The 72,089-nt window shown below is 35.1% G+C and overlaps 1 long non-coding RNA gene across 1 annotated transcript; it reads right to left on the reverse strand.

Moving 5' to 3' along the window:
- Window positions 1-4,501: 4,501 nt before the first annotated feature.
- On the reverse strand, window positions 4,502-31,745 carry LOC141400541 (uncharacterized). The gene is made up of 2 exons (XR_012412137.1): window positions 30,650-31,745; window positions 4,502-5,425 (listed from the first exon to the last, which is right to left on the reverse strand). It is a non-coding gene; the product is annotated as an uncharacterized lncRNA (long non-coding RNA).
- Between the last annotated feature and the right edge of the window lie 40,344 nt (window positions 31,746-72,089).

Genomic DNA, 72,089 nt, shown 5'->3' on the forward strand with positions numbered 1-72,089 from the left:
ACATCGATATATATCTATTTCAAGGCGATCAATTAAGAACCGTGGATGTAGCATCACAACCTATTTTTTGGGATAAAATGAATGTAGCTCCCTTATCAGTGAAGTTTTCAAATCTCTGTTTCCGCTAAAACGAAGATGCTGTATTAGTTGTTTTATTGCAGTGGAAACGAACTGCAGAAAACGCGATAAAATACGCGATATTTCCAAAAACAATTTTAGGTGATTTTTCTACTTTGGACTTTCTTGTAACTCGCGTTTTAGTAGATGGATTTTTACGGGGAATGATTTATTAGATCCGGAACGTAAAAACCTAAAATGTGCAATCAATTACGAGGAAATCAAATGACAATTGTAAAAATTAGGCCCGAAAAATATGATTTTTAGAAAAATGTGCGCACAAAATTTCCGCATTTGGATGTAGATTTCTATGAAGCTGTGCAGACTACATTCACATTAATCGTATCAAATAACTCAGAATCGCAAGTACTACAATCCTATATATAATTTTTTGAGAAACCTGTTTGCGAAATGACATTAGAAGAAAATTTCAAAAAACACTGTAAATCTGGCTTCAAAATGTCAGCATCATTTAATGGTAGAAGCAGACGAAATTTTGAAAAGTAATACATTAGTGAGATGATCCATATTTAGTTTGCTTCTACTTTTACTTTGAAAGGAAAATCGAGAGAAGTGTGTTTTACTCACAAATCGAGAGAAAACAAAAAATACATGGTGGCTTCAACCCATTTTTTAACATAAATATAGCCACAGCTTCCAACCAAATTATCTTTTAAGGCCAATATTTTTTGCCACGTCCAAAAACATTTCATTTTATCCAAAAATATTTAATTTGTATAATATAGAATCACAATTCGCGTATTCTAAAAGGGTAAACCTTGGCTTCAGCTATGTTAAATTTTCAAAAATATTGGTGATATACATTTGTAGAAATTACTTGAAAACAAAATAATAAAAAAAATAATTATTGAAAAGTTAAAAATAAAAAATAATTAAAAAAAAATTGTTTCTTGATGGAATCTCAAATAAAACGCTCGCCGTTTAATATTGTCACAATTTTTAATTCAAATGCAAGCGTTTTATTTGAGGGATTCCATCATGAAAAATTATTGTCTATTTTTAAGTACAATTATAAATAAAGCACTGTAACATAATTTCTTTAATTACACTATGCAACACTGAAAATGCAAACAACTTCTAGTATGCATATTTTGATAGTACATATTTAGTCTACAAAAACCCTAGTAGGGTTTTGTCCTGTCAGATCCAGTTCGGATTTTATGGCCTCATCTAAACCGGGCTAAATCTACAGTTTTTTGCATTTATCATGCCTTTATCTCAAAAACGAATAGGAATTTGGCCTTGGTGTCTTTGGAAATATTGTAGCCCTGAACAAGTAGAACTTATCTTTTGAACAAACCACATAAGAAAAACTCCATCTAGGGCATCAAAATCTATAAAATATAGAAAATTTTACATAATTGCTGAATTTCTGGTCAGTATCGGCTAAACTATTGGGATTTGAACCAAGTAACCTTTTGCAAAAATCTTCCAAATAAAGTTCTCAACAATTCTTTAGAACATTCTGAAACTATAAAATGCTTACTTCATGTTGTTTCAGCGGTATTTTGCATCATATCTTTTACAACACGTATTTCAAACACAGTTCACATCAACAGTTTATTCTCGCATTTCGGATTTCACTACACTATTGACATTTTTTTTATTTATTTATTTATTTTTATTTATTTCAATTCATATTTGCCTAGTCTTTCGACCTTAAGCTGTATACTACATTATAATGTTTATATAACAAAATTAATATAAAATAAAGTAATAAGTAAGGAATATTTAAACTACTCAAACAAAAATAATTACTATCTGTAAAAGTAGGGGTAGTAATTATAAAAAACCGATATAAACTTATAACATTTCGACTAATAGAGATTTAATGTACTCCAGAAAATGGATGGGATGTTCAACTACTCATTTAACAAAAACATACAATGATATTTTATAAACATAACTAATTGGATAAAAAAAATATAATTTTTGAAAATTTAAATTTAGCAAGAAGACAAATATTATGAAGAAAGGGCATTTTGTGCAAGCACACGATGAATTTTTAACTACTAAAATCTTCTTCTGACCTCTGAAGCAAATTTGTAGATAAGGGCAAGAATAAAATATTTGGGGAAATAATGAACTCGAAAAACTACATTTATTGCCTCAAAATTCAAAATATATGCAAAAATTCCACAATTTTTATACATTTCGCACCGTATCTCCAATACCGTTAATTTTTCTGAATATTTTTTTGGAAAAAATATTCCCAGGAATGTAATACACAACTAACTATTGTTGTAAAATGCTTCTATGCCGATGTTTTCAGTACATTTTTCAACGAAGATTTAATAAAAATAAGTACTTACTCGCTATGACATGCCCGTGTTAAAATAATGAGAAAGTAGGCCAATTTGTAATGAGTATTTTTGCTGGGTTCGTACATGTTTGATATCTTGTAGTTGTTTGAACTTAAAAAAATATACATACAACAAAATATTGAGATATATTTTCATCTTCGTATAGATCAACGTTATAACCGATAGCAAAATTCAAATATTTCACAAAAAACCCGTCTATACAACCGATATGACGTTATAAGCGATATTTATTTGTGTGAAATATAAAGGGCAGAAATTCGGGACTTTAGGATTTCGTCGTTATAAGCGATTTCGACTGTACCTTAATTTTGACCAATATTATAACTAAGGAACGTACAATAATACCATAGTAGCTCCAAAACAGCCCTGAATGGGTAGATAACGTCTTCATATCTCCTATATTTATACGTTAAAATATTAAAAAAGCATTCCATTATATTTTATCTGTACCACTAGCGAAGACTAAATACCAAATATTAGTCATTTCGGTTGAGTAATGTTGCTAATATTTTCAAAATACCGCAGATCGTGTGTGCCGTTCTATGGGGCTATATGAAGGCGACAGCCTATACCGAAATTTTGTTAATGGAAATACCGAAAATCGGGCGAAACCCTTCTACGGACATACACCTATTAGGTTGACATATACCAATAATTCTCTTACCCATCGAAGACTAAATACAAAATTTCAGCCATTTCGGTTTGATAATGACACTAAAATCTTCAAAATACCGATAATTGGTAGAGACCTTTCTATGGGACTATATGAAGACGTGGATACATAATGAGAAATTTCTGGGGAAGTTTTATACTTCCAATGAAGTCAAATATCTTATAAGGTCTCTGACGAATATTTCCATGTGTAACAAACGGAATGAAACATTTTATTATACCCTCCATATTATTGTGGAAGGTATACAAATATCAACATTTCAATAAAAAGAATATTTAAATTTTGCCAAATTTTTGTCTCTCTTCTTATTTACAGTCTCGTAAACATGTCGCACAATACTACACTAACTACAACTTTCTGAACTAATTTAAATATCATCAATATGGTTCTTTGTAAATGATACGACACAAAAATCAACTTTAAGAACTAATTTGCTGAGTTGTCTTCAGTTCATTTGGTGTTTTTTTGCGTCGTTCGTTCGTGCGAAATGTGTGTACGTACGTTAACCAATTACGGCCAACGGCAAGGCGGAAACTTTATGCAAAATTCTGATGACTGCAAGCCGGATGCAGTATAAAGTCAAATTAATAAAATTAAATGAAAACGAGAAATACCAAGAAGAAGAGTCTGAATTTTACTTACCCGCATACATAAGTAGCGTCAATAAATTTAACAGCCAATGTGTCATGATGACGGCGATAGTAATGATGCTGTCGTTTATGCGAATTTATCCAGGATGATGACGAGGACAACGAGAACGACGACCACGACAACGATGAAGGCGGGCAGGGCACTGTTAGTAATGGTGGAGTCGAGTGTTTGATACCAATGCGGCTGTTGGTGATGGTGATGGCAGTGATGATGATGATGAAGGCGACGACAACAAATTTTAAGTCCAACAGACAACGATGGCTCCAGTTATGGAAGTTGCAGATGTTGAACACAGACTATTGCTTGTAGTTAGGATACGGAAGAAAAGGTCATTTCGTTTGCAAGTGCCAACAAAAAGTGTCACAGAACTAGCACGAGGATATGCCGCCAAACCGTTATACCGGGAGTAGGAGAAAGGCGCAAAAGAAGTTATAAAGCTTGTTGAACGTGTGCTGATGTATTAAAGTCGAACAAGAGGCTGCAAAAGTTTTCCGGTTTACAACAAGAGCGTCAGAAGTTCTGTTGAAAAGAAGAATACCATGGCAAGTGAACTGTTTGTTAGCAATGGATACAAAAAACTTGTGGCTGTGTTGTTTTTGTTTTTCTTTTTTATTCACGTCCTCAAACTGCCTGCTACTGCTGGCTGAATGTGCTGGTATGTAATATCTCACACCTTTTCATGTGTCTTTTGTTCGTTCTTTATCTCGTTTTGGAGTTTATTTATTTTTTGTTAGTCTATTTGTTTGTGTATGTTTGTAAAAAAATATATTTTACAGGACGGTGGTTGTAATCCTTTCGTTGACTTACTAGAAATTCCAGTCTGGTGTGGGGCACAAGTTATTTCTATTGTAATAAAATTTACAATCCTGCCACTTTTCTTCGCATCGCCAAGGTTTCGTTGTTGATATGAAATATTTAACATTTACTGACAATTCGTTTTCTTTATTCTATCATTAGGATCATCAGTTTTCTTCGCTATGTTTGGCAATCTTGAGGTCACGTTTTAACACAACAGAACCAATTGTTTTATTAGAATTTCAAATGATGAATAATTCTTTTCCGCCCATGTTGTTCAAGTTGTCTGTTTACGAGGTAAGTCATTTTGGGAAAAATCATTTGTAAATATTTCCTCCTGTTTATGGTTGGCTGTATTGGGTGTGAAAGGCTTTTACTTGGTCGAGAGTATGTGTGTACATAAAAAGGGCTCAAATATTTATCAATAATCTGTCTTACGAAGTGATGACGGTATGCCCGTTTTCAGCTTTAATTGGTTTCAATTTACACGTAAAGTCTTTCCAGGCACGTGAGATACTTTAATAGCAGCTTTTTATTTTATATGTATCTGGCAGTTGATGGTTTTTTTTTTCCGTATTGAAGGATACTACACCTTTTTCATCAGTCATCCATCCTTTCACAATGAAATGTATGTACGTGGAAGAATGTCCGCATAAATTTTTTTCCGTGCGATATCTCTTCTTGTGTTTCCCTTTTTTTTATAGTTATAGTGTTGGTGTCGAAGTCAAAGGCAGTCTCTGACACTTGGTTCTTGGTAATTTTAAGCTCTTCCGTTTTTATCGATTGACATTCTTCTTATTGTTGAATATCCTTCCAATACATTTGCATTGTAATCCTTTGGTTTCTGCAAAGATAAGAGAAAAAGAAAATGTTGTTTTTAATATTTCACTGCAGTTAGCCTATAAGGAATGACAACATTCATATTCATTATTAAATTACAATTAACTCAATAATCCCAATGTATGGAAAATGTATTAAGAAATACACGCATACAAAAACCAACAGATTAAGAAGCAATTTTAAACAACAATATGTGACAGCTTGAGAGACACGAGGCAAAAAGGTCATGGGAATATTATAACACTCCACAATAAATTGGTATCACAATGGTTCTGGACATGGTCAATATTTAACTTATTAAAATAATAAAGAAACAAAATACAAAAAAAAAAAAAAGAAAACGTTGACAGGCCCGAAAACACGTTTTGCTCATTTTTTAACATGTAACATCTTAGTAATTTACATCAATATTATGCTTGGAAATTCCTCTTTTTTTAATTGCGCTATTTTGCAGCAAATAATTTGAAAAGATAGGGTATATGGTAATATTCAAAAAAGTTTTACAATCGTTGAAGTTGAGGTTCACCATTTAATAAGTCGCGAACTGTTAATATATTTTATAAAATATGAATATATTTATATTAATTGAAGTGTTTTAGCCACGATCTCATAATATGGACCATAACAAATAATTTTCGTGGAAGCTGCGTTGGTGGTAATATTAAAAAATGGGTAAAAATTTGATGAAGTTTACAAGTTTTTTTGTGTTCTTTCATGATTTCTGGTCAAACCACGGAAAATTCAGACATAAGCTCAAAGAGAGAACTAAAGAATACCCCTTGGGCAACATGGTTCTAGTGTATGACTTTTCGATATATACACTGCATCCCCCTAAAATTGATGCTGACATTTTGAAGTTTTGATTTCAGTGTTTTTCGAATTTTTCTTATAATTAGAGGGTGCAACTCGATAATATCGAAACTAGTATATAGGATTGTAGAACTCGCGATTCCACGTCGTTCGATGTATATCTCATGAGTGTGCTCCGTACAGCTTCCTAGTAATAGGAGTCCAAAGGCGAAAATTTGGTGCGTAAATTTTTGGAAAAAACCTATTTTTTGGCTTTAAAATTTACAACTGTCGTACAGGTACCCCTGAACCCCGCGTGATTTTAGTTTTTTACGTGCCGGATCTAATAAGCCCTTTCGCGTTCGAATACATCCACTAAAACGCCAGATACAGATACCCTGAAAGTAGGAAAATCTGCAAAAATATATTTTGAGAATTCCGCGAATTGAACCGCGATTTTCTTTGATTATTTTTACAGAAATGTAATCCTTTATACGCGATTATAATATTTGCCAAAAAAGTGTGTCACAAATTACAAAGATTCGGGAGTAATATCCCTATTTATCCCAAAATAGAATGTGGTGGCACATCCGCAGTCCTTGGCGAATCTGTCTAAAATAAGTTATATTGACGTATTTTTAATAGGCGACCATTGAAATCGGATGCACCTTATACTCATATGCACATCGCGTAATTTTTGCCCATTTGAAGGTTTTTTCAATAGTAAGATGCAACTGATGGCACACTTTGGACGCTGAATGAAACATGGGAAAATCCATGCACATTGATAGACATGGACTCCCTGTATCCGAAAATCACGTGCACCTCAACTGATTTGAAGGGATTCGCGAATTATACGGTTTTTAACTTCTATGTTTTTTCTTTGATTGTAATTTCAATATTACTCTCTACTTCTTATTTCTATTGCTTATCATAGAAAGCAAATATACTTTCACGATGACTAATTACTTTTCTTGTAGAAGTTTAAGCAAAATACTTCAGGATTTGTATGGAAATTTAGCGAAATCATAGAATAACTCCCAAAATTTTTTTTTTAAATTTTTCGTACTTAACCAAAAAATATATTTTTGAAATAATTCCCAACAATAAGTTTCCGTTCTTTGTTGTTGCTGTAATATGCAAGTTATAAACGCTATCTTTATAATTTTGGTCTCACCTTTTTCTACGCGTTGTCTAGATTATGTACGTATTTTTAAATTATTTGTTTAGAGATTTTTATGGACTCTGAGTTAGAATAAATAAAATTTACTCCATGATTTGTTCATTATTTGTTGATTTTCCGCGAAAATAAAAATAAATTTAACAACTATTTTAGCATCTACGCATAGATATCAAATGCTGTTAACGATTCATATATACATGTTCTTATTACAACACAATAGGAATTTTCAAATATTTTTTCTTTATAAGAGATTAAAACCCTCCATAACTTTTGAGTGCAGCATCCAATTTTGTGAACGCGAACAGATTTGAAACCACGATTTTTTTCGTAACCCATGTACCAAAAATGGCGGATGTGCTCGCCAAAAAAATTTTTAATTTTTTTTCTATGGAATTTTAAAAGAAATTTGAAAATTACCATATACAGTGTCGGCCAAAACAAAAGCACCCCTTCATACATTTTTAAAATGGTAATCTTTTAGGAAACAAAGTTGTATTTTTTGTATTTTTCTTTTTATTTGTTTATATTTTTATTATTGGAAAATACAAAGATAAATTCAAAAACACAGTTTAGATCGCAAATTTAAACGGAAAAAACTAAAGCATCCCCAATTCAAGGTATAACAAAATTTATTGAAATCAATATTGGCCTGCGTATCCTTTATTCTGGATGACAAACGCACATCTTTTAGGCATAGAGGATATTGAATTATTAAGTATTTCAGGCAAAATTATTAATTTTCGGAAAATGTTGCTTGAATCCTAAAAATACTGAAAGTCGGGAGGTACCGATGCATGGGGCAATACCCAAACTTGGGCTCAGGTCGACAATTTTTTGTAGAACACTTTTGTGACCACTATGAACCCTAAGTAACAATTAAACCTATTTTAGTATGAAAGATCCATGATTCAATATATATTTTATTGAGACTTTTACAAAATTATAGGGAAATATTCAATTTTTAGCAAAGAAAACTTAAAATTGTTGAGTATTATTTGAATTCGATAACACGTTAATAGCTACTTGCTTCGGATAAGTGATTTCATAAAAGAAAATGTATGGCTGTTGTATGTCTGATAAAATAGTGGACATCGCCATAAAAACAAATTAAGGGGTTATGGCCACTTACAAATTTTACAAAATCGAAATTTTTATTTACTCATTTTAAAGTACAGGTAGAATAGAATATTTGGCAAAAAAATTCGCTGAGATATGAGCGTTAGAAAGGGAACATTCATTGTGATTTATATGTAACATCGAAGTTTGAAACGCGGTTTTCTCAAAATGGCATTTTGGAATGTGGTGCCAACTGTAGCTCGAAAACGAATGATGCGATCTTCATATGGTTTTGTGGCGTTATTATGCGTATAAAAACCTTGTACTTAAGCGATGGATTTATGGCGAAGAACCTATTCATTTGTACACCCTCAGCACTTATGTTAACGAGAATCGAAATAATGGTTTTAGACCCCAAATATGTTTGGACGAAATCCGTTTCAGACAATTTGGAGTTGATTTAGCTATGTCCGTCCGTCTGTCTGTCTGGCTGGAGCGCACGATAACTCTCGAACGGATCAACCGATTCGGCCCACTTTCATAATAGTTTGTCCAAACTTGGTTTAAGTTCGAGTATGGGCTATATCGGTCTACTCCTTCCGGTGCCTCCCCCACGAAATTTCAAAAATGTTCGGAAAATTTGTGCGCACCATAACTCTTGAAGGGAGGTACTGGTTTGATCCAAACGTTGCACATCGTGAAATTTCTACCAGACTTAGGTGAAGTTCCAATATCGGTCCACACCTTCGGGTACCTCCCACACAAAATTTCGGATAAGATCAGATTAGGACCTGCTCTCGAATCGCTTTGATTTTTATTGCAACAACTTGTATTCACTGCCCCCCATACGACGGCACAAGTTTCATCAGGGGAAAGTCCATAGCTCCTGAGAAAATAGCCTGAAAGGTGCAAAAAACCCCTATGATACAGTGTGTAGTGGTTGGAGCGCAAGATAAATTTCGAACGGATCTGTCGATTCGGTCCAAAATTTGGCCTTCGTAATATTTTGGCTAAACATAGTTTAAGTTCGAAGATAAGCCACATCGGTCCACTTCTTCAGGTACATCCCCCACAAATGTTCAAAAATGTTCTGAAAAATTTTGCGCACAATAGCTCTTGAAGGGAGTGACCGATTTGGTCCATACTTAACACATCTAAATATATCTACTAGACATAGATCAGGTTCGAATATGGTACCTATCACACAACATTTCGGATAAGTTCACTTTAAGACATGCTTCCGAATCGCTTTTTTGTTAAAGCAACTTGCATTCGCTACCTCAATTACGACGGCAAAAGTTTTTTAGGGGCAAAAACCCCTATTGTACCATATGTAGTGGCTGGAGTGCACGATAACTCTCGAACTGATCAACCAATTTGGTCCAAAATTTGGCCTTCGTCATATTTTGTCCAAACTTCGGTTTCAGTTCGAAGATGGGCAATACCGGTTCCCCCTATATTTAAAATTGCCACTCAAATGGTATGCACTATGTCTCTTAAACGGGTCAACCGGTTTGGTACAAGTTTTGGATCTTCTAACATTTTGTCCAAATTTAGTTAAGCTTCTAAAATGACCCATATCGGTCGTCTCTTTAGTTCAACATTTGAGTCCAAGTGCAGTTTAGGGTCTGTTCGAAAATCCTTTGGAAATGCATACCGATGCTGTTCGATATGGTCCTGTTTAAATCGATATTATGTTTTCCGTGGACAAGTCCATGCTTCCTGGCATACTGGTCCAAAAGTTATGCGCTGAACCACTGAAATGACTAGTGTGTACGATATCTATCGAATTGATATGACTCAAAAAATAGATCCACTTCGATAATGGACTATGTCGGTCCATTCCTTTAACACCTCCTCCGCAAAACTTTTGAACTTTTTCCTAATCCACATTTTTTCGGCAAGTTCAAATGTCCAAAAATGTTTCAATTCACATGTTTTAATTCTCTGTCGGCAAAGCCTACTGATACTTTTTTACTTGTTTTAGTTAAAATCGAAATTTTTAACTTGGACAGTTCACAACTTTTTTAAAAATTTATATCTTTGAATTCCGCTTCTCTTAAGTACAAGATTATTAGGTTTCTTATTATCCTACAAAAACATATGCTGATCTGTTTATTCGTTTTGAAGCTACAGTGGGCATCGCAACAAAAAAATCCAAAAGTAGCTCAAGGTGTGATCTATCAGAAGAAAAACAAATTTTCTGAAACATTTGGTAGATTTCTTATAAAAAATTCATGAAAAATTCCATTTTTCGTGCTCAAAAATTGGACATAACCCCTTAAACTAATTCTACTTAATACTAACTTATAATTAAATAAATAAAAAAAGCTTGCCCTTATGAGAGCCAGTAGTTGTAAATGACTAAAAACCGTCTGCATGCAAAGATGTTGGATTAAAATCATTCGGAACATTTTCCCTAATTATAAATCATCAAAATACCGAAAATCAGGAGCTACCGCAATTAAAGGGCTATACCAAAACATTTGCCGATATTGTTCATATTTATCCAAAAATGATGCTACAGCATCTTCTAGTCAAATACCAAATCGCTTAGATTAAAAAAAATAGTTAAAGAACGATTTGTAGAAGAGGGGTAGAGGCCGGCTTATTCAGTGGACGAGCAGCTAAAAAAACCTTTCATATCGTGCAAATGAAAAAGCCAGACTTGAATTCACCAAGACCCATCTGAACTGGGGTATCTAAAATTGGAATACCATGCTGTTTTCTGATGAATATAGGTTGAAATTAGCAACGGTTAAATCCTAAATATTGTAAAGGCACTGTAAAACATGGAGGCGGAACATAATGGTCTGGGATTTTTTCGAGGCAAGGGATTGGACCAATTTATAAAATTAACGGAATTATGGATCGTTTCAAGTATCGTAATTTATTAAAAGTCGTGATGTTGCCTTATGCTGAAGAGGAGATGCCACTTAGATGGACATTGCAGAAAGATAACGAGCCAAAACATGCATAGAAAGTGGTTAAGGATTGATTCCAAAACAATTCGACAGATTCCTCCATTGGCCCGCCCAATACCCTGAACTTACCTCTCGATTGGGACTTGTGAGAGGTCGTTAGCTCAAAAATCAACCGAAAAATTGCAAAACCAGAAAATTTATTTGAAACCGCAAACATAGAATTTGAAGATATATCGCCTCCAATAATTAATAGTGTGTCATTCAGAATAAACGATACGTAACGAAATATTGATTTCAATAGTTTTTTTGTACCTCGAATTGGGGGTGTCTTAGTTTTGTCCGCTTATGTTTGCGACCTAAAATGTTCTTCTTTTTACAGTGTTTTATTTAATATTAACTTATGTTTATTAAACTCTGAAGTTCTTATGTTTGTATTTTCCAATAATAGAGATATAAATATATAAAAAGAAAAGTACAACTTTATTTTTCTTTAAATTGGCGTTTTAACAAAAAATACTAAGGGAGTGCTTTAGTTTTGTCCGACACTGTAAGTAAGAAATAAGTATATTGTCCGAAAAATTTAGTTTTTTTTAGTTCCTCACTACCATAGTGAATAGTGACCTATAATGCGACCTCAACTATGGTAATGGTAAACAATTTCAGTAGCGTCAATCGTATATATTTACGGTGTAGTTTATTGTCTTGCCACATCTCGTATCTTAAGAAATACAACTTTTCAGGAGATATAAAGAAAGAGTTATGTTTTACTATATCACTGTTTGGGTAAAAGTATTAAAGGCTATTATTAGGGAATTCAGTTCATCTGTGCATATAAGTAGTAATAATTTATTACTAATCTTGAGGCAGTAAAAATAATTTCAATTTTTAATAATTTACTCGTTTGTTGTGTGTTCCATCATGAAAAAGTATAAACTTATTGAGGCTAAGCGAAAAATTATTTTCCAGTTTTTAGAGCATTTATAAATAAGGCACTACGAGGGTCACTAAAAATTATTCTGGCCTAGGCAACACGCTGTCGCCAGTCGTCATTTGATTTTTTTTTTTTTGGAAAGTTGACAGTTTTTACTTACGACCATATATTGTGTTGTTTACAGTGACTTGGAAAAATCACTTTGCAAAAAATCGAATATACTTGTGAACATTTTTGTCCTATAATTTTTCACAAATTTCGACATGGATAATCACGGCAAGAGTGCATCGATCAAATTAAATCTTTGTATGTCGATAAAGAGCCGTCTTATATCACTATGAAAAGCTGGCTTAATGAATTCAATCGTGGCGGACACTCGCAAAAAACGAAGGTCGTGAGGGTAGCCCAAAATCGGCCTTTGTGCCACAAAAAAAATTACGCCGTGCGTGAACGGATAATGCAAGATCGCCATTTTAAATACGTGAGATAGAGAAATCCTTGGGCATTTCTTCCACCAACTAAAATTCGATATTGCACGAACACCTGGCTGCAAAAATGGCTCCAGCAGAATGGGTCAATCACTCAAAAAAAGGCTCTTGTGGATTTGTGCAAAAAAATGTGTATAAAAACGAATGCGGTGCTTCAAACGACATTTATAAGATCGTCATAGATGAGTCTTGGATCTATGCTTAGGAGCCCGAAACAAAACAGGAATCGACCATTTGGGTCTTCGAAACCGAGCGCAATCCAACGAAAGTTGTTCACGAAAGAAGACCTTCGAAGCAAATGGGCGCAAATGAGATATATGTATAGGGTTAATTCTGGGTGTTTCACTAATATTTGTTTGCCTGAGGTCTCCTGAGAAATTCGAAAAACGAATAAGAGAAATCGAATCGTTTTGCATCATGACAGTGCATGCTCTCACACATAGATTCAAACCAGCGCACTGTGGTCGAAACCACTGATCTAGCGGCGCGAAATTAATAACTTGCAAACGAATTTAGATATATTTCTGAAATTTTGCAAAAACTCAGCTTGTGTCTGTGGATAATAATGGGCCGAATATGAACAATATCGGCTAATGTTTTGGTATAGCCTCCATATAACGGTACCTCCCGATTTTCCGTATTTTGAGGATTTAAGCCACATTTTCGTAGCAAATTAGCTGTAATTCGATACTTAGAGTTCCTACTGATCACAAAAGATTTCCACCAAAAATTATGGGCATAAGTCCATGTTTTGATATATCCCCTATGTAACCGTACCTCCCGATTTAAGTTATTTTGAATATCATGACCACATTTTCCAACCGTCTTGTCTGTAATTTTGCATTCCGTGTAAAATCTTCTTACAAAAATTTTTCAATATGGATCTATGTTTCGATGTAACCCTTTTTATGTGAACCCCGATTTGTACTAGTTTCAAGCTAAATCCCATCTTTTTAAAGTGAAATTATAAGAAGATTTGCAAATATTTGCAGCCATAATGTTGTTTTAGTCAGCAGAGTGTCTGTAATCGATACAATGGAAAATATTTTGATATTTTATAGTTTGATTTTTTGACTTTCGCGCCGCTAGATCAGTGGTGTCGACCAGTGTGCAGCGCCTGTTTGACCAGACAATACGTGGAATTGATGGGTCAACCGCCTGCAGAAGATGCTGTAAAAGCGTTTAAACACAATGATTTGAAGGTGTCTCAATCAAGCCGCTGAAAACAACCCAACACATGGTCGCATGTCAAACTGTCCTAAGTACGCTTAGGCCAAAAACTGTCAAACTTTCCAAAAAATGTCAAATGACGCCTGGCGACACTGCGTGTCGCCCAGGCCAGAAGGGTTTTAAGTGCCCCTCGTATAACCTATTTTTTGAAATATTTTATTATTTTAACTTGTAGTAAAATATTTTTTAGTGGGGAAGTATCAGTACCATTGAAAACTCCGAGTACTACAGAATGAAATTGACCCATATTGGTTTTAGTTTCATATTCATGTAATTTTAGTTCGATTGGTCAACTGCAACTGCTTTAAAAATTAGTTACTAGATTTGAACTAAACAGACAGACAACAAAACATTTTAAATAAAACACTGTAATTAAGCACATGAAATTTCATGATTTTAAAATATTTACCGAAACCACGGGGTATTGTGTGCATCCATTTCCTTGCAATATATTTAATTATAGATATTGGTTATTTTTGTTGATCTACGTGGGCTTATTTTTTTATACTTTTGAGCTTGTCGACCAACTAATTTTTTGAAAAAACCCGACATTTTTGTCACAACTATTTGTCATTTCTCACTAAGGGGTAGTTTACACTATATGTAAATGTCATATGACACGAAATTTTCCATCGTTAAATATTTACTAATATGTGGAATATTGGAGATTTTCCTTACGCCATTTATTCTGTGCGTCCACCCCAACAAAAATATAATAAAATTACGTCTCCACATTGCCTCCGTGGGTAGATATGGAATGTTTTTATTTCGTGTCATATGACAATGATAGATAGTGTAAACTACCTCTAATTAATACACGACAAGTGTTCTTTTTCTTAGTGTGAAAACAATTGCTTGACAAACTGTATGTGCAATTGTGATTTAGTATGTGTTTGTTACACTGATAAATTGTTAGTAATCGAAATGCTGCCAGATCTTCTTGAAACATCTGTGGCGATATGGGATTGGGTATAAAAACGCGAGAATGGCGAAACAGTCAGTGAGTTATAATTCAGACTGCGAACTAAAACCATCCGTAAGAGAAAAAGCAAAGCTGTGTGCTTACTAAAGTAAAGTCCTTTACGAGTAGGTGATGTAAAATCAATAAACATTATAGAATCGTAATCTAAAAGAACCAGCATTTTATTTGATACAAACCTTATAGGGGAATAGAACAACGTCTACACCAATTTCCGTGAGAGTGTCTACCATATTTAGGCATTAATAAGACTGTGTGAAAAACGAGAGGGGCGAAATCGAAATGATGCACAGTGCAAAATATGGGCACTTTAGTGGAATTTTATTAATAACGAGAAGACCCCGGTAGGCGTTGCTGACCCGTCGTATTGAGTTTTAATAATAACTTTTTATGGACTTTATATTTGACCATCCAAAAATAGGTATTTTCTATCTCACTTCTTAGGTCCATTCTCAAACGGAGGAGGATTTTAAATTTACTATTTTTCATGGCCGTTGAACCTCACTATTTAAGGAAATTTGTAAATATATCGTTTTTCTTGATCGGAGGGGCAACCACCGTTGTCTCGAAAATGAATTTGCAAGTATAGCGATTATAATACAATAGGCTCCCGAAGTTCATCTAACAATATACCACATTTTGGACCACGGGATATTCCTGAACATTTTCTGAACATTGAAAAATCGGTTCAGAAGTTTTTGCAGAAAAACTTTAAATTGAAATGAAAATTTTAAAAAAAGTGGAGCTGTAATAATTTCTTTCCATAAAAACCTAATAGGCCGTTTACATATACCAAGGTTAACCCAGTGGGTCTGGGTTTCAAATGTCATTTCCATTGTATATACTTCAAATAAATCCCCATAAAGAAGGTTAACCCTGCAAAAAACTATAATATAAACGCCGTATAAGTTGGGTTATGACGGCATTTGACTTTTATTCATATTTTTTTCGAAATTCAATGAAGATGTAACATATTTTAAAAATTGGGCGTGCTCAAGTCTTTCTTTTATTTTTTTGTATAAAAACATAAGTTGGGTTATGACGAACATTTCACAAAAAGAATTATCCAAATCGGTCCAACCGTTCTCAACTGATGCCATTACCAACGAACGACATTTGATTTTTATTTATAAAGATTTAGTGCGAAAGTCGTAGCTTACGATATTGAAAAGTTTTACGTACTCGTGGGGTCATCTTAACCTGCTAGTTCAAGCAGCACAGTGTAATTGTGATTAAGAGTATTCCAAAACCAAAGCCAGATAATGAAACTTCACCTTTACAACAATCCAAAGGTGGACAAATATTGGATAAATCGCAACAGTCGCTAATCCAACCCATGTTTCGATTTTTGGGATTACAATTGTAACGTCGAGTGTCACATCTCTGGCAGGTGGCCTTCCAAAAGCAAAGCATAGGCATTAGTCCGGTCAAAATAGACATGCGTATAAGGGGAAAATAGCAAAATTCCCACAAAGCTGAATTTTGGTGGAGAGCGAGGGTTGGCCATTACAAGCAACGTCCTAAAAGTCCGAATCGATCCCATGTGTGCAAAACAAGTTATTCGGGGTCAAAGGTCATTTTTGGAGGCATTATTCAGTTTTTTTAATTTTTCTCAAAAACGGTAAGACTTAGCAAAAGCCGGCTAAAGTAAAAGTTGTAGATTCAATAATTGTCTACAAGAGTGGTCTTTATGATTCATAAAAACGACTTACCATTTTCGAGATATCGCGATCTAAAGGTCAAATAAAAAATTAGCCGCGTAAGTACATTGTGAGGCGAACCGGTTAAAGTAACGGCACTATGTGTTAGATACTTCCGTAAGCTTTCAAACGATATCCACTTTACAGTAAACGGTTCAGCAGAACCGGGTCTAACCCGGTTTTTAAATTTGGCCTTTCTGGTCGAATAACCAGCGAACCGGATCCGCAGCCGTTGAAAATTATACATTTCCGTAATCAGCGCAACAATCCCTACCTTCGGACAAAATTGAAAAAAAAAATCGGAGTGTTTTCGTTGGGGTCGATCCCGTTGGGCTTTCGATTATACATGTGGGTTAAATGGGCTATTTTTGCATAAAATTACTCTAACATTGAATAACTTTACTAAACACGTTCCGATTTTGTTGGAATTTTTTTAGAAGATAGCTGTAATTTCGCTCTTCAAGAAAATATATATTTTTTGGGGGACAGACCCGATTACTTCGCTTATTTTAGCCGGTTCGTCTGAATATGTGCATATTTCCCTTATAAGTGCATAAAAATCATGTGTTTTTTAGAACAGCTATATCTCAAGAATGGTTCCTTCTAGGAAAAAAATTATAAAGGTCAAACTTGTAGATAATTTTTCTGTTTACAATATTTACTTTAGTCACTTTTTGATTAGATCAACCGTTTAAAAAAAAATAAATCCGAAAACCTAAAAACCCTTAAAATTTGACCTTTGACCCCGAATAATTTTTTTTGCACCATGGGATCGATGGGGACTTTTAGGACATTGCTTCTAATGGCAAACCCTAGCTCTCCACCAAAATTCAGCTCTGTGGGAATTTTTGCTATTTCAATGTCTATTTTGACCGGACTACATACTTTCTCTGGATTTTGGAACCTTGTGGACACTTCATCCAACACATTGATTCCGAGATTAATATGAAGACCCGATTAATTTTTGGAAGCGGCCAGAAAGATCTTCGCGATTTTTTAAATAATCTGTTCTTGATTTTCATAGTTCCAAAATGTATTTTCTTTCACTATTTGCGATGCATCTTAGCTTTCTATTTATTTTTTTTTTGGCATTTGTTATGATTTGAAGGTAGCGGCGAATCATTTTTCATTGAGAGATTAATGTCGGTAATGACCAAAATTAATGTAACATATTGTCGAAGAAATTAATTTAGGAATATTAGAGAAAGTAACCGCGAAAACATGTCGCAAGATGGTGGAACTGGTGCCGAAACGGTTGTAGAATATTATAATCTGCAACGGTTCCTATAAAAATCTTAGCGTGTAACAAAAATGTAATTTTCTCAAAAAATATGTAAAAGGCAAAATACTTTTTTGAGGTAAAATAGTTTGTGTTGTTACAGATTTTTGTCAATATCTAGGAGACCATTAAGCCTTTCGCAGCGGTTCTTGCAGATATTGGATATTAAACTATACACAAACATACTACATATAAATATTCCACTTTTTGACCACTAATTTGTTGTTTTAAACTAATTTATTGAAGTTTTTTCAATTTTCTAAAGAGGCAAAATACTTAATTGACTCACTGTAAGTGTTTTTTTTATTGTTCGGATTTTTTGCATAGAACTACATTTACATGTAATGCCGTAAATGCTGTACGGGGTCTTGAAGTTTTTGTGATACCTGTGGTAAAAAAGTAATGTAATAATCATTGATCGATTCGATAAAAATCACCGAAAACTATTTCTAACATTCTTTTAATATTTGTTTATACACTCAATATTTAGGTCAACTAGATTATCGAAATAATGATTTTAGACACCAATTATGTTTGGACGAAATCCGGTTTCAGACAATTTGGAGTTAATTTAGCCACGTACGTCCGTCTGTCTGGCTGGCTAGTGCGCACGATAACACTCGAAGAATCAACATATTTCGTTCAAATTTTAGGTCTCGTAAATTTGGTCCAAACTTTAGTTTAAGTTCGAAGATCTCAGCAAACCTAATGTCGAATGTCCGACACATCTAAACAATTTCGGATCAAAATCGTTTAGATTTCGCTCCGATTTCTATACGATTTTTCGTAAGAGAATTCCGTTAAGATTTCGTTCCGATTTCGGAAAGAATGTTGTAAGTAAATTTCCCATCAAATATCCCACTTATTTTCTTCCGATGTCGGTAAGAAATAAAAATCGATACGTCAGAAACAAATTTCCCTTCGCACAACAACCACCTTTTGTATATATCTAACAGCAAGTGATTGTTTCATTTTAGTTTGTTGCCGAAAAACAAAATGGTTCCTTCTAAAATTCGCATATACAATTTTTAAATATTTTAAATATAATCTAACATATAATAATTCAACCTAGTGCTGATAGACTCAAGATATTCGTATACAAAGTTTACATTTTTCTACTATAACTAGAAAATCATAACAACAGTGAAAATTATTAGAAACGTTTGAAATTGCAATGTTCCAATAAAAAACGTAACAATGGGACATTGATAAAACGGGGATGTACCATATCGGTCCACCCCTTCCGTTAATTACTCCCACAAAAGTTGAAAAATTTTCACTAAGATTACGATAGTTCCAGAATTGTTCCAAACTAGGGATGTGGAAATATTACTTCCATGTATATATCAGGTTCGAATATGGACTATATCGGCCCACTCCTATGGGAAAACTATAGTCTCACAGCTATTCTCGATCCGTTTTAAATTTGTTTGAAATGCGTTCGCCTTGCGGCGACTTTAACGACGGTGCAATTTTTTGTTTGTTTTGGGGGCATGTCCATACTTCCTGAGACAACGCCATTTAAACTGACTAGTGCTTAAGATAACCCTGCAGAGGGAAACCGTTTTTTTTTTTTCTTAATTATACCCTATACCACAATGTGGAGAAGGGTATTATAAGTTTGTTTTGGTAAAAATTCATGTAACACCGCGAAATATTCGTCGGAGACCCAATGTGGTATACCAATCTTCATATCTCGACGAGATAAAGCGATTTTGAGATGTGTGTCCGTCCGTCCGTCTGTCCATTAAAAATTGTAAACACGCTCCAGGCCGCAATTATGGACCGATCGTCACGAAATTTTGTATGGAGGTCGGGTTCAGATCAGAATAGATCCCTATTCTTATTGGTGATGATCGTGAAATATTTAGCGGGGTGAAATGGACCAAAAACATAATATTTATCCAATTTTCTAGCGGCAGTTTAAGTAAGATAAGAGTATATCACAAAGGAGAAGCTTGCAATTTGAGATGGCGATCGGATAATATTTAGAGGGTTAAATGGACCAAAATTTTTGTGTGAAAATTGTGAAAATTCTTAATATACAGCTTATATCTTAATTCCTGAAGTGACATTCCGGACAAGTGAGATATACATGAAAGTGGAACGCTTGACCTTTCAATTGATGCCAATTATGTTGGTGTGCATGATCATATAACAGAGTTACAGCCTAATATATTCCGTTATTTGCTTGTAGTGTAATAATAAACTCGCTAGAAGTCGCAATTATACATCAATAGTCACGAAATTTTGCACCGGGTAAGAGTATAGGTCCAAAAAGATGCCTACAATTTTGAATGATGATCTGATATTCTTTAGCGTGTGAAATGGGCCATAACTTTTGTATGAAAAATATAAAAATTTTATTTTTGGTCGATATTTTAATTCCTTGAGGACATCTATATTTCGCAAAGTAGCCTACATATGGAAAAAACTACTGACCTTTCCTCTGATGCAAATTGCAATAAAGTGTTTGCTAGATAACGGGCCTACTGCCTAATATATAATGGGTTCTGTGTAGAGAACCACATTTTTATCCATGCTACATATTGTCTCTCCAAAAGTTTATGGGCCTGTTTATGTATGTCGATAAGAAAACGAATGCGGAAGAAAAACTACCAAATTTGAGTGTGTATTTCAAATTTGTTTTTTGTTTTGAAGCAAAAGCAAATGAAATAATATTTCAAAAAACTAAGTTTGGGTGTTTTTCATGCGCACACATTTTCATTTCGAAATACATAAACTGGGGGTATGTAACACCTCGAAATATTCGTCCTAGAACACTTATTTGGTATGCCAAAATGTGTGTGCGATGTGTGTCCGTCCATTAAAAATTGTAAACAAGCTTAAGGCCGCAATTATGGACCGATTGTAACGAATTTTTAAAGGAGGTTGGGTTCGGGCCAGAATAGAAATGATTAGTTTTTGGTGATGATCGTGAAATGTTCAGGGGATGAAATGGACCAAAAACAAAATTTTAACCAATTTTGAAGAGGTCAAAATAATAACCCGCAAAATTTTAAACAAAGTTTGAGTTTATGATGAAGAAAAAGTGTACAAACCAACGTGAAGATCAGATAATACTTAGCGGGTTAAATGTACTGAAACTTTTGTGTGAAATTGCTAAAAATTTCAATAACGTATCGGTTAAACAACGGAAGTAGTAGTACTACATAAGTGGGTTTCATTACATTTCAGTTTGTGTGAACTAAATTTTCCTTTCCTGCTACAAAAATGGCTTTGTCATGCTAGATAACTTTTTGGTTTTAGTCATAAGTATTATACATTACATCTCTGATATTTGAAATTAAATTTTCACTATCATTGAAAAGAAGTTCCGTGCAGAGCGATTGTCCAGGGATAGTGGTATAGGGTATCCCATGGTCGGCTCCGTCCGACTATAGACTTTTCTTACATGTTTAGTTCCTCACTACCATACTAAATAGCTCAGTAGACTATAATGCGACCTCAAGTATGGTTATGGTACACAATTTCAATAACGCCAATCGTATATATTTGGAGTGTAGTTTATATGTCTTGCCACATTTCGTATCTTAAAAAATACAACTTTTCAGGAGATATAAAAAACGATTTATCTTTTGATATACCACTGTTTGGGTAGAAGTATTAAATGCAATTATTAGGGAATTCAGGTCATCTGCGCATATAAGTAGTAATTATGTATTACTAATCTTCTTTAGTTTACCCATTAAACGCATTTATTGAGATACGAGTTTAAAGCATTAAAAATAATTTCAATTCTTAATACTTGAAAAATATTTTACTCGTTTGTTGTATGCATAGTTGAGAACAAAATCTGCTCAATTGACCACACTTTGGTTCCACACGTTCGATTATGTAAGTACGTATAGTCTCAATAATCCAGACACTAAAAATATTTACACTGTAGACACGGTAATCCGGACACACAGCTTAAAAAGACATAAGCAAATTGATGATCGGACTTAACCAACCATGAAATGTAGCATAATGGTTGAATGTTTGGAACTTCAGTGAACTCCTAATTTCTCAAAATACCTCATAACGGCTCAACTCGAAAGAAAATTATTAATATATCACTATAAAACATTAACAAGACAAAAAAAAAAACAACTTTGTTCAGAGTTTTAGGGTTCTAATTAGCGAGGTTGTTTTAGTTTATAGAGAACATTTTCCGAATGACTTCTCTCTCCAGCTATTTATCCTAAAATTGCATGAAAATGTGGCATATGAGAATAATATATTTCCAAGTTTATGTTACAGACCAATCTGCCTACAATTGGGAACAACGTTATCAGGTTATAAGTTTGTAAAGAAAGGGTTACTCCTAAATATACAACTCTGTAATAGATATAAAAAAGCAAAAGGTCCAAAATCTTTTAAAAATGTAAATTTGCACATTTACTATCCTAAGTTTAGAAAAGTGGTCGCAAATTTTTTTTGGTAAATATTTTACCACTTTTCCTAAAAGAATAATAGAAAACACGTAAGCCAAGGCTATAGACTTTTACCACTGGAAATTAGCTTTTCACAAATCAAAATTTCTTTATGGAACAAATAAACTTATTGTAAGAAATAACTTTGTGGATTCTGGTACCGTATCACACCAAGCTTAAATATAATATAATAATTGTTTCACAAACATCCAGACGGGACACTCATATCAATGAGTGAGTGTACCCCGATTCATGGGAGCCACAGCTTATCTCCGAGTCCGAACGATGTGTCCTAACACACCACTTGTAGTTTTAAGTTTTACATGGCTGAAATAATCAGAAAATGTCGCCAACATTACTGAAGGGTATTTTGCCACCATTGAAAATTTGACCTTGTCTATCTGGGGAATCGTTTTGAAAAAAGGTACCAAAGCGGTCCATGCTGCAATGTATGTTTGTAGTTTCCAATAATGCAAAAAATTGGAATGAGAAAATTATATATAAGGTAGTATACCCGTTATCTAGAAGACACGCTATTGCAACTTACATAAGTGGGAAAGGTCAGTAGTTTTTTTTCATATGTAGGCTACTTTGTCGGAAACATCATCATCCAAAATTGTAGGCATCTTTTTATTTTTAAACTCTTACCTCGTGCAATATTTCGTGATTATTGTGCGCTATAATTGCTACCTCTAGCGTGTTTATGATTACAATTTAAACAAATAACTAGGTATATTAGGCTGTAACTCTGTTATCTTATCATGTACACCAACACAATTGACATCAGTAGAAAGCTGCTTCTTTGTCATATACTCTCACCTTATTTAAAGTTTCGCGTTGATCTGACTGTTATTGCGACCTACACAGCCGAAACAAAATTGAATAAATAATTTGTTTTTGGTCCATTTCACCCGCTATATATTTCATGATCATCACCAATAAAAATAGGGATCATACAAAATTTCATGACGATCGGTCCATAATAGCGGCCTGGAGTTTGATTACAATTTATAATGGACAGACGGACGGACGGACGTACGTACATCTCAAAATCGCTTTATCTCGTCGAGATATGAAGATTGGTATACCACATTGGGAGTAAAACTGGAAAATAAATTTTCGCTTAGCCTCAATAAGTATATTCTTCTTCATGATGGAATCTCTCAAATAAAATGCATGCCGTTTAATTTTGTCACCATTTTTAACCATGAAGAAGAATATACTTATTGAGGCTAAGCGAAAGATTATTTTACAGTTTTTAGAGCATTTATAAATAACTTATTTTTTTAAATTATTTTTTATTTTAGCCATTTCTAGTTTTTTTTCGAAATATTCGAGCTAGGGAATCCTTGTCTTTTAGGTATATAGTGTTATTTGCAACTTTACTTAGGAGGATGTGGGGAATATTTTGGTCCTTTTTTCGAAAATCTTTTAAAAACTCCTTCAAAATGTGATCACATCGAATCCACATATTCTACAAAATTGTTCGTCATATAATTTTACTATAGGTCTCAGAATACACCAAATTATCTAATCGCCAGGAATCTCTAAAAGTGAAAAACACGTTTTAGGGTTAAAGTCGGACTTCATCTGAGTTTATTCAAAATTGTCACACAAAACATAATTTTAGAGAGATGACGTCAAAGAAAAAAATATTCTTCGTCAAATTTCACTATGGATCACCAAAGAAATGAAATGTATATTTACATTATACACTACGTTTCATGTCAATAACACATTTCACATTGCTTTTTGTTACTTCATTTCAGTCGATATCCGATCAAAAATACCCAATTTTCAGTTGAATTTCAAGTTTATTTTGCACCATTCTATCGTTTTTTCTTTAGTTTTTTATGAAACTAAGAAGAAACTGTCAATTTATGCCAAATTTTTAACATATTATAGACAACTTAAGTCCACAGCTTTCATAAGGTCTTATTTCCCCGGTATTAGAGTTATAGTTCGACCAATTTTAGCGTTTTAAACTTGAAATAGCTTTTATTTATTCCAATTTTAAAGAATCGTAACAGTAGCATTTAAAATTTGTATTTTTACTCAAGTTATTAAAGAATGTGCTATTCCGATGAAAAACTTTAAACCGTACAAATTTTGGGTTTTTAGAAAGGAATTTAAAAAAATGTAACGGTACGTTATCGAAGCCAAACTTTTTGTTGAAAGATACTTCATAAAATTGCAAACCAAGATATATAAACATTCCCGAGGTTATTCCAGGGATACCGACTAAACTGAAGTAACAAAAAGCAATTTGAAATGTGCTATTGACTTGAAACGGAGTGTATATCATGAAAATATTAGTATAAATTTTGCTGAAAAACATGAAAATATTTCCCAATTTTTTAATGAAATTTTTTTCCTACTTTTTTCGAGTTGATACATAAAAGTAATATGAAACTTAATTCCTGGCAAAAAGTGTCAAAAGATGAACAATTCTACACAAAAATTTCACTATGAGTTCCAGAATAAACCATAGAGGTATACTATTTCCTTAAGAAAATTAGATTACAAATATATATGTATATATTAGGATGAAATTATTTGTTTTAATTTTGGACTGTTCATTTTACACAATTCCATACTGGATCATCATCTAGCCAAATCCATTACTTTTTGGGAACATTGTTAAAGAAAGAAATGTTCCAAATGAAATTTCAATATGATCTCTGTCTACCATTCATAGCTGAAACCAAGGTTTACCAATTTCTATTAAATGCTTTTGGATAAAATGAAATGTTTTTGGACGTGGAAAAAATATTGGTTAATTTCGATTGGTCAACTGTGTTAAAAATTAGTTACTAGATTTGAACTAAACGGACACCAAAGCAAGTTAAATAAAACACTGTTAAAAATGGTATCATTTCCCATATACATATCATGCTAGGTATTTAAAAAAAAAAAACAACAAAACCATTTTTGATGTTAAATATTCTCGTTTTTGTTATTAGGCCAGAAATTCATCTAGTAGCCCTCATAGAAGCTCCATACTATGCTAGAGGGTATAAAAAATAGCCCATTTATTGTATTCACTCTCATTTATATTTTCGCACCCGAGTATATTTTTGCATATGCGGGTCAAGTTTCGGTATAGCCCCAATATAAGGGTACCTTCGGATTTAAGGTATTTTGAGGATTTTGGCTTAATTCTTTGTCCGCACTAGCTGTAATTTGGCATTTTAGGTTTCAATTGGTCACAAAACTTTTCCACCATATTTTGTCAACATAGGTCTATCTTTTGGTGCTGCCCCCATATAACTGTATCGCCGTATTTTAAGAATTTTTGTTACATTTTTGTAATTTGACATTTGAGGTGACCCCCATAAAACTGTGTCACTGATTTCATGTTTATTTGTTATCTACATTTTCGGACAAGATGTGATGTCCTTCCGCATTTACGGTTCTCAGTAGTTAAAAAAATTTCCATCAAAAATTATGGACATAGGACATAGGGTGCAAAAAATAAAAGTCGATGTTTTATTGTATGTTCATCCATAATTATGATATGAATAGCTTTAGATTGACAATTTAACTTTACTTTAGTTTGACAATTTTTACTATATTTATATATTTTTTATATTTTTTATATATTTTTGGTGCAACTAGAACGGTGCCTCCCGATTTTGGTAATTTTTATGATTTTAGTCGTATCATCGAACTGAAATGGCTGAATTTTGAAATTTAGTCTTCGTTGATGGTATAAAATATTCCGACAGAGAATTGTTAGTACCGGTCCACTTTTTGATATAGCCACCATAGGACGGTACCACCCAATTTTGGTAATTTTGCAGGTTTTAGCCGAACTACAGGTCTACTGCCCATAGGGCAGTACCCCGATTTTTGGTATTTTGAAGACTGTGGCTTTAGTATCACACCGAAATGGCAGAAATTTTGCATTTAGTCTTTGTTGGGGTCATAAAATTGTTCATTTGAAATTTTTCAGCATGGATCCACGTCTTCATATAGCTCCCTTAGAACGATACCTCCCAATTTTCGGTATTTTGAGGTTGTGACCTCACTCTCGCACTCAAAAGGCTGAAATCTGATTTGAAAATTCATAATTTATGGTTGAGGGTATAATAAGAATTCAAAATCACCCCATTCTGCACTTTTTAGTAATAGACACTTGTATTTAACAGTTGGTTTGAAGACGCATCACTGCATTAATTTTCCTACTTCCACCCATATCGTGGGAGCAGTAGGGAGCTCTTTTTCATTTTGTTTTTGCATAAAAATTAAAACTAAACTCGACTAATTTTCATACTAAACACCTATTTTAATTGAAGAAATTAAAAAAAAAATTACCTTACATTAATTTTGCCGGAAACATGTAAATTTAAATAACTCATGGGTTATGAAACTATTTCATTTAATTAAATGCCATTACTATATATCAAAAATATAAAAGATTCCACAAAAATACATTCACAATAATTCACACGTCTATCGTAATTTTACAGCTAAAAAAGGCCATGGTAAAAAGTATCTGTTTTAAATGTACCGTTATTCCGTTCTGACTAACTATTTCTATCATATATATCATTAAGTACTGTCAACACTCTAGTTCAATACTGTTTTTGGTTTTCTGCACGCTATATCGGTATTTTCCCCACTGTGCGTTATGGTTTAATCCCGATATAACAGTATGACCCAAGACCATTGACAGTATCAAACGGGACGACGGCACATGGACCAACTCGGCCCTAGAGACTTCAGATCTCCTAGCTAACACTCACTTCCCCAATTGTATAGATGTATCAGAGCAACCCGAAGCTCCAACGGTACACAACCATACCACCGAAGATGTGAATGTTATAGAGGAAATCATAAGCCGACCAAAAATTAAATGGGCCATTAACACAATCAAGCCCTTTAAATCACCCGGTCCAGACAAAATCATACCTGCAATGGTGCATAATGTGTTGGGGTCACTGATTCCACATCTGGAACTTATTTTCAGGGCTTGTTTGTGTTTGTCTTACATACCGGTTCGATGGAGAGAAGTATCTGAGGTGTACATCCTCAAAGCGGGGAAGTCAAGTCACACACTTCCAAAAGACTTTTTATTAAAAACTCTAGAGAGGCTACTGGATCTTGGCATTAGGGCCAAGCTTCCGGCCACAGATTTAAGTTCTGCCCAACATGCCTACCTGAAAGGCAAATCGGTAGAAACAGCGCTGAATGAAGTCGTAGGACATATCGAGAGAAATATGGAGGGCAGCCTTTCTTGATATAGAGGGGGCCTTCAACAACGTTAGACTCGAATCCATTCATAGCTCTCTCATAAATTTAGGTATCTCCTCCACACTGATCAATTGGATTGACGGCATGCTTAGCAGTCGAATAATCAACTCAAACATCGGTGGGAGTTCCATTCGGAAATATGTCAGTAGAGGTACACCTCAAGGTGGCGTCATATTACCACTACTGTGGCTTCTAGTGAAAAACGAGATACTGATGAAATTTGATAAATTACACATTAAAACGGTAGCATATGCCGACGATGTCGTCATTATGTTTAGCGAAAAGTTCCCACGAACACTATCGGAACTTATGCAAGGAGCTCTAGTCAAATTGTCAAGATGGGCATCCAACAATGGTCTTGGAGTGAACCCATCAAAGACTGAACTAGTTCTGTTTACGAACAAAAGGAAAGTCAGACCATTCATTCTACCAACGCTGGACGGAGTTACTCTTGAAGCCAAATACCTTGGGATCATTCTGGACCACCAATTAACGTGGGCAAGAGTTGGGGTCTGAAACCAACGGTCATCCACTGGCTCTATATGACCATAGTACGCCCAATTCTTACCTATGGCTCTTTGGTATGGTGGAATGCTCTGAATAAAACTACATATCTTAGCAAACTGAACATCACCCAAAGAGCGGGTGATTTAATTACAGGCGGCTCTAAATGTACTACTTGATCTACATCCGCTGGACATTGTAGTACAGAAACAAGCAGCAAGTGCAATCCGGCTCAAGGAGCTAGGTTCATGGGGTAGTTCCGAGTATTGTCGAACTGCAATCCTACGTCGATTTGAACTACCAATGGCCTCGGGGAACATCAGTGACTATACAATATCAGCACAAATGTGCTTCGAGGAGACGAAGGTGCACATACCCCATAGGGATGAGTGGACACATAGCAGCCCACCTCTAGACGGTGGCCATCTATACTGATGGCTCTAAGATGGAAACAGGCACAGGAGCAGGTGTCTATAGCGAATCCCTCGAAATACAAATCTCATACAGGCTGAACGAATATTGTAGTGTCTTCCAAGCCGAAGTTTTTGCAATCAGGAAAGCCGCGGAACTGATTAACAACTTGAAAGAGGACTTATCAGGATCGGTGACTATCTTTGTCGATAGCCAAGCGGCCCTTAAATCACTCAAGTCCCATATATCCTGGACTGCAAATTCGCTTTGGGGTCACTAAAATCAATCGTCACCTTGTGTTGTGTCCCAGGACACTGCAACATCAAAGGGAATGAAGCAGCCAATGAACTTGCACGCCGCGGATCGGAGTCACCAAACATCGCAGTTGACAACTCCATCAAGCCACCACTGTGCCACTTCATGGGAATAATAGAACAGGGTTGTCGGGATAAATTTCGACAACTCTGACAAAATACGTCGAGCTGCACCACTTCAAGGGCCATCTGGCCAAAACCATCCAAACAGAGAACCGCCTTACTGCTCACGATGAAGACACCCGACCTGAGACTAGCAGTGGGGATTATTACTGGTGCAGAATAAGGGCAATGACGTGCAAATGGGAAGAAGGCTCGGCTGAACACTGCAGGCTGTACGATGATGAGTAAGAACTAGAGACCATCGAGCACCTGTTATGTAGTTTTCCTATGTTAATCTCCAGAAGACTGCGTACCATAGGAGAAAATACAACCCAGTCCTTAACAGCATTCTGCAAAACAGAACGGTCAAACTTGCTCTATATCGCACTGGGCCTGGTATGGCTCCAACAAACAGTATTTAATCAAACACAAACTACAACCACAAACATGCAATAATCCGAAAACTCTACCCACACTTTTCCAGCTACCAACATCTACTGTCTTCTTCTTTCTCTCTTCAGCTATCTACTAGGATGGACACAATGGACCTTAAGGTCTCCGAGTGGAGCGGTTGTATACTGAGACAGCTGCGCGTCCTTTCACGTAACCTAACAGTATGGCCCGATTTCAGGTATTTTGAAATTTTAGCTGACCGAAGTAGCTAAAATTAGGTATTTTGGATTAAAAAAACTTCTCCACATAAAATTGTGGACATTGGTACATTCGTAACAAAAAGAAAAATAATTATTCAATATAAGCTAAGAATATATCATGGTGGAGGGTACAAAAAGTGAGGACCGGCGGACCGCTTTCCTACTTGTTTCAGTTGAATTTATGTATGTCCTGGTACTACACGTATCCAAATTACATATTACACGATTTCCTGATGGCATCACATTTATTAGAACTTTTTATTAGATAAGACTCCTTTTTAAATAAAATTAAATAATTATTCAGAACACTATTTTATTTGCACTTCACAATAACGAAGAAATATCGGTATGACCGTCAAACAGATTAAGGTAACACATCTTAATGGACAAGTTGGAAAACCGCTGGAGTTAAAAATTATTTTTTTGGCTTTAATTTTTTTTTAAAATTTCGCTTTCTTCAATCGGACAATTTTTTAAAAATTTCTCCCGAATAATTTTTTTGTCCCTTGGGACACACATCTTTGCAAAGTGGTCACATTTTTAAAATGTTGTAATTTGAGGAATATGTTTTATACACAATTTCAGTGACTTTTTCGTCATGTAATTTTTTTTTAAAAAATTTTATGTTTTTCTTCTATAAATATTTGACACTGTTTTTTTTTCTTCTTCCATATGCTTGGAGGCACTTGTTACAATTTTCAATTAATATCTTTGTCAACACACTTTTTTTTTAATTTTTCTTCACATCAGCAAAATATTGTTTAAATTAATTTTGTTTTTTGAACAATTTAATAAATTTTTGTATACCCGGTGAAAAATAAGATTGATTCAGATTTAATTTTCGATTGCATTAACAAAACATTCAACACTGTTTTTGTTTAAAAAATTATTGGCTACTGCCACAGGCTCTCAAATACACTTTCTAATTTGGAAATGCATAGCTCTGCCAAACACAAGATTATTTTTTGATTATTTTTACACACATCAAATTACCTTTGATAGCAAAATATTGCTGTTGAACAATTTCACTTTTTTAACAATTTCGTAAATTTGTATATTCGCGGTGAACAAATGGTTTAATTCAATATTTATTTTAAATAATTAAATATTTTAAATACAAATATGTAGCTATTTATTCCTCATAAAACTTTTTGCACTTCTTTGCTTTTAAATTTATTATTATTTTAAGGGGGTTGGCGTTTTTTATTTATTTATTTTTGTTTTTAAAACTTTATTAAAATTTATGTTTTATAAATTGACATTGTAATTTTTTGCTTTATTCTATATTATTATAATTTCGCATATAAAAAACGTATTTATTTTATTTGTTATTTATTATCTTTCCATTGTGATATTTAACGTATTCACATCACTTTGTTTATTTTTAATTAAGTCGCTCCATTGATAAAATCGAATGCCCCAGTTCATATTACACTAGTTGCATTTTATTTTTAATTCACTTCTTTCATATGCTTTTTTATACAGAATTCATGATAATAACTTCCTTTTGTGGGATAAACCATGCTATTCGTTATCAAACTTTATTCTTTCGTACATTTCCATTTCATCACAATTGATAGTCACACATCAGAACTCTTCACTTTATATCCATCCATCCACAAAGGTACAAATCACTTGTAAAGGCGGTAAGTATTTGATTCCACTTTCACTTTTTCATTATTCAAAATATTTCATTTGTGTTTTTTACATCTCCATTCGCCATCAGCTTTTATCATAACCTTGACAACTGCAAAGAGTAATATATGAAATCCCTGCTTGTTGTTTCTTTTTTTTTTTTTGATTTTGGTTATAACTTTCTCTTTATTTTATTGTATTTGTGCAAGGTCATGGATATATTATCAGACTCTCTTCATTTCAAAAGCTACTGTATTTTAATTCATGCTCGTTCTTCTTCTTGTGTTTGTTCTCACGCAATAACCGTTATAATTTTCTCACACCCCAAACATTTGATTTGCAAGGCGAGCGCCAGGATAAAACGACACGGACAACAAGAACGCAAACAAATTACCGAACTGAAGACGACACTTTGCGGGATACGTCCACCCTCCGCTATGGTTCGAGCAATACTGAATGTAGGTGGTGGGCATTGGCATCGATGGTGTCATCGACCGCCAACGGCGCAATCTCTTAAAAAGCAAAAATAACAGAGAGCAATGATTAGTTTCCTTTTGTGTGCTCACACGAAATAAACACACAAAAGAGTCCTGACTGAACACTCGGTCTATCGTTCACTCACGGTGTCTGCTGGTGTGTGTGTGCTTTCAAAGTAAACAAGCCCCATTCTGGAATTTGTGGAGACTTTAATTCGTCCATATCCGTTGTTAAGGCAATGCCGCCTGTGTTTTTGTTTTGTTTTCTTTTTTGATTTTGCACAGGAACGATGGAATTTGTTTGTTTGTATCGGAACAAACTGGGCCACAGGCTGTGTTATATTTTTTCGTGTCCCAATTTTTTTAGTACATAAAACAAATAAAAATATGACATTTTACTTTCGTTTTTTCCACAATTCTCCTAAATCCGTGGTAAATTCTCAGCCACAGTAAATAACATATTAAGTAGCAAGCATGTGATAGCAATTTTGTTTACTTATTATCCGGTTTAGTAAAATTAAACGGCATTTTAGTAATTGTTGGTACATTTGTAGGTCAATCAATAAAAATGCTATGTAATTGAATGTGGGTGTTTCCTTTAGTCATAATTTGGTATGATTTACCGGTGTACTTCTTTGTAAAAAAATTAGCCATCAAATAACAAAGGTCACTGAGCCCTACAACTTCTTGCAATAAAAGTTAACACTCTAATGGGTTTTGTACGTCAGAATATCCAAAATGTCAAGTAATTGATTGCAAATTAATTTAATATTAATTGCTCATTCACAGCAATATGTTATGCAATAAGTAAAACGTATCAGTTGGCTATGTCGACAGAGATACACCCTCGACCTGTGTGAATTGAAATTTTCATGTGTGGACAGATCGAATACCGGGTACACAACCAAAATCCCTTCTCACCAAAAAGTTATGGACCGGACGTATAAAATTGGAGAAAAAAATTTGTATTTGGATTAACCCCCTGTTTGTACCATCAGCATTTATACTAACGAGAGTATACGGAAAAAATGTGAATCATCGAAATAATGGTTTTAGACCCAAAGTATGTTTGGACGAAATGTGTTTCAGACAATTTGGAGTTGATTTAGCCATCTCCGTCCGTCTGTCTGGCTGGCTGGAGCGCACTCTCGAACGGATCAGACTTAGTTTATTATTTTGTCCAGACTTAGTTTAGGTTGCAAGATGGGTTATATCGGTCCACTCCTTCCGGTACCTCCCCCACAAAAGTTCGGAAATGTTCGGAAAATTTGTGCGCACGATAACTCTTAAATGAAGTAACCGATTTGGTCCATACTTTGCACATCGTGAAATTTCTATCATATTTAGATGAGGTTCTAATATGGACTCAATCGGTCCACTCCTTCGGGTACCTTCCACACAAAATGTCGGAAATGTTCAGTTAGGACCTGCTCTCGAATCGCTTTGATTTTTATTGTAGCAACTTACGCTATAAGTTTCATCAGGGACAAGTCCATACTTCCTTAGAAAATAGCATGAAAGATACAAAAATCCCTTATGACCCGTGTGTATTGGTTGGAGCGTAGGATAACTTTCGAACGGATCTGCCGATTCTGTCAAAAATGTGGCCTTTGTAATATTTTGTGCAAATTTAGTTTAATTTCGAAGATAAGCCTTATTGGTCCACTCCTTCAGGTACCTGCCCCACAAAATCTCAAAAATGTTCGGAAAAATTGTACGCACGATAACTCATGACGGGAGTGACCGATTTGGTCCATACTTTACACATCGCAATATATCTACCAGATATATATCAGGTTCGAATATGGACTATATTTGTCCACTCCTTCGGGTACCTCCCACACAAAATTTTGGATAAATTCACATTAAGTCCTGCTCTCGAATCACTTTGTTTTTAGTTGAAGCAACTTGCATTCGTTGCCTCAATTACGGCAATAAAAGTATTTTCAGGGGTAAGTACATACTCCTTGAGAAAACAGCCCTAAAGCTGTAAAAAACCCCTATGGCACCATATGTGTTAGCTGGAGTGCTCGAACCGAATACTGCGTTCGTTCCCACTTTGGATATCGTAATATTTCTTCGAATATTAGATGAAATTCGAAGGTGGTGCTTATAGGTCCACTCCTTCCGATACCTCCCCCACAAAAGCTCGAAAATATTCGCTTAAATGTTACGCGCGATTTCTCATAGACGTAGCAACCGATTTGGTCCAAACTTTGGATCGAAACTTAGTTTATGTTCAAATTTCGGCCCTATCTGTTCAATCCTTGTGGTACTACCCACACAAATGTTCAAAATTTTTGTGTGGTTAAGGGTCTGTTCGAGGATTCTTTGGACATTTTTACCGAAGGTTTTCCTTGGTACAGCGATATTATGTTTTTCGTGGGCTAGTGTGATAAAAAAACTCCTATCTATCGTTATCCCCGCAAATGAGCTTTAATCCTATCTATACTTTTGTCGGTTCATACGTCCAAAATTTTGAAAACCCCCCTGAATACATAAGTTTTCTTTGGAAACAAAGTATTTCAAAGCCGATTAAAATTTTTTTTATTCTTCTCACACGAATTATCAAAATTTTGTAGATCGATTTACTCGCAAATGTAGAGCGCTGATTTTTAAATGAGGAATTCTTAACTATACATGGAACTCATCTACGAAAAATCAAGTATGTATGTCATCTGTGGGCTAAGCTATGGATGCCAAAATGATTACGAATATAAACGAACAACCAAAAGTAAGTTACAAAAACAGGGGGTAAAACTCAAAGTATTGCGAACGTGGAACCTGATAGAGTGGACCGCATTGTCCAATTTGGAAGTATATATGTATATGTTTTATGTTTACCATTATGTCAGACAGTATTTGATCTAAAATCCTTTAACAAATCCACGTTTGATTTAAAATCCTTAAAAAATCCACGTTTGATCTAAAATCCTTTTAAAAATCCACTTGCCCACGGAAATATAATAACGCTGTAAACAGAACAGCAAGGAGTAGTTTCGGTAAAAATTTCCAAGGCACTCACAATCCTGACCTTAAACTAAATGGACCACTAAGGACAATTTTCAAAATATTAGGATATGCAATGTTTGGAGCACCGTGGTGCAATGGTATGCACACCCGCCTTGCACGCTAAAGGTCGTGGGTTCGATTCCATCAAATTTTCAACGGTGGCAAAATACCCCTCAGTGATGTTGGCGACATTTCCTGAGTATTTCAGCCTAGTAAAACTTCTATACAAGTGGTGTCTTAGGACACGCCGTTCGGACTCCGCAATAAACAGTAGGTCCCATATCATTGAGCTAATAGGAATCGGGGTGCACTCATTGATATGGGAGAAGTCTCCCTTGTCCCATCTGGGATGTTTGTGGAACAATTATTATAATGTTTGGAGCAACACAGTAGCCGGTTCGAACGTTGTCGTGCACACAAGCCCCTACACATGGTGGCTGCAGCGATTTTTTACAGTTTTCGGGACATTTTCTTGGCAAGTATGGACAAATGTGTACTGTCGTAATAGAGGCCCCAAACAACCTATTGCAAAAAAAATAAATAAATAATTAAAACGATTCGAGAACAGGCCATAAACTGCGCTTTTCCGAATTTCGGTATTGTAGGTACACGAAGGAGTGAACCGATATAGTCCACTTTCGAACCTTATCTATGTGCGCTAGAAATATTACGATGTGCAACCTATGGACCAAATCGGTTACTCCCTGCGAGAGTTATCGTAAGCACAATTTTTGCGAAAAACGTTGAACTTTTGTGGGGAAGGTATCAGAGGACGTGGCCCGATATTGCTGTTTTCGAACCTGATCTAAGTTTGGATATAACATTACGATGGCCAAATTATGGACGGAATCGGTTGATCCCTTCGAGAGTTATCGTGCGCTCCAGCCAGTCAAACGAATGCACATGACTAAATCGACTCTAAATTGTCTAAAACGGATTTCGCCAAAACATGCTTGGGGTTTAAAAATCATTATTTCGATGAGGCATGCACGAGCTTATAATTATCCAAATGAACCCAGCTGTTCTAAACTGTTATATCTACCAAGAACGACATTTGATTTTTATTTATACAGATATCAGCGGTGAGGTTTTCTACCCATTGAGATTCCAAAATACAAAGTTACATACATTTCTGAAAAACAATATAGCAAAACTCTTTTAAAAAACTCCAGAACATGGACCAATATTTACAATTATCCGAATTGAGCAGCACACAATACCAAATTACATGAATTTCGGTTCGAGATTGACGGAGATATACCCTCAGCCTCTGATCAAATAAAAATAATTAGAAAAATAAGTTACAGTGTTTTATTTATAGTGAATTTATAAATAAACTAGACTAGAAAATAATTTTTCATGATGGAATCTCTCAAATAAAATGCTTGCCGTTTAATATTGACACCATTTTTAATTTAAATGCAACAGTTTTATTTGAGAGAATCAAAACTATCCGAGAGGAACTCTTAAACTTCATTTCTTCTGAATTTTGTGTGAGGGGTACCTTAAGGTGTTTACCAATATAGTCCATATTCGAACCCGATTTATATCTGGAAGGAATTGTACGATATAGTTGTTAACCTTGTTCACTATAAGTTCAGTGGACACCGGTCGTTTGTATGAACGAACTGCGAATGAGTAATATTATCTCTTTGTTTTTATGAAATAACTCATACGCAAACGAACTATGGTACTGATCAAGTTCACTAGATTTAACAATTCTAATATACGATGTACAAAGTTTGGACCAAATCGATTGGTTCCTTCGAGGGTTATCGTTCACACCATTTTACAGAAAAATTTTAAAATTTCGTGTGGGAGGTAACTGAAGGAGTTGACCTATATGACCCATTTTCTAACTTAAACTAAGTTTAGGCAAAATATTACGAAGTGCAATGTGGTTCGAATCGGTTAATGCGTTCGAGACATGACATGGATCGACTCCAAATTATCTGAAACGAACTTCATATTTGGGGTCTAAAACCGTTGCACATTTTGCACATTTTTGGTCTTATCAAAGTGTATATCACGAATATTGTCAATTATTTCATATTTCATTTAAGAAAAAAGGACAACTTTTTTCGCGCTACATCAAAGATTTTTGATATGTAGGTTAAGAAAAATATTCCCAGTACGAATCAGGTCGCGAGCCAATTTTTGGTTGTTGCGGACAAAAGTTATGGCGCTTTTATTTCGCTTTTTAAGAAAGAAAATATTATAAAAACGCTAATTACACTATGCAACACTGAAAATGCAAACAACTTGTAGGATGCATTTTTGAAAGTACATATTTAGACTACAAAAACCCTAGTAGGGTTTTGCCATGTCAGATCCAGTTCGGATTTTATGGCCTCATCTAAACCGGGCTAAATCTATAGTTTTTTGCAGTTATCAGTCCTTTATCTCAGAAACGAATAGAAATTTGGCCTTGCTGTCTTTAGCAATATTGTAGCCCTAAACTAGTAGAACTTATCTTTTGAAAAAAACACATAAGAAAAAATCCATCTAGGGCATTAAAATCTATAAAATATAGAAAATTTTACATAATTGCTGAAATTCTTGTCAGTATCGGCTAAACTATTGAACCAAGTAACATTTCGCAAAAATCTTCCAAAAAAAGTTCTCAACAATTCTTTAGAACATTCTGAAACTCTAAAATGCTTACTTCATGTTGTTTCAGCGGTATTTTGCTCATATCTTTTACAACACGTGTTTCAAACACAGTTCACACTAACAGTTTATTTTCGCATTTCGGATTTCACTACATTATTGATATTTTTATTAAATCGTCGTTGAAAAATGTACTGAAAACAACGGCATAGAGGCATTTTACAACAATGACATGTTCTGAAGAGTATTACATTCCAGGGAAAATTTTTCTAAAAGAAGATATTCAGAAAAAATTAACGGTTTTGGAGATACGGTGCGAAATGTACAAAAATTGTGGAATTTTTGCATATATTTTGAAGTTTGAGGCAATAAATGTAGTTTTTAGAGTTCATTACTTATCCAAACATTTTATTCTTGTCCTTATCTACAAATTTGATTCAGAGGTCAGAAGAAGATTCGCATCGGTTTCAGAGATATAGCTCCAAATTTCTTTAAAAACTCAACATTTTACCATGTTTTGATGGGGCCATAAAATCCGAGCTGGATCTGACACAACAAAACCCAAGTAGGGTTTCTTGTCGTTTGGGTCTGTACTTTCAAAAAATCCTCAGTTCGAATTGTTTGCACAAGATCACCTTAAAAATGTTGCACAGTGTTATTTGAATGTTGCACAGTGTTATTTGACTCTTCAATAAATTATTGAATATAAGTCAACTTTTTTCAAAATTAAGGCCCATTAAGTGACCATAAAATTGCATACAAATTTGTTGTGGATCAAAACTTCACGGCGAATCAAATGAGACCACAATCATACAGATTGGTGTTATAGTTTTGATGCTAGAGACAAAGTAAGCACATATTTTGGTAAAAAAAAATAATTTTTGTTTGAAAATATATTTTTTCACATGCATTATGTAGTAGAAAATATTGCAAAAATCTATAGGAATACTTCCTTCATTTTGCTTAAATCTCCCAATAAAATAGACGGAGTTTGATTTATTTACATTCATATTAGAGCTTACCCATTAGGGAAGGTAATTGGGTTAAGGAGGATTTGTCTCAAAGCTTCTGAAATGGAAATACCGGTCAAATAACCCATTTTAATTTATATGCATTTTAAAATACTTGTAAATCGCGTAATTATCAAAATCATTTTGTCCGCATGTGATTTTCATGTACAGCAAGACCATATCTATTAAGTTGTATATATTTTTCGAAATATAATTTGTCCGCATCCGATTTCAGTGTCCACCATGAAAATCCAAATCGATATATATCTATTTGAAGGCGATCAATAAAGAACCGTGGATGTAGCATAACACACTGTTTTTTGGGATAAAATGAATGTAGCTTCCTTATCATTGAAGTTTTCAAATCTCTGTTTCCGCTAAAAAGAAGATGCTGCACTAGTTTTTTCATTGCAGTGGAAATGATCTGCAGAAAACGCGATAAAAACAAATTTAGGTGATTAGAACATTGGAATTTCTCGTAACTCGCGTTTTAGCAGATGGATTTTCACGAGGAATGATTTATTGGATCCGGAACGTAAAAAAGTAAAATGTGCAATGGAGTACGAGGTATTCTAGAGGCAATTGCAAACATTAGACCCGAAAAATATGATTTTTAGAAAAATGTTCGCTCAAAATTACCGCATTTGGATGCAGATTTCTATGAAGCTGTGCAGACTACATTCACAATATACGTATCAAATAACTCAGAATCGCAAGTTCTACAATCCTATATATGAGGCGCTCAGTGCACACTTCGACTAACTCCACTTTTTGAAAAATTTGAGATTTAAGTGTCAAGGCCTTTGATATCGCCATATCTATTTATGATCATAATATCTTTTCTAAATAATAAAGATGAACACCTTTAAATAACGAGTTTTTATTGACCACTGAATAATATGCAACTTTTTTCAGTGCACACTTCGATTAACTCCACATTCAAATGTAGCTCTGCTCGCAACGGGTACATTTTTACAGCAATGCCCTTTCGGCTTTTGTTGAAACCATAGATGGCCTTATTATGACGTATATAACATACATTTTTGACGTATATTACATACGTCGGAAACGTCGTAAACCTAGCCATGAAGAATGAAGAATGACGCTAACATAAAGCTAACATGAATTAATTACAAATATTGTTTTATAACTGAACTGCCAACATTAATTTTTATGTAAAACCTGTAATATATGTGTAAAAAAACTAAGTTTTTCGTTAATAAAAAAATTCAAGACCTAACTTTATTACTTTTTTCAGTGCACACTTCGATTAACTCCACCATTACCACAACATTATTAACGATTGTTTGTTGACTATTGTTTTTATTTTATTTTATATACCGTTAGATAAAAGCTATACCTGCTATTATGCATTCTACATTATATATTTGAATCCATATAATCAGGGGAATTTTAAAAAACAATATACATTTCATCATTGCTTTTCTCAACTTTTTGTTTTATGGAGTTAGTCGAAGTGTGCTCTGAACGCCTCATATGATTTTTTGAAAAACCTGTTTGCGGAATTAAATTAGAAGAAATTTTTAAAAAACACAGTAAATCTGGCTTCAAAATGTCAGCATCATTTAATGGTAGAAGCACTTCGAATTTTGAAAAGTATACATTAGTGAAATGATCCATATTTAGTTTGCTTCTACTTTTACTTTGACAAGAAAATCGAGAGAAGTGTGGTTTACTCACAAATCGAGAGAAAACAAAAAAAGACATGTTGGCTTCAACCCATTTTTACATATGTTTTAACATAAATATAGCCACAGCACATTATCTTTTAAGGCCAATATATTTTGCCATGTCCAAAAACATTTCATTTTATCCAAAAATATTTAATTTGTATAATATACAATCACAAGTTGCGTGTTCTAAAAGGGTAAACCTTGGCTTCAGCTATGTTAAATTTTCAAAAATATTGGTGATATATGTGCATTCGTTAGCATAAATGCTGATGGTATAAAAACCTTGAAATACATAAAATTGGTCAAAACCTCGAAATACAAAAAAATGGTAGTTTTTCACGATTCCGACTTCGATCATAATTCGCAATAAAATTCAAAATAAAAAAATATGCACATTTGCCCTATATGAAAGCTTTATCTTAAAGTGTTCCTTGAAAAGAGCAATCGTTCGAATATAATACTCAACAACAACAATTTAATTTCCAATAGAACATTGGTGGCGTTTTTTATTGGGATAGCTGTTACAATTTTGATTTTCCATTCTTGTTATTTTAATATTTAAGACAACTAATTTATTAGTGGGGAAGGATTTGCATTGTTCGCCAAGGGGTAGGGCAGGGAAAACTAGTGTTCATTGAAGTATTTTTTTTTTTTTGGTACAACTTTATACATCGAGCTGACGATTGATGTTTGGTTATGAAAACTTTTTTTTGTTGAGGAAGTTATTGAGTTATTGCCTCCTTATAAAACAATGTCATGACTACATTTTCCCAACTTAAACTTATATATCTCAAAAGTACTACAACATAGGAAAAAAATTACGAAAGCAGAATTTTCACTTTTCTTTATTCCCATTTCGATAGGGCTTGCGGTTTCCAAGCCAAATCGTAAAAATCTAAAAATGTGAACTTTGATCGCGATTTATTTAAAAATCCATCCACCGATTTTTCCTTGTTTTTTGGATTTTTTTCATCTATAAACATTGCTGTTACAGAATCCGCAAAAACTTTCCTGGTGTAAGCGGTTTTCGTTTAAAGTTATTTAAGGTGCACTATGCATAACATTGTAATATACGGAGGCGATACAGTCAATCCATTGTAGTGAGTTGAACTTCCGTATATTAATAACTGTAAAAACAACGAAGATATCATAAAAGTCAATCTTGTAGAGAATTTTCATAGCTACAACATTTTTTTAGTCCCATTTCGATAGGACTTGCGGTTTCCAAGCAAAATCGTGATAACCTAATACACCATTAAAAATGTCAACTTGAATCGCGATTTAAAACTTCCCAGGTGTAAGCACCTTCTATTTAAAGTTGGTTCAAGAGCACCGTGGGAGGCGATACAGTCAGTGCATTGTTCCAATGCAAAAATTAAAAAAAAAAACTACGAAAATACCATTAAGGCCAATCATGTTGAGAATATTCACGGCTGCAACATTTTTTAGAACCATTAGGATCGGACTTGCGGTTTCCAAGCAAAATCGTAAAAACCTAAAATAAACCTAAAAATTCGAAATTTGACCGGGATTTATTTGAAAACCCTTCGGTGATTTTTTTGTTTTTAATGTTAGCTCGGTCATGCTAGCTCCTTTAATTCAATAATTAAAAACTTTTATAAATAATGACCTTCGTCCTAATAAGACAGCAATAATTTTTGTTTCAAAATCCGCAACATTTCCCAGGTGTAAGCACCTTTCAGGTATGTCCCCACTAAAGTTCAAAATGTTCGCTTAAGTGCATTTAAAGGGTTATTCGAGGACCTTTTTATAAATTTATATAAATTTATATTAAAGGTACTCCTTGTAGTCGTGATTACATCGATATAACGTTTTTCGTAGGCAAGTTCAAGCTTCCTGACATAATTGTCCAAAAGATTTAAACAAATTCTACTGTGATCAACTTGCTGCTGTGCGCTATAGCGAGTAAATCACTTTGGTCCAACTTTAGCACATAGTAATATTCCTCTCAAAGTTAAATCAAGTTCGAACTCTTTCTAGTAACTCCCTCCCTAAACATTTTCGCATAATTGTAGTTTAAGGGTTGTTCGAAGATTGTTGGGATTTCTCGGGGCGGCACTGTCTTACCTGCCTACGTAATTCATCTTTTTTATGATATTACTAGCAGACCACGGTCCGCGTTGCTGACCCGTCGTAATGAGTTTTAATGACAACTTTTTATGGACTTTATGCTTGACAATTCAAAAATATTTATTTTCTACCTCACTTCTTCGGTCCATTGTCAAATCGAGGAGAATTTTAAATTTATCAACAGATTTTGTCTGTAACCTTTCGTTTTTCTTACGGACTGTCGGATTTTTCGCCTATTGATGCTGTTTAGGATTTGTTATCGTTCGTGTCCCCTGTCTTTATCCTAAAGCGATCTAATTATAAAAATTAAAAAATGGTTAAGTCGAATTCTTCCCCTTATAGAGATTTATATGTTTTAGTTTTTCATGGCTGATGGACCGTTGAACGTCACCATTTGAGGAAATTTGTTAATATATCGTTTTTCTTGATCGGAGGCGCAACCACCGTTTCCTCGAAAATTAATTTGCAAGCCGGTGCACTCATAAATTTTGCAAATATAGCGATTATAAACCAATAGGCTCCCGAAATTCGTCTGATCTATAGCACATTGGACCACGCGATATTCCTGAGCATTTTCTGAAAATTGCATGAAATTAGGTTCAGTAGTTTTGGAAAAATACTGTATTGAAAAGAGTGAGTGCGCTTTGTCAGTTTTCAAGATATAACATATTTAAAAAGGCGGCGTAGTCAGGTATTTTGGCTTCAAATATGTACCTAGGGTATACACAACAACGGCAAACATTGAGCTTTTGCTTCAAATTTGATAACATTTAAAAAAAAAAAAAACAGGCGTGGTTGGGCCTTGAGGCCCCAAAGAAGTACTACATTGTAGATTAATCCGTAAATGTTTAAACCGATACATGTGTAATTTTTGCAAATATAGCTGTTTTAAAAATATCGCATAGGAGAGGTACCCCGCACCTCTGGAATTCAATAAAATATGTAGCCTGTTTTCGGGGACCATCCCTGTACATTCCCTAACAATATTAGGAAAATCGGTTTAGTAGTTTTTGCATAAAATTTAAATTGGAATGAAATTTGAAAAAAGTGGGCGCGGTAACATTTTCTTTCCATACACACCTGAGGTGGGTTATGACGGCATTTGATTTTTATTCATAAAGATATGGCGTTCCTGTAAATATGGCAAAATGAAATTCCCCGCCCCCTTCGAAATTCAAGAAAATGTGCATCCTATTTGTAGCGTAAAAGTGGGCGTGACCAAATTTTCTTTACATGAAAACCTAAGTCGGGTTATGACGAACATTTCACAAAAAGAATTATCCAAATCGGCTCAGTTGTTCTCAACTGATGCCATTACCAACGGACGACATTTTTTTATATAGTTTTTATTTATATTTTTTATATATTTTTATTTATATAGTTTTTTATTTTTATGTACTTTTCTCTACTATAAAATCCTTGTCTATTTTTTTCGTTTTTATCTTTTTTAACTGTAATTCCGTACTTTTAATTCCTCTTTTTAAAATGTTGTTAAAACTTAACTGTACTATTAATGTAAACAAATTAAAAATAGATTACAGATATGACTTTGAATGAAGTTACAAATATAATAATGAAATAAAGGTTTTGCCGGTTTTGCCAACTCTAAACTTCTTTTCCCTAATCACTTTTTAATTAATTTAAATCATTTACTGAGAGAGAAAATGTTCCCATTCAAATGTAACATTTATATACACAATTCCATTGACAAAAGATTATGATGATGTTCTTTTCACAATATGTACGAGTATGTATGTTTCCGTTACTGTGGCAACAAACGCTGCAAAACCCCTTACAGTCATCCGGCCATGGTTATGATTTACGGAGAGGAAAGGGGTACGACCATAGAATGGAAATAACTGCAACGACACAAGAAAGATATTAACAGTTACTACAAACTTTTGCTATGACGGCAACGACCTCCCAGTGATCCAGTAATGAAGCTGATATGCACATACACCCACACACACACACACACATCCACTCACCCACACAAAAAATAACAAGCGGGGCATCTGGTCTTTTAGTTGAAAGCAGTAATTACTGTTTATGCCACCTGCTACCTGTTTTATCATTGAATCTTGTGCGCTTTTACTGATGACAATGATAATGGCAGTGCTAAACTTTGTAAAACGCCAGCAAAACAAATCGTGGAAGTCAGCAGGAGTGCCAGTAAGTAGCAGCAGCAGGAGCGAGTGGTGGTAAGTGTAATACCAGGAATAGCAAATTTCAACATTAGTGGGAAAACAGGAGAGATGATAGTAGCCCATTTGTTAAATACTTCATAATTAAAACACCAGACGGCGGCTATGTCACACACATACTTTGTGGGAGTGCTACATGGAGTAGAGGTGGAAGTTCCTGGACATGGTGGCAAACAGAGAATACAATGTGCATACATGTTGCTGACATGTTACAAAACAAAGGGGAATAGAGAAACATGTAATAGTTTCGTTAATAGAGAATTTTGTTCTTTTTCCCCAATGCAGTTGACAATTACTAAAGTACAGTGTGCGCTAATGAAATTAGGGAGAAAATTATATACAAACTAGCCGACCCGATCCGTGTTGCTGGCCCTTGAAATAGTTTGATGTTACCTTTTCTTATGTCAAAATTATATTTTTCTGGCATCGCTAATAAGACGGGATCTGCAAGTGACTTAAAATAAAAAATCTTCAGAAATGTTGGTGTCGATATGGAATTTTAACATTTAAATATATAAGATTTACCACATTCAGAATATTTTAAATAATGGCAACTTACGTAATTAAAAGTATTTATGGAAAGATCTATTATGGTTACAAAACAATGAATTAAAATCATACATTTGCCCATACTGTTACCAATATCCTCAGAAAACTCTCCCTCCCTTTGTCCTAATCTACTTTGAATATTCAATTATTCCATGAATAAAATATTTCTAACAACAGATGCACAACAGCTCAAATAATTGAAATAAATGTCCAGCTAATGAGGGAATAAATGAAAAAGTTTTTCCATCAATGAATTTCAAAATGTTCTTAAAGCTCCGAACTCTGAGCAGCTTTAATATTCAACACATATTTTAAAAAAAAATCCAATTTTCTTATTTTGGTGTTGAAGCAAAGAAAAATATGACATAGCTTTGGGATATTTTTCATTTACACTTTTTGAGTTTTGTTGTCCACCTTCTGTGACACTCACACAATTTAGAATTTAATTTCCTTTGCATATCCTTAGGAAATGCTTTTGTGTAAAATACTTACAGACACACGCACACACACACACCTCGTTTAGGAAGCTATATATTTTTCTTAGCACATAATGTTTAGTCAAGGGAAAGGTGATACAAATATGTTTTGTTTATTTTTTTTTTTTTTGTAGGTAGTTCTTTAAATTGGGTCAACTTGGGCTTTCGAGAATAGAGGCCTTTTTATACGCCTAGCCTTATGCCTAAGGAGGGTTTGGTAACATTGATGAGAACAAAAAAAGTGTATGATAAAAAATTAGGAATGTTCAGTAAAATGCAGTTTAAAAACCTTCATTCCAAATCGTTTCAAAACTTCAGTTAAGAACTTCTGGACCGATTTGGATAATTTCATTGCGAAATATTCGTCATAGTCCAATTAAGATTTTTACGGAAAGAAACATTGACCACGCTAGCTTAAGGCTAAAGCTATATTTGTAATAATTTCGAATGTACCGGTGTCTTGGAGGGAGCCTAAAATCCTGACCACGCCCATTTTTATTTTTATACCCTCCACCATAATGTGGACGGTATAATTAAATTTGTCATTCCGTTTGCAACACATAGAAATATTCATCGGAGACCCTATAAAGTATATATATTATTGATCAGGGTAAAATTATAAGTCGATATAACTATGTCCGTCGGTCCGTCTGTTGAAATCAAGATACAGCTCGCAATTTTAAAGAGAGAGCTTTGTAAGTTGGTACTGAAGTTTTTATTACTACTAGGATGTTTGGTATTGCAAATGGGTTATATCGGTCCACGTTTTGATACAGCCCTCATAGAACGGTACCACCCGATTTTCGGTATTTTGAAGGTTTTAGCCTCATTATCACATCGAAATGGCTGAAATTTGGTACTTAGTCTTCGTTGGGTATATAAAACATTTTCCCAGATATTTGTCGGTATAGGTCCACGCCTTCATTTAGCCCCCATAGAACGGTACCTCCCGATTTTCGGTATTTTTAAGGTTGTGGCCACAATAATCCAACGAAATGGTTGAAATTTGGTATTTGGTCTTCATTTGGGGTATCAAACTTTCCATATGAAATTTGTCGGTATAGGTCCACGCCTTCATTTAGCCCCCATAGAACGGTACCTCCCGATTTTCGGTATTTTGAAGATTGTGGCCACAATAATCCACCAAAATGGCTGAAATTTTGCACTTGGTATTAACTTGGGGTATTAAACGTTCCATATGAAATTTGTTGGTATAGGTCCACGCCTTAATATAGCCCCCATAGAACGGTACCACCCGATTTTCGGTATTTTGAAGGTTTTAGCCTCATTATCACACCGCTACGGCTAAAATTTGGTACTTAGTCTTCGTTGGGTGTATAAAACATTCTCCCAGAAATTTGTCGGTATAGATCCACGCCTTCATATGGCCCCCATTAAATGGTGCCTCACGATTTTCGGTATTTTGAAGGTTGTGGCCACAATAATCCACCGAAATAGCTGAAATTTTGCATTTGGTCTTCATTTGGAGTATTAAACTTTCCATATGAAACCTGTCGGTATAAGTCCACGCCTTCATATCTCCCCATAGAACGGTACCTCCCGATTTTCGGTATTTTGAAGGTTGTGGCCACAAAAATCCACCGAAATGGCTGAAATTTGGCATTTGGGCTTCATTTGGGGTATTAAACTTTCCATATGAAATCTGTCGGTATAAATCCACGCCTTAATATGGCCACCATAGAATTGTACCTCCCGATTTTCGGTATTTTGAAGGTTGTGGCCACAACAATCCACCGAAATGGCTGAAATTTGGCATTTGGTCTTCATTTTGGGGTATTAAATTTTCCATATGAAATCTGTCGGTATAAGTCAACGCCTTCATATGGCCCCCATAGAACGGTACCTCTCAATTTTCGGTATTTTGTAGAACGCTATATTTGGAAAAATTTTGGGCATATTGCCTTCAAAATAATAATAATTGTTCCACAAACATCCCAGACGGGACAAGGGAGAATTCTCTCATGTCAATGAGTGCACCCCGATTCATATTAGTTCATGATATGGAACTTACTATTTATCGGCGTGTCTAAGACACCACTTGTAGAGAAGTTTTACATGGCTGAAATACTCAGGAAATGTCGCCAACATTACTGAGGGGTATTTTGGCACCGTTTAAAAATGTTTGATATTGCCTGGCCGGGGAATGGAACCCACGACCTTTAGCGTGCAAGGACGGGTGTGCATACCATTGGTGGCACCCTTGGCACGTCTTCAAAATTATTTTGCGGAAAAATGGCGATTGTATATTAGAATTTAGGTACTTCGGGCAAAAAGACCCGACCACGCCTACTTTTTAAAATATGTTATATCTCATATAGTACTATTGAACCGTTTTTCATGAAATTTGCAGCAAATGTTCAAGGTTTGAGTGGTAATGTATATTGCTTGGTATGTATATTGTTTCTTGTTTTTCAACAAGAGAACTGATGAGGATCTGTGGCGAGATCCGAAACTATAGTCTTCCCTACCTTACCCCTTGGTATACATCGCCAATTTTTCCCACTAATAAATTAAAGTTGTTTTAATAAAACATTAGAACAACGACTATGGGATTAAGCCTGACTATTTTGAAAAGCAAAATATAAGTCGCCATCCCAAATTAAAAAACCCAAACCTAATGGTATTGTATATTTTTATGAATTTCAGAGGAGGTGGCGTACTTTAGTCACGTCCTTTTTTATACCCTCAGCCTTTGGGCTAACGAGGTTATATACACTTTGATACGGCAAAAAATGTGCCTCATCGAAATTGCGGTTTTAGACCCCAAGTATGTTTGGACAAAATTAGTTTCAGCCAATTTGAAGTCGATATAGTATATTTTTATGAATTTCAGAGGAGGTGGCGTACTTTAGTCACTTTGATACGGCAAAAAATGTGCCTCGTCGAAATTACGGTTTTAGACCCCAAGTATGTTTGAACAAAATTAGTTTCAGCCAATTTGAAGTCGATATAGCCATGTCCGTCTGTCTGGCTGGCTGGTGCGCACAATAACTCTCGAATGGGTCAATCGATTGGAACCAAATTTTGAGTATCATAATACTTTGTCCTAACTTAGCTTAAGTTCAGACACTCCTTTAGGTACCTCCCACAAAAGTTCAAAATGTTTCTGTAAAATGATGTGAATGATAACTCTCGAAGAGAGCAATCAATTTGGTCCAAACTTTGCACATCGTATTATTTATAAGCTCCACTCTTGCGGCTACCTTCTACACAAAATTCGGATAAAGTGAAGTTTAAGAGTTCCTCTGGAATCGTTTTGATTGTTTTTCAGCATTTATCCTTGCGGGTTCCTTTACGATGGTACAATTTGTTTCGGGCGCAAGTCCATTCTTCTTGAGATAATGGTCTAAAAGCTTCAAGCAAACCTGACTGTACCAAACAAAATGGGGCATCCGCAAGGTTACTCTCGGAGTATTATTTCAGTATTATTTCATCTAGTTATGTATCACGTCGCAATATGGACTATATTGGTCAAGTCATTCGGGTACCTCCCACACAAAATTTGGGAAAGGTACACTTTAATAGCTCTTCTCTGATCGTTTTGGATTTTGTTGCAAAACGCTCTTACGAAAAAAGTCTGCCGGGTGGGTGGTACGTAAGATAACCCTCGAAGGGAGAAATCGATTTTGTCCCAACGTTGTACATCGTATTATTTCCTACAGCCTCGAATTATGCCCAACTATTGACTACATAGGACCACTCTTTCGGGTACCTCCCACACAAAGTTTGGAAAGAATGCAGAATAATGACTCGTCCAAGGTTGAGGGTATATCTCAGTCGGCAGAGTGGGCTGATACTTTCTTACTTGTTTATATTCAAAATTTATGGCCACATCGGTTTGAGCATTAATTTTCGAAGAAGTGACTCCGACCCAAGCCACTTAGTTGGAGCCAAAATATCCAACCACTCACACTTTTTCTAAATATGCTATACCTTGAAAACTGGTGACCACGCCCACTCTTTTCAATGCTTCCAAAACTACTGAACATAATTTCATGAAATTGTCAGGAATGCCCAATTTTGAAAATATACTATATAGTTTTTGCAGATTAATTTGCGAGATAACGGTGGTTGTGCCTACGATCAAATGTTCTTAGTTGAGGCCCGTAGTGCCGACCACGGCTACTTTTATGTTATATCATATGTTATATATCTAAACCGATGTCCATTAAATTTTCTGGAATGTGTCGTAGACATTAACTTCGGAGGTGGAACGGTATTTTTACAAATTACCTTAAAAGGTGAGGTACAACGGAAAAAAAGCGTAGATCTGCCCATCACTAATAAAAAGCTAAAAAAATACGTCACAACTAGAGGTAGAATTCGAATTATTTTTTTTTTTAATTTTATAAATATATGGCGTTAGGATATATATAGAAAACAGGTACGATTAGCAATCCTAAATAGTCTCATTGGGCAGGAAAAATCCGACCAAGTCCATTAGAGAAAAAATGATTGCAGATAAAATTTTTTGATACATTTAAAACCCTCAATGAATAAATCGGTTTTACAATGAACCCGAAAAAAAGGAGGTTGAAAATAACTAATTTTGAATTGTAAGAAGCACACGAAGTTGCCATTAAAAACAAAACGACGGGCCAGCAATGCGGATTCGGACTACTGGTTTTTCTATAAATATTATCTCCGAAGCTCTTAAAACACTTACAGCCCAATTATCATAAGCGAATCTTGATAATATTTTCACCGAACTTTCCAATCCAATGTAAAACCAGGTGACAACGTTGTATGCGGGCTTCAGTAAACCACAGGTCCCTACGACTCATAATCAACCCATACTACCCACGAACATAAGACGATTTTTTGCAAAATCATACGTCTTTCACATTATTAATAAGGTTACGTTATAGTGTCCATATTTTGCGCAGCTCGATGTCGACATTATTTTTGTAGAATAAGTTCTTGTAAAATAACTTCGGCACGTAACATCCGCAAACAAAAACAAGTGAGCAAAGCCTATAGTCGGGACGGTTCCGGGTTTGTGATACCACACATCCCCTGTGCGCAAGTTTTTCATGACAGTTTTTTTAGAAATTTAAATTTGGTACAATTTGGATATGGGTGAACGGATAGAGCTCTAATCCTAAATTTGGAATAAAGATTACTGTGGGAGTGTAGGATTGAGGATGTTTTGGAAATTCTGCTTATGGTACTAAATTTGGTACAATTTGGATTGGGGGAACGAATTATAGCAGGAAACTAAAAATTTGGAACTAAGATTACGGTTAGAGTGTAGCATTCAGATATAGAGGTAGTTTTGGAAAGTCGTACCTATGTGTACGAAAAATACTAAATGGTACTAAATTTAATACAACTTAGATTTGGGTAAACTGATAGATCTGGACTCCTGAGATTTATGCTGGAGTATAGAATTGAGTTAGTTTTGAAAATTCGTACCTACGAGTACTAAGAAATAATAAATTGTACTAAATTTGTTACTATTTGGATTTGGGAGAACGGATAGAGCTGGAATCCTGAAATTTGGAATTAATATTGGTATTGCGGTATAGGATGTTGAAAATTCGTACTTATGGAGACGAAACGTACTATATGGTACCAAATTTGGTAAAATTTGAATAAGGGTGAACGGATAGAGCTTGAATCGTGAAATTTTGAATTAAGGTTACTGTGGGTGTGTAGGATTGAGGATATTTAAGAAATTCGTACTTATTTCTACGAAGTGTACTAAATTTGGTACAATTTGGATGAATGGATAGAGCTGGAATCCTGAAGTTTGGAACTAAGATTGATATTGGGGAGTAGAATTGATGCAGTTTTTGAAATTCGTACTTATGGGTACGGAAGTACTAAATTGTACAGAAAGAGCTCGAATCCTGAAATTTGTAATGAAGATTACTGTGGGTAGATTACTGTAAGTGGTACAAAGCGTACTAAATGGCACTAAATTTGGTACAATTTGTATTTGAGCGAACGCATAGAGCTGGAATCCTGAAATTTGGAATTAAAATTTATGTTGGGCCATACGACTAAGGAAGTTTTGAAAAGTCATACGTATGGGCACGAAACGTACTGAGTGGTACTATATTTGGTACAATTTGGATTTGATTGAACGGATAGAGCTGGAACCATGATATTTGGAATTAAGATTAATGTTGGAGAGTAGGACTAAAGGAGTTGTAGAAATTCGTACTTGTGGGTACGAAAAATACTAAATTTAACTAAATTTGGTACAATTTTGAGCTGGAATCTGTATTTTTTGAGTTAGTGGTGTGTAGCAAAGTCACACGTTGGACGTGTTTTATAAAAAAGGTACCCTAAATTTACGAAAAAACATTAAAGCAGTCCAAATGTAGTATCGGGTATAGGAACAGAGTTGGAATTCTAAAATTTGTTCTTAGAGTCACTGTTGGTACATATGTGGTGTTAAGATAGGGAGATAGTTTTGGAAATGCATACTATGAGAAGTTCTAAATGGTATAGAATTGGTATAATTATAATAGGGAGATAGTTTTGGAAATGCATACTATGAGAAGTTCTAAATGGTATAGAATTGGTATAATTTGTTATTGTTTAAAAGGGTTAGCAGGAATTTCTGAAATTTTAGGAGGATGTTTCGGAAATGCATACTTATGTATTTATATGTAAATTACTATTATTAAGCTTGGAAGAACCGATAGAGCTGGAAATGAGATTCGCGGTTGGTATAAATGGCTGATATAAGAATGTATTTTTTAAGATTATACCCAGGTGTAAGAAAAGTACTAATTTTGGTACCATTTTATTATTGCATGAACGAATACATAAAGTTTTTTATAAAAATGCTTAAAAATTCTGAAATTTGGTATGCGGTTCGCTGATGGCTGAACTTGTATTGGAAATACCTACTATAAGGCTACAAAAAGTTATTTGTTTTTTATATCATTTCAGCATGGTTTAGATCTGGATATATGTAGCTCCCATATATGTATATTGGACAGATACTTTTAATTAAATGTGGAAAATGTGACGCAAGTTGGTTTAGAAAAAGTTTCGCCATATTATATCAACATGACTTGGATTATTTCCGATATTACTGTCCAAAATGGGATGATGGAAAATTTCGGATAAATTTTATGAAAGGGATTTACGCCTATATAGCGTATCTGCCAAAGAAAACGTACTCATCTTTGATCTAAAATACACAATACTTGAAACTTATAATTTCCATTTGTTGCGGATTCGCCCCTCTGTACTATGAAGGCCCTTCTTTTCAATATATTTATAGGCCGACATTTCTGTCCATTTCAATATTAATCTCATTCTATAATCTTTTTTTTTTCTCTCATATAATCTATGTATGTACTACTTCTCTAGTTTACTTTTAGTTTCCTGGACATTCTGCACAATAATCACATCATGTATTAGGAACGGGACAAGTTAAAAAAGCAAACATCATTTCTTTTACTCTTTTAGTTTTTTCGTTTTTTTTTTCTTTTATCTTTTGTAAAATAGTCCACAGACACATATACACACGCATAACAAGGAGATTTAACATCAACACGTATTTAAGAAGAAAAAGACCCTTGTCAGACGTAACATAATGATACTTACGGCCTTGTTTTATAAACAAACATTTATTTACGAAGACATGGAGTGATATGTGTACGGTATGTAATAACTATGTTGACATTAGAGTGACCGAAATAATATGTAATGTTTAAAACAATGTATTGATATTTTGTGAAAATTTAAAATTTCTGTAATATTTATAAGAAAGAATTTAAAACAGAAAGTTTTCAATGTTTTATTTTTGCTTATACTTTTTTTAAAGACCAAACTCGAACGTAGAGCATATTGCAAAGTTTATACGCCTACGTGTGTATGTGGTTCTGTACTATGCAGTAGTTATAAATAGTAAGCCTTAACTGCAGATATTATTACAATTGCTTACAGTGTTTTTTTTTCCATTTGGTTAACTTGCAATAAGGACATTTTTTCTAAAATTCCCTGGATTGGAAAACCCTACCCTTCGAGATGCACCACATGATAAGGAATGACTAAAATAATGATATGTTCATATTTGGTCTTCCAGGAAAACCTATTCAAAGGAGGCTCTGTAAACATTCGTAAAATGCGAACCCTAATGTGAGAACACACACACATACAATTTTTAATCGGACTAGATACTTCCATATAAAAATAATCAACTAACACAACCGTAGACAACAAGATACATTTTTAAGTAAACAAAATGAAAATAGCTATTGGATGTGTGGTCTTTCAAGTAGAAATTTTATTTGAATAAATTCAATTTAATATTAAATAGACAAAAGCTTTAATTCTTTTATGACCAAAAATTTCCACTAAATTTAAAATATTCTGAACTAATATGGATTAATTATATGAAAGTACCAATGGGAATCCCAAATTCCAAAATTTGAATCCACGTCCTCGAAAAACATATGAAAAATGTTATTACGACGTGTTAGCGTTCTCAGCCAGGTTACATAATTTGTTGATTACATAATTTGGTGGTTGTGTGGGTTCGAATCTTCGGCTTTCCCTTTTTATGTGCATCTTCTATCATCAAGCTCAACAACAACGAGCAAATTAATAAAAACCCAAATTTTAGTTAATTCGGTCAGCTAAAAATTTGAAAATACATGAAATGGATTATGTATATGGGGCCATACCAAAACATCGGCCTGACTTTGAACCCCAAATTCCATCCAAATACTTCAAATATGGTGGTTCCCTTTATAGCAAGTATATTGGGAGAAAAGGAGAGAGGAGGAACTTCATTTCCGCAGAGAGAAATGGAAAAACAGGAGTGTGAAAATATCGAGATGTAAAATTCTACCAAAGAGTGAAACATCAAATTGATGGCTTTGGTACAGGCACATCCTCCTGTAGTAGGTAATTTGGTAAAATGAGGTAAAGACAGCAATAAACCGGCGGGAGGAGGCGATGGTCTATTAGCTGAGCTGTTTAAAACCGAAGGCGGCATGCTGATAACATCTAGTTAGCACCTTCTGGCAGAAAGAATGCGTACCTAATGATTGGAACCTGAGCATCCTGTGTCCCGTCCATAATAAAGTGGATAAGAATGGGTGTTCTAATTATAGGGGCGTACATCTACTCCCTATCGCTTATAAAATAGTGTCAGGGATATTGTGTCTATAGTCATTGGCCATTCCAATGTGGCCTGTCAAATTCACCAATGACCAGATATTTTCCCTTCGGCAAATCCTAGTAGACAAAGGAGAGGGCACAATATACACCAATAGCCACATGTGTCTTGCTTATAGAGTTGGGTAATATAGTTCCTAGTTCACTGTATTAGTTTCAAAACGTATGAGTAACGTCATAAAATATAACGTGTGATATTACGTATACACAATTTGTTAATACAAATGATGTGGGTCATTGGAACGGTCGATCAGTAAAATAAATAATTAATATCTTTTAGAAGGTGAAAGGACAGTCAGCTAAAGTGGATCTGATAGTAAACGGCTACAAGACCAAGTTGATGGTGTCGACCCGAAATGGATCCATAGAACTCAGATCAACTGTGCTAGTTGGTTCATATAATTTGTAACGACCAAAAGTCATAATATTCATTTTTGGTCACATTTGTAATACTGCTTTTACATTTTTAATTTAAATACATTTTTAAATATTAACGGTCGAACAATCCACCTAGCGAATATCGTCCGCATCAACACTTGAATGAAGGACAACGACCTCTGGCGGTTACTAGTGTTATCACAGTGACATTGCTTTGTACCACTGACAGTACCAATGCCTGTAAACATTGTCCGTGAAAAGAAACTGTTGGATGGAGGGATCAGCCGAAATGGTATAAAAGGAGGTGTTGTTCACACAATCGGGGCGAAGGTGGCGATTGTCACATGTCTACTTATATTTAATTAGCAGTAAGTCATGCTTTATAGTCATAAGATGATTTTCAATAAAAAATAGCCATAGCCAAAAACCGAAAAATCGAAACAATCTGACCGCACCTTAACCGTGTCAGAACAGTGTCACCACGTTTCATCTTGTAAGCATCGAGCAGCGGTGGTGTCAAAACTGCCACCATCACCATTCATAGTTATATTCATTATATAAACGCCGTCGTCAACAGAACTCGTTGTCATCGGTTCGCTGTTTTGCTGAAGCTGCCACCATCACAACTCGACGTCATCGGGGTGTTGCTGCCGTTTTATATTGTGATAAGCCCCAACTTCAACGTCATAGGATTACATAAAATCTTAAGTATGAACTAGTAAGAGAAGGCTATACGAGGCCGACCATAAAATTTATTTTATATGATTGCGACACGTTATGTATTACCATCTTTATTTTATAAAGGAAGGACGGACAGTTTACTTAAAAAATTAAAATTTTTATTAGGAAAATAAAAAAAATAGCAAAGGTAACATAACTTGTTTTTTGCGACTTTTACCGGATTCTGAAAGTACAATGTCCATGGATGATTAAAATCGAAAAACAAAGTAAATAATTACTTATATATTATATTATTTAATATAACACTATGCAACAAAATGGATGTGAAAGTCTGGGGAAGAGATAATTTCTTTTGGGGATGGATGTCCTTGGTGAGAATATTAAGAACACCGAAGGACAGATCCGCCGTGAGTCGAACTTCCGCGTTAGGGCGTGTATTAATATTTTCCAGGAGACCCTATAAGCCCTCAAGAATTAGCGTTATATCTTTGTTAGCTGTTGCTTTAGCTTATTTTTGAGATGACAGGTCTTCATTCAAATCAAATGAGGACTATTTTCGTAGAATACTTCGACCTTCTAACTCGCTTCCTCCAATGTCCTATTCGTCCTTTATTTTAAGAGTCGCTATAAAAGTACCACAAGATGACGTCTTTCAGCTTCGAAATGTTCTGCAGAAATGTCGCTCAGAAAATTTAAGGTATGGCTCTCATTGACAATTTTATCGCGTTTTCATGGTCGTTTTGTGCAGTTACCCTGTTTTTGTTGAGAAACTAACTCAAACTTTTTGTATATTCGTGACAGAACATACAAAAACACAAAACACAGTTTTTTCTGATGGAAGCGAGTTAGAAGGTCGAAGTGTTCTACGAAAATAATCCTCATTTGATTTGACTGAGGACATGTCATCTCAAAAATAAGCTAAAGCACCGGTATAACGCTAACGCACAAAGATATAACGCTAATTCTTGAGGGCTTATAGGGTCTCCAGCAAAGTATTCATCACGTCATAACGCGGAAGTTCAACTCACGTCGGATTTGTCCTTCGGGATTTTTAATATACTGACCAAGGGCTTTTATCTCCAAAAAGAATTATCTCTATCCCAAAATTTGTGTTCACAGTGTAATAAGCGGTTAAAGTTCACTTGTTTGGTTTTTAGGTTTTCACGATTTTGGGATAAGGACAATGTTGTAGCAGTGGAAATTTGCTACAAGATTGGCGTTTATAATATTTGCGTGGGGTTTATTGTTTGTATTTTTTTATTTGTTTTTTTTTCATATAGAGCTTTAAATTGGGACAATGCACTGCCTATATCGCCTCCATATAAAACTATGTCATGCATGATGCGCCTTAACTAACTTTAAATGAAAACCGCTTCACCTGGCAAGCTTTTGAAGAAATTAACAAACAAAAAAACTCTGGAGGAATTTTAAAATAAATGGCGGTCAAAAATCACATTTCAAGGCAATTCCTATCGAAATGGGACTGAAGAAAATGTTGTAGAGACTTTGAACTGTTACAACACTTTGTGTAGTCCCATTTTTATAGGACTTGATGTTTTAAAGCAAAATCAAAAAACCCTAAAAACCCCAAAAATATGAACTTTGACCGCGATTTATTTAAAAAGTCTTTCGGCTATTTTTGTATCCTACACCACAATGTGGAAAGCACGAAATTTTCCTCGTAGATACCAAAATTCATATCTCGACGAGATGAAGCGATTTTTGAGATATTTATGTAATCATTAAAAATTGTAATCAAACTTCAGGCTGCAATTATGGACCAATCTTCAAGAAATTTTGTATGGAGGTCGGGTTCAGATTCGGGCTTGGATTTGCGAGTTGTATGTATACTACAGGATTGCTCTTATGTCATTATACCCTCAGCATTTATGCTAATGAGGGTACATACACTTTCATACGGGCAAAATGTGCCTTATCGTAATAATGGTTTTAGACCCCAAGAATGTTTAGACGAAATGCGTTTCAGACAATTTGAAGTTTATTCAGCACTGTCCGTCTGGCTGGCTGGAGCGCACGATAACTTTCGAACGGATCAACCGATTCGTTTTAAAATGTGGCTTTCGTAATATTATGTCCAAACTTAGTTAAAGTTCGGAGATGGGTTTTTGTTGTAATAACTTGTATTAACCGCCCCCCCATACGACGGTACAAGTTTCATGTGGGGCAATCCCATACTTCTTGAGAAAACAGCCAAAAGGTGTCAAAATTTAGTTTCAGTTCAAAGATTGGCAACAAATTCCTGTACTTCCTCCAATATTTAAACAAGTAAAAAAGTATCAGTCGGCTTTGTCGACAGAAATGTACCCTCAGCCTTTGTGGATAGAAACACTTTTCTTCCCAAAAAAAAAAATTATGTATTTAGGGGGGTTTTCAAAATTTTGGCCGTATGCACCGACAAAAGTATAGATAGGATTAAATCTCAAAAATTTGCGGGGATATCGATAGATAGGGCTTTTTTATCACACTAGCCTGCGAAAACAATAATATAGATATATTCGGTAATATATTCGGTTGGAGCCCTCCAGCCACTACATATGGTGCCATAGGGGTTTTTTACAACTTTCGGTCTATTTTCTCAAGAAGTATGGACTTGCCCCTGAAAAAAAAACTTTTACTGCCGTAATTGAGGCAGCGAGTGCAAGTTGCTTCAACAAAAAACAAATTGATTCGAGAGCAGGTCTTAAAGTGAAATTATTCAAAATTTTGTGTGGAAGGTACCCGAAGGAGTGGACAAATATAGTCCATATTCGAACCTGATATATATTTGGTAGATGTTTTAGGATGTGTAAAGTATGGACTAAATCGGTCACTTTTGTGGGGGAGGTACTTGAAGGAGTGGACCAATATGACTTATCTTCGAACTTAAACTAAGTTTGCACAAAATATTACAAACACCAAATTGTGGACCGAATCGGCAGATCCGTTCGAGAGTAATCTTGCGCTCCATCCACTACACACGGTGTCATAGGGATTTTTTGTGCCTTTCATGTTATTTTCTCAGGAAGTATAGACTTGCCCCTGATGAAGCTTATACCGTTATATGGAAGGCAGTGAATGCAAGTTGCTACAACAAAAATCAAAGCGATTTGTGAACAGGTCCTAAACTGAACTTTTCCGAAATTTTGTGTGGGAGGTACACGAAGGAATAAACCGATTGAGTCCATATTGGAACCTCATCTAAGTCTGGTTGAAATTTCACGATGTGCAAAGTATGGACCGAATCGGTGACTTCCTTCAAGAGTTATCGTGCGCAAAAATTTTTCGAACATTTCCGTACTTTTGTGGGGGAGGTACCGGAAGGAGTAGACCGATATAACCCGTCTTCGAACTTAAACTAAGTTTGGACAAAATATTGCGAAAGCCAAATTTTGGACCAAATCGGTTCATCCGTTCGAGAGTTATCGTGCGCACCAGCCAGCCAGACAGACAGACGGACGGGCATCGCTAAATCGACTCCAAATTGTCTGAAACCCATTTCGTCCAAACATACTTGGGGTCTAAAACCATTATTTCGATGGGGCACATTTTGCCCGTATGAAAGTGTATATGGGAAATGTTGCCAATTATTTCATATTCCATTTCCAAAAAATTGAATTTTTTCTTTTCGCGCTACATTAACGATTTTTGGTACATAGGTTAAGAAAAAATTCCCCAGTACAAATCCGCTGGCGAGCAAATTTTTGGTTGTTGCGGACAAATGTTATAGCGGTTTTACTTCTGCTTTTAAGAAAAAATTATTATAAAAAAGCTAATTATTTTATTGAGCACAATTGTCACTAAAAAGTTATCACGAAGTGACGTCATTAAGTAGATTGCATAATATTTGTAAAATGTTACTCAGCATTCACGGAATTTACAAAAAATTGACAAAATCTTAAATGTAATCCGAATTTTTTTAAAATATAGGTCCATTTACCCGTCAAAAATTACAAAAAAGTAACAGTTTTAAATAAAGACTTCACGGCGAATCAAATGAGACCAAACTTATAATCAACGGGAGAGTAGTTAGGATATTATAGCCAAAATAAGCACATATTTGTGTTACAAAAAACTAATTTTGGTTTGGAATAATAGTTTTCACATGCATTCTAGAGTCGAAAATATTGGAAAAATTCTATAGGAGTACTTCTTTTATTTTTCTTGAAACTCTCAAGAAAATGGGCGGATTTTGCTTTACCTACATTCACATAGAAGGTTTCCCATTGAGGAAAGTTATCGGGTTGATGAAATAAATCATTAGACTTCTTAAACCTAAATAGAGTTCAAATAAACCGCTTTAACTTATATGCATTATTAAAATATGTGTAAATCGCGTAATTATCAAAATCGTTTTGTCCGCATGTGATTTTCATGTACAGCAAGACCATATATTTTAATTTGTATATATTTTTCGAAATATAATTTGGACGCTAAGATGTAGCATCTTCTGCATCTTAGCATTAAAAACCTATAAAACATCGCTAATTGGCGCAAAGTTCATACAATTTCGTTCCGCATCCGGTTTTAGTGTCACCATGAAAATCTTCATCGATATATACCTATTTCAAGGCAATCAGTTAAGAACCGTGGATGTAGCATCACACACTATTTTTGGGATAAAATGAATGTAGTAAACTTATCAGTGAAGTTTTTAAATCTCTGTTTCCGCAAAAAGGAAGATGCTGCACTAGTTTTTTCATAGCAGTGCAAGCGGCCAACAGAACAAGCGATAAAATGCGCGATATTTTAAAAAAACACTATTAGGTGATTTTCCTACCTTCCTAGTAGATGGAATTTCACGAGTATAGATTTATTAGATCCGCAACGTAAAAATCAAAAATTAGCAATCAAGCACGAGTAAATCGAATGACAATTGTAAAAATTAGGCCCGAAAAATATGATTTTTAGAAATTTGTTCGCACAAAATTTTCGTATTTGGATACAGATTTCTCTGGAGCTGTGTAGACTACATTCACGACACATATATCAAATAAATCAGAATCCTGAGTTCTTCATTCCTATATATGATTTTTTGAAAAACCTGTTTGCGGAACGAAATTATAAGAAAATTTCAAAAAACACTTAAAATCTGGCTTCAAAATGTCAGCATCATTTAATGGTAGACGCAGATCAAATTTTGAAAAGTTATACATTGGTGGGATGATCCTTATTTAGTTGGCTTCTACTTTCACTTCGACAGGAAAATCGGGAATAATGCGGTTTAATCACAAATCGAGAGAAAACAAAAAAGTCACGTTGGCTTCAAACCATTTTTACCCATTTTTTAACATAAATATAGCCACAGCTTCCACGCAAATCAACTTTGAAGACCCATATTTTTTGCCAAGTCTAAAAACATTTCATTTTATCCAAAAGCATTTAAATTGTACAATATACAACCACTATTGGCGAGTTATGAAGGGGTAAACCTTGGCTTCAACGATGTTAAATTTTCAATAATATTGTCCATATACCCTCGTTAGCATAAATGCTGAGGGTATAAAAATGTGATTAACATGGTATGCACAATATCCCTTGAACGGGGCAAGCAAATTTATCCAAACGTTGGATCTCCTAATAGTATATACAAATTTAGTTTATCTTCTAAAATGGGCGATATCGATCTTCTCTTTATGTTACCTCCCCCACAAAAGTTCAACAATTGTGTCGATCTATCCGTAGATGAAAGCTTTAATTCACATAGGTATATCTCTTTCGGCAAAGCCGACTGATACTTTTTTATTTGTTTTTCTTTATAATAGCGAAGATATCGTCGACATACTTAGTCAAAATTCTTGGATGCCGTCTGTATTGATGAATCCAGTAGCTTTTCCATCGCGATGTCAGGGGAAGCAGGAGAACTCATTGGTCTGTGTTTTGTTTATAGATCTTTTCGTCAAAGCTGAAGTATCGTGTATCCCCGGTACATATGATGTCCCATTTGTGCTCTGTAGCGTTTAGACTCTAAACTTTAGAGTTACATATAACGGAATACTTGGGAACAGGGATACCACGTCAAATGATATTAGGACTTCCCCCACGTTGATTTTAATACCTTAATTATATTCTTAAAGTCCTACATGTTATTAAAACAAGTTAGAAAGTATCAGTCAGCTGGCCGACGGAGATAAACCCTCAGCAAAATAGCTGCGTCGTAACAGGGACCACAAAGACAAAAAATGCAAAAAAATTTAAACAATCCGAGACGAGTCCTTAAACGGCGCTCTTTCCTAAATTTGTGTGGGAGTGTTTCGATGTAGTCCATATTCGGACGTAATCCAAATCTCTAAGAAATAATACGATGCACAAAATTAAGACCAAACCGTTTTTTTAACTAGTCAGTTTAGTTGACGTCGCGATAAATGCATGGAAGTAATATTTCCACATCCCTAGTTTGGAACAAATCGGTTAGTACCTTCTGGAGCTATCGTGCGAATAATCTTAGCGAAAAATTTTGAACTTTTGTGGGGGTAATTAACGGAAGGGGTAGACCGATAGGGTCCATTTTCGAACTTAAATTAAGTGTAGACAAAATTTACGAGACCTAAAATTTGAACAAAATAGGTTGATCCCTCGAGTGTTATCGTGCGCACCAGTCAGCGAGACAGACCGACGGACATGGGTAAATCAACTCCAAATTGTCTGAAATGGGTTTCGTCCAAACTTACTTGGGGTTTAAAACCATTATTTAGATAATCTCGTTAGCCTAAATGTTCAGGGTATAAACAAATATTACAAGAATTTTAGAAATAGTTTAAAAAACTGGGAATTCTTCTTTCATGATTTGAAAACTGTTCTATCATGATTGCAGTATTTTGTAACATGGAATGTAAATGTAGTTCTATGCAAGAAAATCACAACAACAACAAAAAGCACTTATATGTTAGGCAGTAGTTCAGTTATCTAACCGCTATATTCATGTTGGTTTTCAAGCTTATTTTCGTAGATTGCCGAAATATGTCTCCTAGAAATAAAATATAGACCAAAAATTGAATTTGGATATTTTTCTCACAAAAGTTCACCCGCTGAGAACAATCCGCTCATTATCCAAAATTGTTGGCATCTTCCTTGACCAAAATTCTTACCTCGTGTAAAAATTTGTCAGTATTAAACTATAACTGCGAACTCTAGCTTGGTTATGGTTACTGTTTACACACACATGAATCGAAAAATGGTATATAACATTGGGGGTCAAATATTTCGCGGTGTTACATGAGTTTTGAGCAAAACAAACTTATAATACCCTTCCCACATTGTGGAGTAGGGTATAAATAGACATTTTGTACTTGGTTTATTATTTTTAAATTTTGCTAATACAACAAATATTTAATCCTGCTTAAATGTTATGTTAAATGTTGAGTTGTTCATTAACTTTTATTTTCTATGTGCTTATTGCACTACAAAAGAGAATATAATTACAAAATATGGTTTGTAATTATATTCTTCTTAATTAATAATAAAAATGTCGGCACCTAATTTATTTGCATCATAAATCTCAAAAGAAACTGTCAATTTATTAAAATTACCCAAACAGACTTTATAATGTAATGAACTTCAGAATAAGGAAGTTCACTTCTTTAACAAATTTAAATAATAAAACTACTAGGCGAACGATTAAACAAATTAAAATTATATGCATTAAATTTCACTTTATAGGTTGACTTATGTGTCTCAAGGGATCTGCTGCGGTGGTCTATGAACAATACAAGTGGGTGGCTGACTCTACTTCTATTTTCTAACAATGCCGTTTTTCTTTCAAACAGCCCCGCCTCTGGTCATCATGAAAAACTTGATAAATTGTCAGCCTTCAAATTCTACCAGGGGGGACAAGGAAAGTGAAGAGAAATGGGTGTTGCTTTGAAGTGGTCACAATTTAACTCTGTTTATTGTGTATTGGTGGTGTCTATGAATTCATTTGTTCGTTCATTCATTCATTCGTTTTTATTCATTTTCCTCTAAGAGTCTCAGTTGGCTACTAATTCATTACTTAATGTTTTATTTCATTCTAATGGAAATTAAAAGCCAAGACAAACCTTGAACAAGCAAGCACACAACACAATAAAACAAAGAACATCTATTCATCATTCGCTTCTTCTGTCGGCCGTGGTGTGTACCGATGGCGGCACAAAAAAAAAACAAGGTGGCAAAAGGTTAATACTGTTGCGTACACTTTTGATTACAAAGAAAGAAAGAAAGTTGCTGGCGGCGGCATTATAGCAACGCGTGTTTATTATGAAAACAATATTAAATTCCTGGTAAAGAAATTAAACTTAAATTGCCTATATTGACAGGGATAATGGCTAAAGTTTTAGTACGTGTTTGGCCAACGCTGGAAGCAAATGGAAAGTTGGCTAAAACATGGCATTGAATATAAAATCAGCAAAATGTAAAATATGTACCTCTACAGGAAGTTCTGTGAAAAATTGTCACAAAGAGTTCAACATAATCCTAAGAAGGAAAATTTATTTGCTCTGTACTGTACATCTACATATAAAAGTAATTTATTTCAGTTCTTTTCCGAAGAAGTAGTAATTAGGAGCCAAGGAGATTTTGTTTAATGCGTAACTTAAATAAAATATAATTTAGGATTTTTTTAAATTCTCTTTTTGTTTCAATGTTGGAATACTGCACAGTGTGACCACCCACATGTATACATACGACTACTCGACGTGAATTTTAAAGAATATATATTTTTCTAAAACACCACTTATTGAGGGTTTTTTAAATATTTCCACACTAGCCGTGGCAATATTACGATATTTTTATACCCTATACACCAATGTGGAATGGGTATTAACATTGTGGTATAGGGTATAAAAATGCCATAATATTGTCACGGCTAGTGTGAAAATATTTAAAAAAAAAACCCTCAATAAGTGGTGTTTTAGAAAAATTGTTTTTCCGAAAATGCATGTAACATCACTTCATCGTAGACCCCACATGAGGTATACCAAAATTCATATCTCGACGAGATAAAGCGATTTTGAGATGTGTATCCGTCCATTAAAAATTGTAATCAAAATACAGGCCGCAATTATGGACCGATCGTCACGAAATTTTGCATAGTGGTCGGGTTAGAATAGAACCTATAGTTATTGATGATGATTGCAAAAAGAGTTTTCTTATCATGATAGAGAAATGCCAAGTTTTTTAAATTTGATGCCACTTTGGTAAGAGGTAAAGTAATATATACCTCCAAATATTGGACGTTTATTCATTTGTCGATGGATGACGTAGGGGATGAAAGATACCAAGGAACGGTCCTGACCGGCTTTAACATGGCAAAGTCCAGGATTTATCTTGGTCTCTCTTTCATCTCAAGTGGACACTGACCTCCCGTGGTGTCACCTGAGGTAGCTGCCTTTAACACCCGTTAAAGGTAGTGAGCTAAAATGTGCCGCGCGTTCACCCATAAGAACGTTAAAAACTTGGGTTTTGGCGCAGGGTTAGTAACCATCCCCTAGAAAAAACAACCTACTATGAAAAAACGAAAGAAAAGAAAAACAAACCCCTCTAAAGTTGACGACCCTCGCAAACGTTTTAAGGACCATGATCTGCGAATCTGCACCTGGAATGTTCGCACACTTTATAGAGAAGGTGCAGTTTACGCATTGGCAGATGTACTTGAAAAGTATAAGGCCGACATTACTGCCATACAGGAAATAAGATGGATTGGGAAAGGCGTCACAACAACACCTAAAGGTGACGCATTGTATTATAGCTGCCATGACGTAAAGCATTAGTTTGGTTGCGGATTTGTAGTTGGTCGGAAGTTAAAACACCTGGTCTCCAGCTTCACACCAGTAAATGAAAGACTTGCTACAATTCGAATAACAGCAACATTCTTCAGCATCAGCTTTATTTGCGCTCATTCTCCCACTGAAGACAAGGACGAACTGACCAAAGATATATTTTATGAGCGCTTAGAAGAAACATGTGACCGTTGTCCTGCCCGTGACATAAAAATTATTCTAGGCGATTTTAATGCCAAAATTGGGAGGGAAAATATCTTTGGCCCAACAGTCGGAAAATTCAGTCTCCACAGTGAAGCATCCGATAATGGTATGAGGCTGATAGACTTCGCAGCGGCAAAAAACATGATAGTTAGCAGCACCAGATTTCAACATCTCGAATTCCATAAGTGCACCTGGCTGTCTCCAGATCAGAAAACAAGAAATCAAATTGATCACGTTGTGATAGATGGAAGACACTCATCGAGCGTGTTGGATGTGCGCTCGTTCCGAGGAGCAAACATAGACTCGGACCACTACCTTGTTGCAGCAAAGGCACGCACCCGGTTAAACGTAGCAAACAAAGTACGAGCAGATACAGCACGAAAGTTAGACAGCAGTAAGCTGCAATCACAACAGATAGCCACAGCATATTCCACTCAACTAGCCCAATTTCATAATCAAAGCACTCCTCATCCCGATAACATATCAGCGCAATGGCAAAGTATTGTCCACTCCATGTAAACAGCCGCAAAATCCATACTTAGATACCAGAGACCTCCACCAAGGTATCCATTGTATGATCAGGAGTGTCGTGCTGCTACCGAAGATAAAAATGCGGCATATAGGGCTACTTTTTTCCAATTTAAGAATTAATGGCTCACGTATTTCTGTCCGGAATCTCGTAAAGCGCTCATAAATATGTAGACTTAGTCTACGTATTTTCCAAAAAAAAACGATATTTCAGATGTTTCGCGATTACTGCGTTAAGTAAGTTTATAAAAACTTTAATTCAAATGTAGGCTTTATAGCACTCGAGAGCTACGAAGTCTTCGTCTGTTTTAAGCCCGTCGGCATGAATTCTATAGAAATTTATGTCTGTGCTTTGAGCCGTCCGACGACAAAACTGATAGGGCTACTTTACAATCCGTAGCAAACCGTAGCGCACAAGAGATATATCGGGAGAAAAGGGAAGAGGAGAAACGTCTTTTCCGCAAGAAAAAGAGAGAGAGATGTAAAAGAGGGAGTGTGAAAAAATCGAGATGTACGGGAACCAGAATGAAGTCCGAAAATTCTACCAAAGAGTAAAGCATCAAACTGATGGCTTTGGTACAGGTACATCCTCCTGTAGAGACCAGCAAGGTAATTTGGTAACTGATACAGATAGTGTGCTCAGGAAATGGAAAGAACATTTGTGTTGATATCCAATAGCAGCGAAGACGACGAAGATACCACAGACCCAATCCCAGAAGATGGTATTTATTGAGTACCGCCCAGCCAAGATGAGGTAAGGACAGCAATAAACAGGAGGCGACACGCTGATAAGGTGTATTCATAAGCTAGTTAGCACCATCTGGCAGGAAGAACGAGTACCCGACGATTGGAACCTGAGTATCCTGTGCCCCGTCCACAAGATGGGAGATAAGACTGTATGCTCTAACTATAGGGGCATAAGTATACTCCCTATTGTCAGGGATATTGTGCGAACGACTAAAGCCTATGGTAAACGAGATAATTGGGCCATACCAATCCGGCTTTAGACCTGGCAAGTCCACCATTGACCAGATATTAACCCTGCGGCAAATCCTGGAGAAGACCCAAGAGCTGCAGATCGGCACCTACCCCCCTTTTCAAGCCATGTCTGAATTTGGTATACCTGCAAAGCTCGTCCGGCTTTGTAAAATGACTTTTTTATTATACCCTCAGCCTTTAGGCTAAAGAGGGTATTTACACTTTGATACGACCAAAAATGTGCCTCATCGAAATAATGGTTTTAGACCCCATGTATGTTTGTACGATATCCGCTTCAGACAATTTTGAGTTGATCTAGCAATGTCCGTCCGTCTGTCTGTCTGGCAGGCTGGTGCGCACGATAACTCTCGAACGGATCAATCGATTCGGTTCAAATTTTGGGTATCGAAATATTTTGTCCAAATATTTTTAAGTTCGAAGATGGGCCATATAGGTCCACTCCTTCAGGTACCTCCCCCACAAATGTTCAAAAATTATCGCAAAACTTGTGCGCACGATAACTCTTGTAGGGAATAACCGATTTGGTCTATACTTTGCGCATCGTGTAATTTCTACCAAACTTATATGAGGTTCCAATATGGACTCAATCGGTCCACTCCTTCGGGTACCTCCCACACAAAATTTCGGAAAAGTTCATCTTAGGACCTGGTCTCGAATCGCTTTGATTTTTGTTTACGCAAGTTGAATTCGCTGTCCTCTATACGACGCTGTAAGTTTCATTAGGGGCAAGTCCATACTTCCTGAGAAAATAGTCTGAAAGTTACAAAAAACCCTATGACACCGTGGGAGGTGGTTGGAGCGCAAGATAACTCTCGAACGGATCTGCCGATTCGGTCCAAAATTTGGCTTTCGTAATATTTTGTCCAAACTTAGTTCAAGTCCAAAGATGGATTATATCGATCCACTCCTTCCGGTACCTCCCCCACAAAAGTCCGAAAATGTTCGGAAAATTTGTGCGTACGATAACTCTTGAAGGGAGTAACCGATTTGGTCCATACTTTGCACATTATGAAATTTCTACCAGACTTAGATCAGGATCCAATATGGACTCAATCGGTAAACTCGTTCGAGTACCTCCCACACAAAATTTCGGAAAATTTCAGTTTAGGACCTGCTCTCGAATCGCCTTGGTTTTTGTTGTAACATCTTGTATTCACTGTCCCCTATACGAAGGTACACGTTTCCTCAGGGGCAAGTCCATACTTTCTGAAAAAATAGCCTGAAAGTTGAAAAACAAACCCTATGACACCATGTTTATGGGTGGAAGCGCCAGATAATTCTCGAACGGAAATGCCGATTCCGGCCAAAATTTGGTCTTCGTAATATTGTTTCCAAACTTACTTTAAGTTTGTAGATAAGCAATATCGGTCCACTTCTTCAGGTACCTACCCCACAAAAGTTCGAAAATATTCGGAAAAATTATGCGCACGATAACTCTTGATGGGAGTGAATATGGACTATATTTGTCCACTCCATCCCGTACCTCCCACACAAAATTTTGGATAAGTTCACTTTAAGACCTGCTATTGAATCACTTTGATTTTTGTTGAAGCAACTTAAATTGTCTGCCCTTAATTACGATGGTAAAAGTTGTTTCAGGGGCAAGTCCATACTTCTTGAGAAAACAGCCCGATGGGTGTAAAAACCCCCTATGGCACCCCCATGGTCTATGTCGGTCCATTCCTTTAAGTACCTTTTCCGCAACATTTTTGAACTTTAATCGTAATCAACATTTTTGTCGGTTCATACGACCAAAATTTTGAAACCCCTAAATACATAAGTTTTTTGTGAAAAAAGTGTTTCAATTTGCATAGGCTGAGGGTATATCTCTGTCGGCAAAGCCGACTGATACTTTTTTACTTGTTTTTAACTGACACGAGGTCCTCAGTTAAAATAGGAAATAACCTCTCCGAAGAGTTTTGTACCAAAAGAGGTTTCAGATAAGGAGACAGCCTTTCGTGTGATCTCTTCAACATCCTGCTGGAGAAGGTTATATGAGAGTCAAACATCAAAAGAAGTGGCACAATCTACACCAATAGCCACATGTTACTTGCTTATGCTGATGATATAGACATCATGGGACGATCAGTAAAATAAATAACCGATACCTTTATGAAGGTCGAAGGAGAATCTGCCAAAGTGGGTCTGGCGGTAAACGGTGAGAAGACCAAGTTAATGGTGTCGACGCGCGTCCATTGAGCTCGGACCAACTGCGTTGACGGTGAATATCGACGTCGCATGAACCACGAGCTGTATCTGCTATACAACGACATCAATATATTTAAACGTATCGAGATGCAGCGATTGCGTTGGCAAGGGCATATCATAAGAACGAGCGATGATGAACCCGCTAAAAAGGCGTATAAATTGGGCCGATATGGCCCATCTTCGAACTTATACTAAGATTTGACAAAATTTTATGAACGCCAAATTTTGGATCGAATCGGCCACTACACTTGGGCACCATTGAGGGTTTTACAACTTTCGGACTCTTTTCTCAGAAAGTATGGAGTTGCCTCTGACAACACTTGTACTGTAGTAATGGGGGCAGCAAATACAAGTTGTTATAATAAAAATCAAAGCGATTCGAGAACAAGTCCTTAACTGAACTTCCCTGAAATTTTGTGTGGGAGATACCCGAAGGAGTGGACGGATAGAGTCCATGTTGAAATCTCACCTATGGGGATTACTCCAGACTTAAGCAATAATATGAAAATAATATTTTATATCAATTTTTCTTTCGAATTCAGTTTTAATCCAAGGTCGAAAATAATTAAATTAAGTTTAAAATTCAAAAAATTTAAAAATTAATTAAAATTATTATCGTCGTAATCTGGGATGCCGTCAGAACTAAGTACGTATACTTTGGACACTAAAAGTTGACAAATAATTATCTACTTATGTTGACGACTTTTAGGCGTGGATTAGTGGATTATTAAGGTGATTTTTAAAATATTTTTTACTAGGTATTACTTGAAAGGAGAGAAGACTACAAACAGCTGATTTCGAAAGATCTTTCGAACACAACTAGTCCTCGAATTTTGACCATTGCTTGTTACTAATAGGAACATCACTAAATTTTGTAAGAATCCTGTAAATCAGAGTTAAAATATTTTTCTTTTTTTGCTTTTATAGCATCCATCAGAACCATTTCATAGTTGCACTCCGTGTCACTTCAAATGCAGATTACATCCTGTCTTTCTAAATTGTTGTTAACACAACAAATATTGCTCACAATATGTGCTTTTCTATTAAATATTTCAAGTTAGAATATGGCTTAGAGTAAAGTCCAACATGACTGACTGACCTAGGGCTCATTTCTGTTTGTTTATGTATTCACTTTGCATGCGATTTACTCTGAAAAGCCTACAGTAACAAAGTCACACAAAGTTTTTTAGTTTCCTATTCTATATTTTTGTTTTTGTATTTCAAAATTCTTTGAGTATGAAATGTTGAAAGCTAGCAGGTTAGGCTGTCCGGGCACATAAACTAAAACAAAATGTTGGTACTAATTTTAAGAGAGGTTCTGTTTGTTTTTTACTTTGTAGGGTTTTAAATCATGTACACTAATCCCGAAAGAGTGGACAACATGTGTAACACACATTCTACTCTACAGATGTATTCAACAAAAATATAAATGGCACTCTTTCCATTACACAGTAAGGCAAACTAAGAGGGTCCCACAGTCTACATTCATTTAATATACACAAATGTATTATAGCAAGAGGCAGACCTAAAATACACAGGAGTACATGAAAAATCTGTAAAGAAAAACATATTAATATGTTACAAACATCTGTATGTTTGTGTGGCAGTGTATGTGTACTTTTTTCTAAATAAAAATAAAAACAAACGAAAGGACTATAATATCCTGTATAAATTTACTTTATACACATACGAATTTACTAGTTGTATTTTCATATGTACAAACGGATATTCGCACATAGCCTGTTGGCAATCTTTCATTTTAAGGCAACAATATCATCACAACAAAATGGTTAGCACCATAGCGATAAAAAACAGAAGAGTTGAAAGAGTCGAAAATGGCCAGAGGAGACTTATTATAGACCTACAGCGTTTTCAAATATTATTATTGGTCGGTTGTTTTAGCAGGTTGGCCCCATTTTTGATTCATGTTTAAAGTTTCATTTAAATGTCGAAACACATTTCTATATTTCAACTTAAGGGAGTGGCTTAGCCAATGATTAGGATGTCTTGGGTCAAAACTCCACCATTAAATACTAGACATGCTTCAGAGTATAGTCATAACATGTTTTAGAGTATTCGCATATTCGCTGCAGCGCTCGAACTCAGTAATCCATTGGGAACTAGAAGAGTTTCTGACCTAAGCAATGCGTAATGTTACCAGACGTCATTTACATTTTTTTGGAAAGTTTCACTATTTTAGCCTAAGCGTAGAGTTTGACATACGATCATGTGTTGTTTCGTTTACAGCGAATTGAAAATATCACTTTCCAAAACAACCAAAAAACAAGTAAAAAAGTATCAGTCGGACTTGCCGACAGAGATATACCCTCAGCATGTGTATATTGAAACATTTTTTTTCCAAATTACGTATGTATTTAGGGGGTTTTAAAAATTTTGGGCGTTTGAACAGACAAAAATGTTGATTAGGATTAAAGATCAAAAGTTTTGCGGAGGAGATACTAAAAGGAATGGATCGACTTGACCGTTATGGAAGTGGATCTCCAGCCGCAACATATGGTGCCACAGGGGGTTTTTACACTCTTCGGGCTGTTTACTCAAGAAGTATGGACTTGCCCCTAAAAAAAAACTTTTAACATCGTATATGAGGCAGCGAATGCAAGTTGCTTCAACAAAAATCAAAGTGATTCGATATCAGGTCTTAAAGTGAACTTATCCGAAATTTTATGTGGGATGTACCGGATAGAGTGGACAAATATATATTTTTGAACTTTTATGGGGGTGGTACCTGAAGAAGTGG

The sequence above is a fragment of the Musca autumnalis genome, unplaced genomic scaffold (genome assembly GCF_047663935.1).
Source record: "Musca autumnalis isolate F117 unplaced genomic scaffold, ASM4766393v1 scaffold_37, whole genome shotgun sequence".
Taxonomy (NCBI): Eukaryota; Metazoa; Arthropoda; class Insecta; order Diptera; family Muscidae; genus Musca; species Musca autumnalis.